Consider the following 72,089-nt stretch of genomic DNA (forward strand, 5'->3'; position numbering starts at 1 on the left):
TACAGGCATAATACTAGTCTCATAGCTTTGGGAATCGAAGGGCTCCCAAAGCTACGAGTTATTAGAAAGAACCCCATTGCGTATCACAACTTCAATGTATCTGTACGCTTTCCTCTACTCGTAGAGGGAGTATTGAATAAGAAAGTATCTAATATTAAAACTTCGATTGTAAAATGGGACATCCAATTCATGCATAAAAGCGTAAAATTCCTGAAGCACTTTTATAAATTTATAAATTGATTAATTCTTCTTATCTTTCAGAAATTATTTCATACGTCATTCACTAAGTGTGCAAAACCGTCTGAAATTATGAACATTGTGTGGATCAGCGAATATCTTCGCTTTAATTCATAGGATGTGAGAAAAAATCTAACACACATTTCCCTTCGATCGGATGGATAGATTAACCAAATCAAAAATTATGCAACGTCAGTGTAATTTCTTAATTTATTGCACATGGAATGATTCTGTGGGGTTTGATTTCGCATTGAGATAGTGAAATGAACAACACTTGCTTAATATCCATTTCACATTGTTAGTCTGACATAGTTTCTTCTCACACGTGATCCGGATAGATTTAATCGCAGGAAAGTAATTATAGTCCAAGGACAGATAGAAAACTTTCGACACATTAATGATTGATGAAATATGAACATAAAAAGAGATGTATTAAACTGTATAACGTTTTGTTAGAGTTTTCTCTCTCTTTGAGACAGTTTCTTCGGCGAATTTGAGCAACGTAAGTAGAACACGTAGTGTTATTGCTAATATGAGTAAAGTATTCAACTTAATGAAAAATTAAGTTCTGTTGCGAATACTGCGTTCCGCTTTTGCACGTAGAAATGTATCAGATTTGCTAATGTTATATCATGATAATCTTAATGGGAAAATCGTTTTATTTCGGTTAACTTGGAATGCTTTTCTGTTAACCCTAAAAAATGTTAGTTTTAAAAATACCATGGATTTTTATGAATCTTAAGACAGAAAATGAATTTTGCCCACATGTGAAATTCCTTTTTATTCTAGTAGCCAGAAAGATTATTTTATCTTCAGATCATTATTTCGCAATTCTTTAGCTCATACTTATATATGGTACGGTAAGTGTAAAACGTTTCAAGTGGAACTCCCTGAAAACTAACGTTATTATTATTATTATTATTATTTATTATTATTATTGTTATTATTTATTATTATATATATTATTATTATAGAAAGTATATCACACGCATCGGGTCAAACCGAAGCAGAGAGCTACCAGTCACCTGTGGAGTATCACAGGGAGCTATACTCTCCCCAACTCTATTCAACATTTACACGGACGATATTAATCAGTTACCACTCAAAGGTAAGATATTCCAATACGCAATAATATCCATCCCTAATAACGCAAGCATAGCCCAAACAAATATGCAACATGATATAAATCTGATCATAGATTGGCTCACGAAAAACTCCATACCTATACTCAGAAAAGACAAAATTAATGATATTCAGAAATCCACTGACTCGACCAGTTGATAACAAATATATAACCATCCAACATCCACTTTCCAACATAAAAAACACACAGAACAGCAAAACCAATACAATCACTCAGGTTGAAACAATACGATACCTTGGAATTTACTTCGATGTAGATATGAACTAGAATAGTCACATAAACCATCTACACAACAAACTCCGAACAATAAGTGGCAAACTCTACAAGTTAAAAGACATAGTTCCCATACGCCTAAAAGCACTAATATATAAAGCACTATATCAAATTATACTAAGATACACTATAACAACGTATGCTTTCTGTGCACCCTACAAATTAAATAGATTAATGTCGCTACAGTACAAAATGATAAAACTGATCTTTTGGGAACAAAGAGAAAATAACGACCTTATATACATTGCAATGTCAGAACACAAAATACTGATAGCAAGACATTTATGTCACTATGCAACTTCGCTAAAACATTATTTCGATGCCAACTACAGGACAGTCAGAAATACTTACGGTATAACAAGACCTCAGACTACTAATTATATCACATATAAATACAATAATCACTACGGAAAGGCCACGCGAAACTTCTACATCCCAGACATGATAAACAAATTACATTTTGAATACAGAAACCTTACAAACTACAATAGCCAGAAAAGAGCTCTATGGACATGCTATGAACAAGAAACACGCACCCAAAATACCATACAAACTTAATGAAACACAATATATTCGTTCAGGTTTCCAGTTCAGCAACGCATCAACACATTCCAAGTTATCGTGTGTGTGTGCGCGCAAATTTCTCAATCATAGATTTCGTAGCTTCCCAACACAGCAAAAAAAACCAATAAATAATAACCAATTGGTGTCATCCTCAGATGAGCTTACATATAAGCTTCGCGGATGAAAGCAGAGAAATTAGTTCTCATCCAAGATATATCATATGTAACCAAACACATGTAATGTACGTATCACATGTAAACCAATGTATGTAATGTGCCGTATATTCCGGTGTATAAGACGCACTTTTTTAACTTAAAAATGGGGTGCGTCTTATATAATGAAGGTAAAGATTGATTTCTCATTTCAAAGTCATACGCATTCCCTTTTATGTTCCAAGATCTTTGTAGGCGGTTAATGGTGCAATCAAATTGATGCGTGACCTTCACGTGACTTCTAGCACGTCATTGACTAAGAACGGGGAGTCCCTATTCAATGTTGAAAGTTTATTTTTCACTTGGTTAGACTATAATAAATTTAGTTTAATCCTTTATTCAAGTGTGAGCAAACAAAGTTTGCGCCTGAAAGTATCTTCAGGACTGGGTTAAGGTGGTACAACACCAGGGCAACTTGTTGCAAAGGTGGAGCAAGATACCAACACTCCTATCTCAGTATCTCCTATAATGCAAAACACATCTCCTTGCGGATATGTCTAATGTTATGCATTAAGGGAAGGGCCACTACCCAGACTAGTTTCGACCTTTATTGAGGTCTCTTCAGTGGGAGCCAAGCCCAAGTGGAGATACCAGGCAGAAGCATTAGCAGGTCATCTGCACCTATAGGAATTGCCAATTGGTGTGCCACCCTTTTTTACTAATTTACTTTGGATTTAGAGAAAGATGTTGAAAGTTTATTTTTCACTTGGTTAGACTATGATAAATTTAGTTTAATCTTTTATCCAAGTGTGAGCGAACAAAGTTTGCGCCTGAAAGTATATTCAGGACTGGGTTAAGGTGGTACACCACTAGGGCAAGTTGCAAAGGTGGAGCAAGAGACCAACACTCCTATCTCAGTATCTCCACCAATTGGCAATTCCTATAGGTGGAGATGACCTGCTAATGCTTCTGCCTGATATCTCCACTTGGGCCTGGCTCCCACTGAAGAGACCTCAATAAAGGTCGAAACTAGTTTGGGTTGTGGCCCTTCCCTTAATGCATAACATTAGACATATCCGCAAGGAGATGTGTTTTGCATTATAGGAGATACTGAGATAGGAGTGTTGGTATCTTGCTCCACCTTTGCAACAAGTTGCCCTGGTGTTGTACCACCTTAACCCAGTCCTGAAGATACTTTCAGGCGCAAACTTTGTTTGCTCACACTTGGATAAAGGATTAAACTAAATTTATTATAGCCCCTATTCAAGTTTCATAATATCTTATCCGAGTAATCAGTTACCGATGTTTATCAGTATTGAGTTGACGTTTTGAGATATTTTGTGTTCAGTTTGATATTTTCCTGTAGATTTTAGTGATGGAAAAAAACAGGCCACATTCATATACTTCAAGTTACAAATTGCAGGTTGTAAAATATGCAGAAGAACACGGGAATAGGGAAGCTGAAAGACATTTTGGACCTCCGCCTACAGAAAAAATGATTAGAACTTGGCGTGGTCAGAAGGAGATTTTGTGCAGTTTGCGTAAAGAAAAGCGCGCGGAACGTGGAAAAATTGCGAAGTGGCCAGAACTAGAGACCGACGTTTTGAAATGGGTGCAAGAAAATCGGCAAAATGGCATTGCCATTTCAACACAAATGATTCGTACACATGCAGTCAAAGTAGCCTGTGAGCGTAACATTGAAGATTTTAAAGGTGGTGCGTCATGGTGTTACCATTTCATGAAACGCAGTGGACTTTGTATGCGTACAAAAATCTGTCAAAAAATGCCAAAAGAATATGAAGACAAAATTATTTCTATATTATAAGAAATGAATGATGATAGAGAAGAGTCAGATGACAGTGACATGGGTTTTGCAGGTTTCTGAAAGGTCAGTTTACTATTAAAAATCACCTATTATTTTATCCATTTATTTTTAAAATCATACTTTAAAGTTTAAGTTTTTTCCAGAAAATTGTATTAAATTTCTTGGCTGCGTCTTATACATAGGAGCGTCTTATACACCGGAAAATACGGTATGTGTTATATGTAAACAAGTGTATGTAATGTAAGTATCATATGTAAACAAATGTACCAGTAGTATATTTAGATTTTGCAAAGGCTTTTGATAGATTACCACATCACAAACTACAGTGAACAAATTAATTCGAACACTCACACTTTAAAGACAAATTTTAATTTCGCAAGAAAACAAGTACAAATATTAAACTGCAACATCACCTGATAATTTATATGGGCTCTTCTGTTCGGAATAAGTTTATTAATTCGCTTAGGCATGGACTCGAACCAAGTAGAACACATTTTTCTTATTTCTACATTTCGAAATCATATTTTTATAATGGAGTGTAATGAGTTATCCTTTGTATCCAATTTAATTTTCCAAGCCTCTTTTTCACTATTGTCCACAAATTTTCTATAGGTTAATATCAGGAGAGTTACCTGACCACTGAGGCAATTGGATGTTGTGGTTTTGGAGGAAATCTTTCACTTTTTTAAAGTGTGGCATGGAGCGATATTCTCTTGGAAGATGAGTTTTTGTCTTTCTGGATCTGTGGGACCATTCTTTTCTCCAATTTATGTATTGGTCACTTTTATCATACCGTAAACCAGCACAAGTGATCCGGCACCAACGTGTGTAAAACAACCCCAGAACATCTCTTTAGCTGGGTGTTTAGCAGCTTGTTGAAGGTGGGTGGAAGAAGTCTTCTCAGCCACTGATTTGCGAACATAGGGTATACTCGCTCTCCTTGGACAAAGAAATGGCTCTCATCTGAGAGTACGACCTTCTTCCACTTCTCAACAGTCCAATTTTTGTACACTTTTGTCCACTGGAGCCTCTTTTTCTGCATACCCTTCGCCAACAGTTGTTTCTTTGTTGATCTGTGGGAAGTCCTCCCTAATTCAAACAATCTTTGATGGACTGTCATGTCAGAAACATTAATCCCACTAGCTGTCAATTCTCTATTTAAGTCTACAGCAGACAGTCTTGGGTTTATTTTGCTTTTCCTAACTAATAAACGATCTTGAGTAAGCGAAGTTTTCCTTTTTCGCCCACATTTTCCTTTTCTGTTAGGAGGAAAGGTACTTGTCTCCCTAAACCTCTTTAAAATCGCATTAACAGTACCCAAAGCAACACCACAGTCATTGATAATTAATCTTTATCATGGATGTGTGTTGAGAAAGAGTACATATTTTTGAATGCTTTCTTGGAAGTATACCCATTTAATAGTTACACAAAATGAATAAAAAAGTATGAATATCAGCTTGTCTATACTATTAAAAACTCACAACACTATAAATAAACATCGTAGAGATAGTTAAAATATGCAACGTTCAACCAAAATAGTGAACTATAACCAAAATCGAAAATAGGAAACCCAAACCCAAACTATTGTGAACTGAAACAAAATCTAAACCAAAACCAAAAACCGGACGAAAATTTGACTTGTTCGGAATAATTTAGTCGCTACTGTAGTAGTTAAGTTGTATCAGATGGGGTTGGATAGTAGAATTGGATTGGATTTTGACTTTCTGGTAAGTATCAAGTTGTGTATGGGGGAGCAATATCCCAGATGAAACAAAATCGCTAGTGGTGTGCCCAAGGGGTCTGTTTTGTGGCGATTGTTATTTAATTTATATATAAATGACACTGGAAAGGGCTCAAATGGTGATATATATAGTTGTTTGCAGATGATCCAAAGTTGGGGGGAGTTATGAGAAGTAGAGCGGATGTTGTAGCTTTGCAAGAGGACCTAAATAGACTGTCTGAATGGGCGAATATGTGGGGATGTCAGTTTTATGTTGCAAAGTGTAAGGTTTGAAAATTTGGGAAGGACTGGTGGGATGCAGAGTATAGGATTGTTGGGGATATTTTAGAGAAAGTGGAGGAGAGGAAGGTTTGGAGGTTGTGGGGAATACAGATGTGAAAATTCGAGGGCATTTTGCGAAATTGTGAGGACAACACAGAAAATTATGCGGAGAACACTGACTTGTAGAAGAAAGAATGTTTTGATTCCTTTGTCCAAGGCTTTGATCAGGTCGCATATGGATTACTGTGCACATATTTGGTCGCCAGGTTTTCAAAGGGATGATGAGATGTTGAAGTGGTTCCAGAGACGATTGGCTAAGTTGGTTTTTAGTCTCTGGAATGTGGAATATAAAGCCAGATTGAGGGAATGCAAATTATAGAGCCTAGTGGATAGAAGGAAAAGGGGAGACACGATCCAGACGTATAAGTTGATAAGGTGTAATTAGATGATTAGCGTGGATGAGATTTTTCATAGAATATCTGGACACAGGGGAAGAACGAGAGGCCATCCTTGGAAGCTGTATAAGGTGGGGATGAGGAGTAGATTTTTTTGCATGGAGAGTGAGGGATGAATAGAATGAATAGACAGTGAATGCATTCAAGTCAATGAGCCTTGCATGTGAGAATGGGACCTCCCACGATGAGTCTCTTGATTCAATGAAGATCTGTTGGCAATAATGATAATAATTATAAATGGAAGGGATTTCAACAATACAATACTTTTCATCAGTGATTAGGTACATTCTGTCGGACTCCCTGATTAGTTTCTATTTCCCCTACTATGTATTCATTGATATTTATGATTGCAGTTGTATTGTTATATAGGCTCTTAATTGTATTTAATTACTGTTTTGGATAGCCTGCGTATTCTATTATATTCCACAAATTTTTTTCTGGTAACTCAGTCAAAGGCATTTTTATAATGTTAAGTTAGTCTGAAAATTAAATTCTCATCTCTTTTCTGTGAGTAGTTTTAGTGTGATTACATCATCAGTACGACTTCTGAATCCAGCCTGATCCTCTAACAACAAACTATCGGCAATAGTGGAAAGTCTTTTATTTACAAATTTACTATATAATTTATATGCTATGTTTAATAAGCTAATAATTCTATAATTTTCATATAAACGTATATTTTCCTTCTTAAAAACTGAATTATTTTAGCCTTTTTCCATTCATGGGGTATATCGTAGGTAATCCAACAACTATTTAACAGCTTGAGGAATCTTATTTTAAAAGAGATATTACTTTAACTCTGAGATAATTCCATCTCTTCCTGCTGCTTTTCTATTTTTCGTTGGGAACCAAACTACACCACAAGTATACTTCGGTTCCCTACCCTAGCATTCAAGTCTTCTGCAATTATATTACAGTGATTCATCAGCTTTTCTAAGTCATTTTAAAATATTTCGTTTTCTCCTTTTTCTGGAGCATATTCCTATTACTGTTAGATATTTTCTTTCAATTTTCAGTCTTATAATTGCTATTCTTTCTTTATAAAAGTGTAGCCTTTTGTTCTTTTATTCTGTTTTACGCCACTATATAGCATTACATATTCTGTCATTTCGCCAGTTCGTTTTCATTTTTTCTTAGTTTCAGTGATTACTGCTATATTAATCCTTTTTTTTCTTTTAATTATTTGTTAAGTTCGGTATCTTTCCTAGTTAAGCCTTAACAATCCATGTGACGACATTTAATATATCCGTCGTTCCAAATCGTTTGCCCTTTCCCTTGTTGTTGTCGTTTTGTAAATCCGGTTTACTTTTCCTCGTTTTTTTTTTTACTTCTGCGTGTTTTTTTTTTTTTTTTTTTTTTTTTTTTTTTACGAGGAAAGTTTCCCAGCCTCTTACTCAACCGGCAACCTGGAGGACCGGATCAAGTTACTTACTGACACAAATTTAAAGGAAATTATAGTTAACTCAGAGCCACAAATAACTGTTCAGTGGCTGTGATATGGGTTTAATAAATGTTTTTATTCGGAATTGCAGCCGAAGCAATTACGGCCATCAAGCCAGTGTACGTGCCTTTATTTCGTGTATTCTCTGGCTGTCTGTGTGTTTTGCGGATGAGAAAAAAAGATCTTCTGACAGGAAAGCTTATTAACTCCTTATGAGACTTGTTAAAATTCAAAAGTCCTTATCAAGTTTTTTCGCTATCTACGGAATCTGAATCCACATCTTTCTAACCACAGAGCATTGGTTATATCTAATAAGATGTAAGGCACATTAACAAATGATGAACAGAAGAGGTTAATGATAGGAAATTTTCTCCTATTTAAAAATGGCTTCACTACATACTCACAAAAGATGAGTTCACTGAAGGAGTAGTGGTTAAAACCTCCTCTGCAAGCTTAGACAGCATCATCCAACTCGAGATAGGATTCTTGAAACATACAGCAAATTTGTGAAGCAATCTCCCACAAGGATTCCATGGAAGTCATGATCAGCAATAATCTACTGCTCATCACCATTCGCATATTCAATCCATTTGCCCCTCCCCCCCCCAAAGAAAAATAAGAGACAGACTCTCTTTCTTTCTTATTCTTCTTCGATCTTTCTATTATGAAGATAATGATGAAGTACGATAGAGGTTATAGTACTGGTTCTTCTGACCAAAATTATCCAAAGAGGAACTCGACACCTTCACGCTGCAATAAAATTATACAAAGTAAAGGAAACAACAAAAATCTATTAAATTTCACACCACTTATTTACTTGCTATTTCATAATTTCAGGTATTCATCAGGCCATCTCGCACATAAATCATCGGATTCTTTATCTACTCTTAGAATTGGTTTCCTAAAACTCAGAAATACCTTTGATTTGGTAGGTCCAAGAGGCTCATTTCAAAATCTGAAAATAAAAGGTCGGAAAAATTATTCCAGCTGTAAACCTTACTGCAAGTTGGAAAGTAGAAGCTTGCTTCTACAATTAGCACCATATAAATTCCAAATTCGCGATATTTGCGATTTATTAGAGAGCACTAAAGCATTTAGTGTATCCTCCTACCTCCCCCAAATGTCAGAACAGTATTTTAAGGTTTGCAGGATTTTGAATTTATGGAGTGTTATTTGTATATTTCTATGCATTCATGATTTGTCCCTGTAGTGTATTTTGCGGGTCCCCCCTACTTGAAAGCTATCATGTGTGTGTCGCATGTAAAGAAGAGTGGGGAGCTGAAACCAAAGAGATCAACAGAGAAAGAGTACTTCAGGCCTTCAGTTAATTAAGGTGGTGTTGCTTCACCAGTCTGTGTGAAATCACACATCCCACAAATTTAAAAAATTAATACTAAGAAAACCTACTAAAATAAACTATTCTATTCTCTGTTATTCTATAAACATATTCATTAAAATCTGTTTATATATAAAATATTTTTATAAATAAAAATGTTCAAAATAAAATTATCGAAATATTTAGCGTACTTGCCGGATTTACGTTAATTTTCAACTTTAACTTTGTTCAATATTCAAGTTCCCTTTCACAAGATAAATTATTTCCTTTTGTTTTAGTCTCGATTAATATAGATTTATTCTCAGCATTAATGTGGGAAATTGTCAGCAGACATCTGGTTTCCATCTTAAGTTGTCACCAATAGCTGAACTCATGACTGTTGGTCAATTTTATGAGGAGGGTGTACGACAGATAGCCCTCGTCATTTCGTCATCATAAGCCCTAACATTTATACTGTTGTCTGAATTAGTAAGTTCTAATTCTACCAATATTAGGAACGATGTAAAAAGAGGAAATATAAATAAAATGAAAGAAAAATACTGTGTAATATTTATTTATGTTAAAAATCGTTTATGAATAAAATAATTTTAAAAAAATCAAGTTCTCTGCTGAATCTGGGATGTTTTATTTAATTTTTATGTTTTCACTACGTCGTTGCGTTTTTGTACAGTTTTTGGAGTAATAATTACCTAAAATTTGTAAACGTTATTTTACAAGTTATATACATGGAGGAGGCTGAAACGTTCTGATAAACATCCTGAACAAAAATTATATTAAAGCAACTGATATAACCACAAGAAAGAACATATCTTAAAGCCCTTTAACCTCCATTTTTCATTAAATCGTAATACAGAAAAACCTCGCTTAACACGAATTCGATACGCGCGATAATCAGTTAGCTCGATTGAGTGAAATGATACTATTTTCCTCTTTAAGCGAATGATTAATCAGTTACAGCGATTTTTTTTACGTTACGCGAAATTTTTTGTCGTTAATCTGTAGCTAGCGGAAAAGCTGGAAGTCATTAAGAGAACATACGGTGTAACAAGGAAATGTTGCTACTGCTTCTTTGAGCATGCAGATCACCCGAAATAGAAGCCATTTAATGATCGAGATGGAGCGTCTTCTATCATTCTGGATTGAGGATTATAACCAAAAACGAATTCCTCATAGAACAGGGAATATTCAGGCAAAAGCTCCCAATATTTTTACCTCATTGAAAGAGACCAAATTTCAAGAGGAATGTAAAAGCTTTATTGAGAGTTTAGGATGATTTCACCGTTTTAAAATTGGAACTGGACTGCATAACGTAAGAATAACTAGGAAATCTGTAGTGCTGATAAAAATTCTGCGGCCAAGTTTCCTGAAGAATTGTAAAGGATAATTCGGGAAGGTGATTATGACAATCGGCAAATATTCAACATCGACGAAATTGGTGTCTTTTGGAAGCGTATGACAACAAAATCTTTCCTAGCTAAAACTGAAGCATCTCAACCAGGATACAAAGTATCTAAAGATCGGCTTGCGCTTTTATTAGGAGGCAATGCAGAAGGCGACTTTAAACTCAAATCTGCGTTAGTTTATCTTGCGCAAAATCCAAGCTTTAACATTATTGAAGAAATCAACACAATTGAAAAAGAACTTCGATTTAATGAACTGGATTATGAAGATATGAATAATCTCTTTCAACTAGAAGAACAGATGCATATGAAGAAGAAAATAAAGAGTGCAAACAAGAAGAGAATGTTACGACTACGAAGCTAACTGCAAAAGACCTTGAGCTAGTTTTCAATCACACTGAGGATGCTAATGAAATTTTGTTTGATGATGATCCTGATACGGAACGAAGCTTCGAAGTTCGCCGAAATCTTGATAAAGCGATAGTCAGCTATCGCAAATTGCATGACAAGATGAAAAAGCCAAGCACGATTCAAACATCTTTGCTTAATTTTTTTTGTAAAAAAAGCAGCTCAATCAAATATTTAGACATTAAATAAAAATGTAAGCAATTGAGTTTTATTAACTTTGATGATTTTATCCTCTAATATAGTTTATACTGTAACCTTCTCCCCTGTATTATGTAAAATAATGTATTTATTTTTTTAAATGATGCATAGAAGTAAGTATATGATAAACGATTTTATTACAAATTGTTTAGTATGTTAAAAGAATATTTTTAAGTTACTATCGTAGTCTAATAATATAGGTCAAGCATACTGCTGAGTTGTTAGCGATGTTTTTTTTTCTTCGGTTTGCCTAGATACTTTTTTTTAATATGGATTACACTCACGAAAGGTTATAAACGTATAGGTACATCAATACTCATGGAGGGTTAGATATTCCGAAAAATATGCTGTAGAAGCCAAATATCTAGAGCTTTTTAAAGTTACTTCAGGCATCCAATAAGTGAGTTTCATTTTTATTTTATTTTTATTTATTTATTTAATTTTTTTCGTAGTCATTAGGAAACGCGCAGTCTTACGTACATTATCTACGCACGCTACCTGAACACAGACAGTGATTAGAAGAAAATAAAATATTATTATCTTAGCGGAGAATCAGTAGATTGGAATCTCACGAACAGTCAGTTTTATAATCCTAGAAAATTAAAATGGGAAGTCTCGCCTGCGTGATGGGAGGTTGGAGGAAATAAATGTGTTTTCTGTTTTCTACAACTGCTTCATAGAATCGATTTCGTACACGATTTTAATTAGATATCGATTCAAACATGTTTAATCGTCTATTTCTCCAGATGCTAAAAGACAAAAAAAATCACTGTATTGGCTACTGGGCAAGTGATACTTTGACCTTAAGACGTGTTTTCGTAATATGTTGGCGGAGTTGCAGAATTGATTCGTCGGGTTCGTTCATTAACGTTAAGAAGCAAACATTCACACTTTCAGAGTTCATGAGGTCGGTTCTTTCTCTTACGATAAGGAGATGCTGAATTGAGAGCGTCAATGGCGTGCTGGTGGAAATCAATCGGGCCATCGACCAGAAATTTTACGAAAACGTGAACTGGTAGAAAATAAAAAGCTACAAGCGAATAAGGATCGAAATTGTTAACATAAAAGCAGACTTCAATCATACATCCTATTACTAGCCTGAATTACGGCCGAAACAACTTTTTCGGAAACTAGTTGACAGCTGGTCTCCACTTTAAGTGATCACAAATAGTTGAATTCCTGGTTATTGATGATGAAATCTCGAAAAAAATGTATAGCAGACAAGTGCTGCCATCTCATGGTCATAAATCTTAACACTAGTATTTTTCTCTGAAATAGTGTGAGTTCTGTGGTCGATTTTATTGACCGTACCTCCGCCAAAGATCGACTAACTCCTCGTGGAAAGGCTGAAGAGGAAAATTGCCACCCTCGTGAGGGGATTCCAACTTGGGTCATTCCAAGTGAACTGCAAATGACCTTCCACTCTCTCATTGAACTTCAGAGACTTCAGAGCTTCATACAAGAAATCTATTCTCAAGAAATTCATTCAAAAACTCCTGCTCCTCTTCCATCACATTGCTTTTATTTAGGTAAAACCACAGTCCAATTCTTAGAATGGGCTCAATACCAGCAGTGCCATTTTTTAAAAATTTCATTATACGTGTAGAATACTTCTGTATTATCTAGCCTGTCTGACAACATGGCTCCCTCCTCAATGCATTATTTAGAATAAAATAAAATCCGAAGGTACCGCTCTTCAGCGATTCCCTACGAGATTTTTGTAAAATTTCAACAGTCATTCAAAATGTAGGTTGATGTTTCAGGCCAGCTATAAATCAAGATCACGCTGCCTTCATATGTGAGATATTATTGAATCCGCTGTATCGTGAATTTGTGTTCTGATAAATCAGTCGCTGTTGCTTGTCATTCTTTGCTATTAGCGATCAATGTTTAAAATGACCGTTTTACATAGAAAATTGCTCATGTGAAACAAACTTGTTTCGACTGAAGTTACTATTTGTGATTAATATTAATTCTTTAAGTTCATATAAAAAAAGAAAAAGAAATTTATTATCGATTTTTAATTATTCTCTTTTAACTCTTTAAGTTAATGTAAAAAAAGAAAAAGAAATTTATTCGTAGTCTGCCGAATATATTTAATTTAATAAATATATTCCGTATATTTAATAAATTAATTGGTGTACTTTCGTTGAATTTTTATTAGTGGTAAATATCGAGCTAAACCTTTGTGTTTTTATGAAATATTTTAAAAATAATGTAGGAATGAACGAATGCTAATTTTTAATCTTCATAGTTCAGATAATACACAAGTATTAACTGATTTTTAAATAAAGCCTTTCGGGGTCTCATTGAGAGATAACAAACCAACTCGCTTGTTGCGTCAAGCTACAAATGTCATTAAACTTGAAGGACACATAATGACAAAACCGATCTATCATTCTGTCAAACATTTGCCAATTCAGCGATATAAATGTATTTATAAAATGTAAATGGAATGAAATTAAATATCTAAGTTTTAAATTGCACACAGAATAATTAGCTGCATTTAAGAGATTTATAAGCCTCTTTTGCGAGAGAAAAATGATATCACTGAATTTTCTTTCTAGATTTTTTTTTAAATTAGTGGACCAGCTTTGTAAACAATCCATCGGTAGAGAGAGAGAGAGAGAGAAAGTAATTTACTTGAACAGATGAAGCACAACATTGCAACCAGGAATATCATTACGTAAAGCGCAAGCATTTTTTTATTAATTTATTTAAACATATTTCAAGCTTCAAGTAATTATGAACGAAGTTTTTACCCTGCAGTGGCGCTGCAATCGCGTGATAGTCTCTTTTATCGCAAGTTCCAATTGTTTAGATAACGCTGGTTTGTTCATTCAAAATCCTGTCAGTTCCAGGGATAATTAGTTTGCCGTCTTTATTTCTGAAGAATATTTTTTTATATTTTTTCCGCAAAACTTTCACTTTCCTATCATTAATTACTTGTGGTTGCAAGTACAGATCAATATATGCTTGGAGTATGGGGATATATTATATGTAAACAAATGTATGTAATGTAAGTATCATATGTAAACAAATGTATGTAATCTAAGTATCATATGTAAACAAATGTACCGTATTTTCCGGTGTATAAGACGCTCCTATGTATAAGACGCACCCAAGAAATTTAATACAATTTTCTGGAAAAAACCTAAACTTTAAAGTATGATTTAAAAAAAAAAATGGATAAAATAATAGGTAATTTTTAACAGTAAACCTGACCTTTCAGAAACCTGCAAAACCCAGGTCACTGTCATCTGACTCTTCTCTATCATCATTCATTTCTTATAATATAGAAATAATTTTGTCTTCATATTCTTTTGGCATTTTTTGACTGATTTTTGTACGCATACAAAGTCCATTGCGTTTCATGAAATTGTAACACCATGACGCACCACCTTTAAAATCTTTAATGTCACGCTCACAGGCTACTTTGACTGCATGTGTACGAATCATTTGTGTTGAAATGGCAATGCCATTTTGCCGATTTTCTTGCACCCATTTCAAAACGTCGGTCTCTAGTTCTGGCCACTTCGCAATTTTTCCACGTTCCGCGCGCTTTTCTTTACGCAAACTGCACAAAATCTCCTTCTGACCACGCCAAGTTCTAATCATTTTTTCTGTAGGCGGAGGTCCAAAATGTCTTTCAGCTTCCCTATTCCCGTGTTCTTCTGCATATTTTACCACCTGCAATTTGTAACTTGAAGTATATGAATGTGGCCTGTTTTTTTCCATCACTAAAATCTACGGGGAAATATCAAACTGAACACAAAATATCTCAACACGTCAACTCAATACTGATAAACATCGGTAACTGATTACTCGGATAAGATATTATTACACTTGAATAGGAGCTCCCCGTTCTTAGCCAATGACGCTCTAGACGTCACGTGAAGGTCACGCATCAATTTGATTGCACCATTGATTGCACCATTGATTGCCTACAAAGATCTTGGAACATAAAAGGGAGTGCATTTAACTTTGAAATGACGAAACAATCTTTACCTTCATTATATAAAAGCGCACCCATTTTTAAGAAGAATTTTTAAGGTAAAAAGTGCGTCTTATACACCGGAAAATACGGTAAGTAATGTATCATATGTAATCAAATTTATGTAATGTATGTAATAACTGTAACAAAAGTATGCAATATAGAGTGTAAAATTGCAAAGAAACAGCTGTAATAATCATAATTATGAATATTATAATAATATATGTTGCAAACAGTTATTGTTATTATTATTATTTAAAAAAACCTTATGTACGAGAAAGTATTTGTTATGCATAATTGTGTTCATATAATGAATGTAATTTATCTGAGAAATAATAAAATGTTAAAAAAAAGTATTATTATTATTATTATTATTATTATTACTACACTTAAATAACTCCACTTATAAAAGCTAGCAGGATTAAAAATCCAGTAGTAAAGGATCTGAAAGGAGACCACGACAACACCCCAATATACTTGTCTGAATACCTTACTCCACACTATCAGAAAATATTCTACCAAGCAAGGAAAGTAAAAACAGAAAACAATTACCAGTTTATATGGATAAGAGACAGCAAAATATTCCTTAGAAAGACACAAGACTCAAAACCAATCGAAATAAAATCCGTAGATGACCTCAACAGGCTGTCACATTGAAAGGAATATTGACAACTCGTAAAGAAGGAACAGAACACCAACCAACATGAATGCACACCATCAAGCAGACGTAATCACCCCGGAACATGATAATTGCCACATTCTGAAATCAATATCAGAATGGAAACAACGGACAAACCCCAAAAAAAGACTATCTATTCTCCACATCAACATCAGAAGCATTCAAAAATACTGGCTGACCCTGCAAGTTTATCTGAAGGAAGATATAGACGAAATAGACATTTTAATACTGACTGAAGTATTTACGACAAACGAAGAGGCATCCTCCTACCAAATGCCACACTTCCAACAACACAAACACTGCAGACAAACAAAACGAGGCGGTGGTATAATAATATTTACCAAACATAAACTAGAAGTAACAGAAATAAACTATAAATTAGAGTACGCAGAAAACATATGCATCGAAATTAAAAACATCAAACAAGAAAACTCCCTGATATTAAACGCAATATACAGACCACCCAACTTAAGCACCACAAAATTCCTAGAAGAACTAAACAGATGGCTTTCAGCCACGAAAGTAGGCACCTCAAAATACTTGATAATAATAGGAGACATTAATATAAACATTAGGAATATAAATAACAACACAGAACAATACCTAGACCTATTATCGGCATATAACATAACCCCATCCATACAGTCGTATACACGAGAAGAGATAATCGGAAACACAACAACCTCAACCTGCATTGATCATATAAATATAAGGGCCCCTCCAAACAGCCACACAGCAGCCGTCATAACATGCAAACTAGCAGACCATTATTTCACAGCATTGCAGTTACACACTGAACCAGAACCCATAAAAATCACTGAGATTACAAAACAGTATCATAGCATTGTAAACGAAGCAATAGTGAACGATGAAATCAGAAAAACAGACTGGATGCAGATAGCATCTTTAGACTCTGCTGAAGCTGTATATAAGAATCTTAAACTTGCATTTAACAAAATATACAACAAAGCATTAACAAAAATAAATATACGCCTCAAACAAAACAAAATCCATGGATAACAGACAACATACTAACAGACATACAAAGAAAAGATGCCCTATGGAAACAACTTAAGAAGTCACCGAACAATATCGCTTTAAAAGCTGAATACAAAGAAAACGGAATCTCCTAACAACCCAGATTCGAACGGCAAAAAGAAACTATTACAGCAACAAATTAACAACAGCACAGAATGACATAAAGGAAACCTGGCACCTGATTAATGAAATGCTGGACAATATACACAGAACCACTGCCACAGAAACAATAAAACACAGCTTTGCCTGCGACCCCAAATCCCTCAAACAGTTGGCAAACAACTTTAATCAGCACTTCGTGAACTCTGTCCAAAAGCTACAAGAAACAACCTTTCCTCACACATACGAACATTCTCCACTAGGTCCACGAGCAACCCAGTCGATGTGGTTCCCCACAGTAACAAAAGAAGAACTATCACTGGCAATTCAATAAATTAATCCTAACAAAGGACCGGGGATAGACGGAATCAGACCAAAAGACATCAAGAAACACTCAACCGACCTACTTCCAGTTATTCAAAAACTGTTAAATAAAATCTTCGAAACGGGACACATACCTGAAACACTGAAGACTGCACTAATCACACCCATACACAAACAGGGAAAAAGAAACATAATAAGTAATTACAGACCTATCGCCACGCTGTCTGTAATCAACCAAATCATGGAGCGCATTGTACATCAGAAACTCTCCACATACGTTGAAAAATTTCAAATCATACCCAAAACACAATATGGCTTTCAAAAAAATAAAGGAACAGCAACACTCCTGGAAGACTTCACAGATCTAATAAACGCTGCATTGGATAAAAACAGAATAATATTAGTGGTATTCATTGACCTAACAAAAGCATTTCACACACTAACACATAAAACCTTGTTAACGAAACTTACTCATATCGGAATTGGAGGTCGTCTACTCCAGTGGTTTAAAGCATACACGAAAAACAGAAAGCACATCACACGTATAGGATCAGCACACAGCAAAGAGGTACATGTAACCTGTGGAGTACCGCAAGGAGCTGTCCTATCTCCCATTCTATTTAACATATACACACACGACATAAGCCAACTCCCCCTAAAAAGTAAAATCTTCCAGTATGCAGACGACACGGCCATAGTATCCATTCACAACTATGCAAATATCGCTTACACAAATATGCAACACGACATCAATCAAATCACTAACTGGTTAACCGAAAACGGCATATATATAAACCCTGGAAAAACAAAGCTAATGATATTCAAAAACCCCCAAACCCTGCCCATAGAAACTAAATATCTCACTATCAAACATTCATCCTCCTATACACAAAGTGCAGAACCTAAAATCACAACCATCACACAGGTGAAAACAACACGCTACCTTGGACTTCACTTCGATGCAGATCAAAGTTGGAATAGCCATACAAACTACCTACATACCAAGCTTAGGATAATAGCAAGCAAACTATACAGATTAAAAGACATTGCCCCAAACCACATAAAAATACTAATCTATAAAGCATTATGTGAAAACATTTTAAGATATGCAATCACATCATACGCATTCTGCGCAGACTACAGACTTAACAGGCTACAATGGTTGCAAGATAAAATGATAAAACTGATATTCTGGGAACAACCCACTCTTATGCAGGAAGCATGGACAAAACACAAAATATTTAAGGTGAAACACTTACGCCACTACACAGTCATGTTAAAACACTACTTCAGCCCAACAAATAGAGTAACCAGAACAACATATCAAATAACAAGACCACAGTCAACAAACTACATAACATATAAGTACAACAATCAGCATGGCAAAGCCACCCGAAACTTCTACATACCTGACATGATAAACAAACTGCCGTTCGACAACAGAAACCTAGGAACATACAGAGAGCTGAAACAGGCACTATATAAATATTATAGCGAGAATGAAAATTAGAGCAATTCCTGTTTCTCTCTCCCCCACCATACATACACGCACACACAAACCACGACAACCTCCCCTCTCAAAAAACTACCACTACAAGAACACAAAGAAACAAACACACCATGTCTAAATCCAACCCTATTTGCACAAAAAAAAAAAAAAAAAAAAGTTAAACTGTAATAGCAGTCAAAGTCTTTCAAACACGTACCAACAAACAGTAAAATCAACACCTGGCTTGTGACCACCATAGGAACACAACCATGAAACCATCACCCTCTGTCATCTATTATCTTCCTCAGATAAGCTCTGCTAAGCTTCGAGGAAGAAAATTACTAACTTGCAAGTATCTGTTATACACACTTGTAATGCATTATAAATATTATATACATATAATTACTCCAGCAACTATGTATGCAATTCATCTGAGACATGAAAAAAAAAAAAAAAAAAAAAAAAAAAATTGTGTATAATCCTTATTGTAAATACTGTAAATATTATTATTGTATGTAACCTATACTGAGACAATAAAATGTAAAAAAAAAAAAAAAAAAAATTATTATTATTATTGAATTATGTGTGTATGCTGCATTACTGCATTGTATCGTGAATTGTGTGCACATTGGTGCCAATCCATATTTAGCTAGTTTAAAAAAAATGTATATTCATATTTATAAAATGTACTCTGCATTTTGTATATCGAATTTTCGTACTGTACAGAAAAGATAATATGTTTTTCATTGTGTGTGTGCAGATACTCTGTGTGATAGTAAACCTTATCATTTTCATTGTAAAAACAAATAAGTCGTTTATAAAAAAAAAAAAATAAAATAAAAAATAAATAAAAAAATATTATTATTATTATTATTATTATATTCTAAATTCAAAAATTCTGTACAAACCTTATTGTAAATATTGTAAATATTATTATTGTATGTAATTTATACTGAGACATAATAAAATGTTTAAAAAAAAAATTATTATTATTATTATTATTATTATTATTATTATTGAGTTTGAGCTGGCGCTCTGTAGGCATACGAAGCAAACGACTCGCGGTGTTATCGCTGCTCCCGTTTTTATAGTTTTAAAGTGTTTAATTTGAAAGTGTTCCACAGTAATTGTACTTGTCACACCGAAGACAGTGGTATAAAATTCATCGAAATAGGGTAAGAAGAATCCCATTTTTTGAGTGCTGAAAATTGAACAGAGTGGACTGTGTTCAATAACGACGAAGAAAAACGGACTTCGTCATGTTTACAATCACACTACAGTTGCTCAATGGAAAATAGGTGACTCATGAAGTGCATCAAAAACTTAAAGGCTTTAACGTCCGATGGAAATCGTATAGCCTGTAGAAAATGCCGTAGAAATATTTACTTGACATGTTCCGGCCTTTCTGAAACAACCAGCCATCATAAATCCAATGCAAAACGCGAAGAATGGAAGTAGCAGTTCTGCCACCCATGTCGCAGCCGATCACACCGGAGGCAGAATCAGACGATGAACTGAACAGACAAAAAAATATTGAGTCTTATAATTTGAGAGCCTGTGTAACTTAGTGGATGTGGCGTTTGCATACCACGGAAATTAGAGGAAATTTTTCTAAGCCTTTTTTCGACCGGTTCCCGAGTTAGTCGATCTCTGGCAGGGGCAAGCGAGTTTTTCCTCCCGGAAACTCGGGTTTTTTGTCCTGTAAACTCAAGAAAACCGACCGTAGAACCCACATTATTTCAGACATTAAATATATTGTGTTAGGATTAGGGACCACGAGATGGCGGCACATTTGAGCCGTCTCTCTTCACTGTGTACCGATTAATTAGTGATAGCCTTGGGCCATCTATCTCTGATTGGTACCAGTGGAGATTGAACTGCCCACTCAGTCTCCAAAAGTTAGATAGGGCTAAATGGCCTCGCCTACTCACCGTATACGGGAATAATAAAGCGTTAGCTGATTTATTATTATTATTATTATTATTATTATTATTATTATTATTATTATTATTATTATTATTATTATTATTGAAGAGGATGATAGTCTTCAAATAAATAATTTGCTTTTATATTAGTGTGTGATTTATATCCAATGGTGATATTAAATTTTATTGCAGCACTAATAGTAATGCACGTTTTATTTTCTAGGAAAATATTGAACAATATATGTAAGAATAACAGTATGTAGAGACATATAGAGATAAAGATATTTTTCAATACTATACTAGAAAACAAAACATGCATTACTACCAGTGCTGCCATAAATTTTAATATCACCATTGGATATAAATCACATATAATATACAACCAAATCATTTATTTGAAGACTATCATCCTCTTCAATAATAATAATAATAATAATAATAATAATAATAATAATAATAATAATAATAATAATAATAATTTTTTTTTATTGATCTCTCAAATATTTACATATATGCAATTATCATCTTGAGTAACATTCAGTATATTATTTTACAGGTTCAGCACTACGTGATTCATATAATGAGATTTCAATAATAATGATGATAACATAGTTTGTTTGCAGTAATAATTTACAATTATATGGTTCAGAGTTACACAAGTTATATTATATTACATGTTGTAGTTTACTTTATTTTTTTTTCGAGGTTTGAGAAAGCGTGATTATACAACAGTATTTACACATATGCAGTTAAAATATTATATTCCTAATTCTCATAAACATACAATGTAATTAATTATTTACATAATTTTTTAATAATAAGAATAATTTATTGCATTATTTTTTCATGTTAAATAGTAATGTTATATTAATGATATTATCGCAATTTTTTTATCATATTGAGTGACTTTATTTACAATAAGATTATTCAGAATTTTTGAATATAGAATATACATATTAATAATAATAATAATAATAATAATTTATTTATTTATTAATTATTATTTTTTCATGTCTCATATAAATTGCATACATAGATGCTGTAGTAATTATATATATATATATATAATATTTATAACATGTTACAGTTGTGATTAACAGATACTTGCAACTTAGTAATTTTCTTCCTCGAAGCTTAGCAGAGCTTATCTGAGGAAGATGATAGATGATAGATGGTGGTGGTTTCATGGTTATGTTCCTGTAATAGTCACAAGCCAGGTTTGATTTTATTGTTTGTTGGTACGTGTTGGAAAGACTTCAACTGCTTTTACAGTTTAACTTTTTTTTCTTTTTTCTTTTTTTTGTGCAAATAGGGTTGGATTTAGACATTGTGTGTTTGTTTCTTTGTGTTCTTGTAGTGATAGTTTTTGAGAGGGCAGGGGGTTGTCATAGGTTTGTGTCTGTGTGCATGTGTGGTGGGGGAGAGAGAAACAGGAATCGCTCTAATTTTCATTCTCGCTATAATATTTATATATTGCCCGTTTCAGCTCTCTGTATGTTCTTAGGTTTCTGTTGTCGAACGGCAGTTTGTTTATCATGTCAGGTACGTAGAAGTTTCGGGTTGCTTTGCCGTGGTGATTGTTGTGCTTATATGTTATGTAGTTTGTTGACTGTGGTCTTGTTATTTGATATGTTGGGATGTAGTAGCGTTTTAACATGACTGTGTAGTGGCGTAAGTGTTTCACCTTAAATATTTCGTGTTTTGTCCATGCTTCCTGCATAAGAGTGGGTTGTTCCCAGAATATCAGTTTTATCATTTTATCTTGCAACCATTGTAACCTGTTAAGTCTGTAGTCTGCGCAGAATGCGTATGATGTGATTGCATATCTTAAAATGTTTTCACATAATGCTTTATAGATTAGTATTTTTATGTGGGTTGGGGCGATGTCTTTTAATCTGTACAGTTTGCTTGCTATTATCCTAAGCTTGGTATGTAGGTAGTTTGTATGGCTATTCCAACTTTGATCAGCATCGAAGTGAAGTCCTAGATAGCATGTTGTTTTCACCTGTGTGATGGTTGTGATTTTTGGTTCTGCACTTTGTGTATAGAAGGATGAATGTTTGATAGTGAGATATTTAGTTTCTATGGGCAGGGTTTGGGGGTTTTTGAATACCATTAGCTTTGTTTTCCCTGGGTTTATATATATGCCATTTTCAGTTAACCAGTTAGTGATTTGAATGATGTCATGTTGCATATTTTTGTAAGCGATATTTGCATTGTTGCGAATGGATACTACGGCAGTGTCGTCTGCATACTGGAAGATTTTACTTTTTAGGGGGAGTTGGCTTATTCGTGTGTGTATATGTTAAATAGAATGGGAGATAGGACAGCTCCTACGGTACTCCACAGGTTACATGTACCTCTTTGCTGTATGCTGATCCTATACGTGTGATGTGCTTTCTGTTTTTCGTATATGCTTTAAACCACTCGAGTAGACGACCTCCAATTCCGATAAGAGTAAGTTTCGATAACAAGGTTTTATGTGTTAGGGTGTGTCAAATGTTTTTGTTAGGTCAATGAATACCACTAATATTATTCTGTTTTTATCCAATGCAGCGTTTATTAGATCTGTGAAATCTTCCAGGAGTGCTGCTGTTCCTTTATTTTTTTGAAAGCCGTATTGTGTTTTGGGTATGATTTGAAAATTTTCAACGTATGTGGAGAATTTCTGATGTACAGTGTGCTCCATGATTTGGTTGATTACAGGCAGCGTGGCGATAGGTCTGTAATTACTTATTATGTTTATTTTTCCCTGTTTTTGTATGGGTGTGATTAATGCAGTCTTCAGTGTTTCAGGTATGTGTCCCGTTTCGAAAATTTTATTTAACAGTTTTTGTATAACACGAAGTAGGTCGGTTGAGTGTTTCTTGATGTCTTTTGGTCTGAATCCGTCTATCCCCGGTCCGCTGTTAGGAATAATTTGTGGAATTGCCAGTGATAGTTCTTCTTTTGTTACTGTGGGGAACCACATCGACTGGCTCGCTCGTGGACCTAGTCGAGAATGTTCGTTTGTGTGTGGGAAGGTTGTTTCTTGTAGCTTTTGGACAGAGTTCACGAAATGCTGATTAAAGTTGTTTGCCAACTGTTTGAGGGATTTGGGATCAGGTGCCAGGTTTCCTTTATGTCATTCTGAGCTGTTGTTAATTTGTTGCTGTAATAGTTTCTTTTTGCCGTTCTAATCTGGGTTGTTAGGTGATTCCGTTTTCTTTTGTATTCAGCTTTTAAAGCGATATTATTCGGCGATTTCTTAAGTTGTTTCCATAGGGCATCTTTCTTTTTGTATATCTGTTAGTATGTTGTCTGTTATCCATGGATTTTGTTTCGTTTGGGAACGTATTTTTATTTTTGTTAATGCTTTGTTGTATATTTTGTTAAATGCAAGTTTAAGATTATTATATACAGCTTCTGCAGAGTCTAAAGATGCTATCTGCATCCAGTCTGTTTTCCTGATTTCATTGTTCACTATTGCTTAGTTTACAATGCTATAATACTGTTTTGTAGTCTCAGTGATTTTTATGGGTTCTGGTTCAGTGTGTAACTTCAGTGCTGTGAAATAATGGTCTGCTAGTTTGCATGTTATGACGGCTGTTGTGTGGCTGTTTGGAAGGGCCCTTATATTTATATGATCAATGCAGGTTGAGGTTATTGTGTTTCAGACTATCTCTTCTCGTGTAAACGACTGTATGGATGGGGTTATGTTATATGCCGATAATAGGTCTAGGTATTGTTCTGTGTTGTTATTTATGTTCCTAATGTTTATATTAATGTCTCCTTTATTATTAAGTATTTTGAGGTGCCTACTTTCGTGGCTGAGAGCCATTTGTTTAGTTCTTCTAGGAATTTTGTGGTGCTTAAGTTGGGTGGTCTGTATATTGCGTTTAATATCAGGGAGTTTTCTTGTTTGATGTTTTTAATTTCGATGCATATGTTTTCTGCGTATTCTAATTTATAGTTTATTTTTGTTACTTCTAGTTTATGTTTGGTAAATATTATTATACCACCGCCTCGTTTTGTTTGTCTGCAGTGTTTGTGTTGTTGGAAGTGTGGCATTTGGTAAGAGGATGCCTCATTGTTTGTCGTAGATACATCAGTTAGTATTAAAATGTCTATTTCGTCTATATCTTTCTTCAGATAAGCTTTCAGGGTCAGCCAGTATTTTTGAATGCTTCTGATGTTGATGTTGAGAATAGATAGTCCTTTTTTGGGGATTGTCAGTTGTTTCCATTCTGATATTGATTTCAGAATGTGGAAATTATCATGTTCCGGGATGATTATGTCTGCTTGATGGTGTGCATTCATGTTGGTTGGTGTGCTGTTCCTTCTTTACGAGTTGTCAATGTTCCTTTCAATGTGACAGCCTGTTGAGGTCATCTACGAATTTTATTTCGATTGGTTTTGCGTCTTGTGTCTTTCTAAGGAATATTTTGCTGTCTCTTATCCATATAAACTGGTAATTGGTTTCTGTTTTTACTTTCCTTGCTTGGTAGAATATTTTCTGATAGTGTGGCGTAAGGTATTCAGACAAGTATATTGGGGTATTGTCGTGGTCTCCTTTCAGATCATTTACTACTGGATTTTTAATCCTGCTAGCTGTTATAAGTGTACTTTTTGTTAGGCTGTTGGTGAGTCGCACTACGACGGGAGAAGGACGGGTATTATGTTCTCTTTTCTTTTTTTGTGGTAACCTATGCACTGACTGAATGTCTCTTGATTCAATGGGAGAGCTGATTTTTTGGCTTAGTTGTATTACTGTGTCTCTTAGATGTTCCGTAGCTATTTCTGGGAGACCATTTATGAGGTCATTTTTGTGCTGCTGTTGGTTTGAGAGCTCGTACCGTTGCTTTAAAGAGTTTAGTTCTTGGCGTAGGTCCGTTGTCTCTTTAATTAAATTATGCTGTCTTTCAGTTAGCTCTTTGACGCAGTTTTTAATTTTCCTAACAGTCTGTAACATACCTTCTACCGAGTTACTATTAAATTTAATAAATTCCTCGTATTGGTTAAATTTTTCTGTAATTTGTGCGGTATGTTTTTTAAATAGTTCTCCAACAAAATCGATTAAACAGTCTTTTAGGTTTTGTAATCTATTTTCAAGTAATGCATTTAAAGTTGGCTCACCTGGGTTTCCGTTGTTGTTTTCTTTGTTTTTAATTCCCTCTGTTGTTGATAGCTGTTTACTGCCTGCGGTTGTTTTCTGCATTGGCTGTTTTCCACCTGCGGTCGAAGGCGACGTTCCTTTGTTGTCTCTGCAATGGGAACACTTCCACTCGTCACGATTCTTGTTTGATTTTCGCTGCCAAGTAGTCTCAGACAATCCTGAACATAAAAAAATACATGTTTCTTTGGTAGTTCCTACATGTTACGTGGTTTTCTTACCCCGTTAGGTCTTCTTGGCATTTGTAGCACTTCGTATTTCTTGTTTGACGATCTTGCTGTAATTTCTAACATGGCGTCTTCCTTTGTTCTCTTCTCGCGTAGTTGACCAACGTATACTTCGAACTTTGAATACTTATATTTTACTTATTACTTAACAGATACTTACAGTTTTTACATCTATATGTTCGTCTTGAAGAACGGAGTTCACTAATGTACTTTAAATTTTAATTCACAAGAAAAGATCTACTTTGCAACTTAAAATATGGGAGCATCGAAATAGCGTGCTTGCGACTGCTTGCTGCTAAAGCACCCTCAATAATAATAATAATAATAATAATAATAAACTTACTCCACCAACACTTTCTCATCTAAGCCGGCATGTTGTTTCTTACGAAATCTGAATTGCAGGTATTTTTGCGAACTCCAATTTAACGAATTCCTTCCGTCAGAAGAATAGCACATGTGCATGCATCAGATCTGACTGCCCTTTAGGAGATAATGCTCGAATCACGTTTTTCATCATCTGTAGGTCAAAATGTCCTCGCTGCATTTTCCAGCATTCACTTGATGCTTCTATGTTCTGTTTTCGGATGGCTCTATGATCTATCTGTTTCTCTTAAATTTGATTTTCAGCGTTACAGCCTGGAGAGATCAACGTCCATAATTTAAACTGATTTCCTTTCTCCAGTTTTTACAACTCATTAAAACGGGATGGTTGGTATTTGATTTCAATAATGATTTTTCAAGGAATTACCAGAATATTAGAGAACTGGAAAATTGCAAAGAGCATTCCAACTACAGCTTCCAACAACTGGCGATAAAATAATGAATTGAATTATAATAATCGTCATATTTATAATAAACTAGCCAGATCGATGCTGTTTAGGCTGTCTGTTCTAACACTTCATGTGCAAATCTACCGAAAGTTCACATGCGAAAAATATTTGGCTTTCTGTCATGGGAGGGATGCGATACCGAGTAAATGATTTTTGGTTTATTAATGCGTCATGAGCCATTTAGTGGAACTCTAAGATTGTGGTGATATTTGGCCGTAGTTGGTTCTGAACCCAAATATCGGGTATGTCCACCTTCAGTTTTGATCGCTTCCTGCAATCTCTGAGGAAGGATTTCCACCAAAGAGCAGATATCATAGGGAATTTGTCTCCATTCCTCCATCAAAGCAGCGCTGAGTTCAGCGACAGATCGAGGACGTGCTGCTTTTGACATCAATCGCCGCTCCAATTCTTCCCACAGATGTTTGTTGGGGTTGGGGTCAGGACTCTGCGCAAAGTCAGACAGTCGTTTAACACCTATCTCTTCATAACAATCCATAACATCACCCTGCAGCTTTGTGGCATGAGGCATTGTTGTCTTGATAGTAACACTGGTCCGTCCCATAAAAACTCAACATTGTAGGCAGCATCTGATTATCCAGAATGATGTCATGGAACATGCCTTCATCGAACTACAGACACTGACCGATAGTTCTACTCCTAACCTGCTAAATGCACCCGACACCATTACTCCTCCACCACTAAAATTTACTTTTTGGGTAAAACATACACTGTGGTAACAAGGGTTCACCAGGCTGCCTCCACACCCATACCCTTTCATCAGACTGGAACCTTGATTCATCGTTCTTTTACTGGTCAATTGTCCAGTTCACACGCTCTTTGCACCAGGCCAGACGAGCCGCCTTGATCGTTGTTGTGATGTTCGGCTTGTGTCCTGCTGCTCTTCCATGGAAATCCAGTAAATGCAGTTTGTTCCGTACAGTATTAGTGCGCACCATGGTGTTACTGGCGCTCTGGAACTCATCACGGATGGTTCGTGCCGATTTTCGTCGATTTTTACATCCACCCGTTTTAACACCTTCTTGTCCTTGTATTGACAGCAGTGGCGGCTCGTGGCTTGAAATCGTGGGGATCCTGCAACTTTCGAAATGTACATACACACTGTAAGTACAGTGTATACGTGTTTGGATAAAATATCAAAATTACGGTAAAAATTTAAAAAATAAATTAAACATGAAAAAATATTGTTTATTGTCGATAAAATTATACAGTTTAGTATTATTCAAAATTACTTAAAAATAAAATCCATTCCTTTAATTGTAATCAAAGGAATGGATTTACACCTTTTGGACATTACAATTAAATCCTATAATTGTAATGTCCAAATATTTAAAGAGACGGAGTAAACACGTTAAGCACTACGAACACTCTACTACTGGCGCAAACTGCATATAAACAACAGTGGAACTGCGCGACGGACAGAGCCGTATTAGGCTAATAGCTTGCATCTCCCAATGGCGTGCATATGCTTGCGCGCTAGCAATATGACACTGTGGTAAACACAGTGCTGCTAGCATCCTTCGCCCTCCTAAGTGCTAGAAGATGGATTTTTATTATTTTTATACAAAATAAGAGAATTGTATAGGATTGTTGATGATAAAATTAAATATTACAAGCAAATATAAATAAATTAATAAATATATTTATATATCGAGAAAAATTGGGAGTGCTGCAGTTCCGCAGTGCCTATGCACGAGCTGCCTCTGGTCGGCGGTCACCCTGAGTGTTTCCTGTAGTAATGATGCCAGAACGTCCCCATTTGTTGATCATCGTAGAGCAGCTGCTTATTATTATAACACTACAGTAAGTGATTTCTTGGAAGATGTAAAATATACTTTATTCAATTATTAACCTACATTGTTAGTACTTATTATCGGATAACTTTATCACTATTCGGGTATGAAACTCGATTATCTATACTGTGCATGTTACGTCCTTAAAACCAAGTGCTAAATAGAAAATGTAATCAAAAAATCTTGCAAAAATGTTTGCTATGTTCATTGAACAATGTAAATTATGTTAGCATAATTTACATTGTTCAATGAACATTGCAGTACCATAGATGACTGATTCGCTTATGTTTAATGTGATGCCACTCATTCGTTTTAGCGAATTGACGAGTACTTGTGTAAAGTTTATTATGATTATTATTTCCAAGCCTCCAAGGAACTGGAAGACTATTTGTGGAACAATCACAGACAAATGTTGAACAATCACAGACTAAAAGAACTATCGTACCTTGCCTTGAAAATATTCAGTGTTAGAGCACTGATTATGTTGGCAAACCATTACATTCGCTGACCACCTGCTTTGTAAAGAAATTCATCTACTTTCATGATTTTTGTACAGTTTCAGATTACCATTCATTATTCCAGAGTTTTTCAAACTTTTCCTACGATGGAGCGCTTCACAAACCTTGAAATTTTAACGGAACACCTTGGTTAGAGTCGAGCATAATCGATCTCGTATTCAACGTAAAGCTAAGCGCACACTATCGCCTAGCAGGCTGTATCGCATCGCAAAAACGCGACAGCACACACTGCAGGCGTGCCGGGCCGTCTCGCATCGCATTGACCTTGCTTGTGACTGCATGTTTCCTTGAAGAGATACTTCCGTACTTCACTAGCACTCGGAGGTGTCGACAACCGCTGGCGGCTGAGTCAAGGCCAGGGCGCGATGGCCTTAATAGCACAATCTACATGCAAAGTGAGGAGCGCCTGATTTTCAAACATGTATGAACTTGTCGCAGTATTTTAAACCATTCCAGGATCACATTAATTTTGATATTTTTTCACGGAACACTTATTCAGTTTCCGCGAAACAACACTGGTGTTCCTCGGAACATAGTTTGTGAAACGCTGCATTATCCCATGTCTACTACCAAGTTCAATAGTTCCTCTGTATCTATTTGACAATGCCTTCTCATTAACATGTACGACACTATCACGTTACGTCTTCTCCTGCTATCTGCTATGTTCCGAAGACCACATTCTACCAATCTCTCGTCAGAATCAACATTCCAGAGTCCCGATAACTCTTGTTATGTTTGGAACACTAGAGAATCACCGTCCACACCATAACAAGCACAGACAATACGAAAACTTCTGTAGACAATAGATGTTATCAAACTCCCACACTACTGAAACGAGATTCAGTGACCTTTCAATTTAAGAAGTGTGCTGTGATTTGTTATTCACAACAAACCATTCGAATTTCAGTGAGAATGTCCGTGGAAGCCTTTTCCGAATATATTTTGATGTGATTTTCAATTTTGCACAGTGTTTTTTTCTTGGAAATTTAGACAAGGGAGTTTCGTATTTAATGTTCCAGAACAAAACTATATGGTTGAGAGAGAATCCATTGAGTTATGATAAACATGCGTTTTTAAGTACAGTACTAAAGTACTTAAAAATGGGAAAATACATAAACTTGGAAAATTTATCTTTTTTGTCAGCTTAAGTGTGTCGAATTGACTGCTTTCTTGGATTATTTAAACCCATATATCCATCTTTTAATAATGATGAAGTATCAGTCAAAGTGATCGTAGATGGCTTAATTTTAATGCAGTTGCAGAAAGTGATTAATAACCAATACTGGCAACTTAGGATATTAGGGTAATTATAAATTGCCTTCTATTTCCGGAAATGAACTCTTTTCTTTAAATTTGGTTGCGCCACTTTCTTTGTCACTGGCATGAATTTCTAGTGGAATCAGAGGTGCTCTCATAATCTTTCAACGGTAGGTGGAATGCAGAAGTTACAAGGTATTCAACATGGTGTAGTAAAGCAATGAGTGCTTTTCCCAATAATGAGCTAACATTAAATGTAATTAAATAATGAGTGAACACAAAGCTCTTCGTATAATCATGGTCACAATTTTCAAGTGAAAAATCACTTAGTATTTACAGATAAAGATATCTTGTTTTCTGGTTATGTTTTCATTACTAGATATCCCACGTTGTATATATCATATTTATTATTTTTATGGAACAGTTACAACATGAGTAGCGAGCCTTCGAAAGCATGCAGTACATCAAGGAGGGCCCGAGCATACGATGACCAGATACTCACCCTCTCTGATATGGAAAAAGCCGCTGAAGAACTTAACGAAGATCCAAGAACAAGGGACGAACACATCAACAAGCTCAAAGACATGCTGGGAAGTGAGTAATTTTAGGAAAATCTTTTCGTTCAGGTAGATTTATATTCAATCATTTTTAATTAGATGAATGATTCGTATTTCCTCTTGTCTAAATCAAAGGCCCAGCGTTTCTTTTGTATCTCCCAGAAGTGTTGATCTATTTGCTTCACACTTGCATGAGAACCGGCTAACCCATCTTTAGATTTAAAATATTCTAAAAGTTCTTTGCCTGATGGGATTTTGACCTAGGTCGTTCATACCATCTATAATCGGAGATATCCGCTTATCTACGAAGCTTCTTGCATGCAGGAATAATTATCACAACATATTAAATATGATATTATATCATATTTAATATAGCAGCTAACTTTGAAACCAAAGGAACGAGAGTGTCTAGAAGTAGAAATTCTTCCTTAAGGCATCGATGAAGAGTTGTTTCAACTACTCGAAAGAAACACCCGATCTTTGGCACACGTATATTTATCCAGTATTCGAACTATGTCAAATTTACTCAGCTATGATGTTCTTTTGTTCAATGAAGCAGATGTTGCACAAGAAAGCGAGCTTTTAAAAGCAAGCAAGACATTTATATCTACAGTTAGAAAGTCATGATTAGTTGCAATGAATTACTGCTTTGTATTAGAGAGCACTCTTAAAATGCACTTTTTTCTGTCAAAATGTTTTCCACTGGGTTTTAAGTTCGGGTAGTGTGCACCCACATGTGTTTTGGGAGATAACAATTCATCCTACTCAAAACAAGCATTATTTCGTGTGTTATTGGGAATATATTGCCACTTTCAAAAAACAAAAAAAGTAAAATAAAATAAATTATTTGTTGAAATAATTATTATGTCAATATGTACTTAGTTTATTTGTTATTTATTATAGAGCAGAATGACTTTATTTCAAGGACAGATCGAAATTTCCTTTTGGCTTTTCTGCGTGTCAGAAAGTTTGATGTCCAGAGGGCCTTCAACTCCATCCAGCTGTATTACAAGACACGACTGAACATCCCGGAATGCTTCAAGCCTTCGGGACTTGATGAAATCCGCTCTGTGTTCTTAACCAATGTGTTGACCATCATGCCATACCGTGCACCAGAAGGGCAAACTATTATCATTCTACGGGTGGGTAAGTTAAGTACTTCTTGCTTTAGCTTCACCTAAAATACCCTTAACTGGAATTTATTTCTTATCTTAGCAAAGGTTTGATATAACTTAATTAAAAGTGGAATCAGGGCTTATTGCCAGAATATTAATTGCTGTTGGTTTCCACTGTGTTTGCCTGTTTCATAAGATGGAAAACATATGCATAAAATGGGAGAGAATTTCAGTAATCATATCTATTGGACATGAAGATTCTTGATAACTATGACTATTATATTAGGAGAAGATATATTTGGCCAATGATCATTTTAGTTGACACCTTAGTCTCAGTACGAGGTTTATTACTCAACAAGACTTCAAAAATCCCAACCACAGAACTGTAATACAGTTAAATGAGAGTTTCTCTCTTTTAATGTATTTATTTCTCCCATTCAGGACAGTTCCAAACACCTATAAGGACAACATTACTGTCGTGTGTGAAGTGCAGGTGGAGATTGTGAAAGAAGAAGTTTATTAAACTTTGAATCAAGAATTACAGGCACTAGTTGTTCAGGAGTACTTCAAGGGAAAATTTTTCCATACTACAGGGATAGAAGGAATAAAAGATAAAACAAGTTAGGTGTGTTTCCAGTCAGTTATGCCGCAAATAGATAGTAGGCAGCGGCTGTACTTGTTTTAGCAGATCCAGCAGAAAGTGATGGAATGATGGTTCTTGGCTCAGTGGAACAGTGACCATTGAAATACAGTTAGATCACGCGCAGTGATGAAACTGCATCTGTTAGATAATGTCTGAATCGAGTCTGTAAGAGAAAGACCCTCTATGAGTAATAGTGCTCTGCTCTGGACAGAATTGAGAATTGTAGGTGCACCAGTCCAAATATATGAGCCGTAATCTTAGGATTTGCGTAATTACGAATTTGGATAGAGTTAGTAACTGGGTGTGTGAAAAACAGTAGCTTCATTAGAAGAGAATGTTTTTATTTAAGATGCTGAGGAAGCCGTCGATGTGTTTATTACAGGAGAAGATGGAGGTAAATGTTAGTGGAACCAATGAGATATGACCCTGTCTGATGATTTGTGTATTAGTGAGATAGTTGAGCTGAGATCCCTTTTGCGACAGAAAAGACAAGACTACCTGCGTTTTTGATGGCATTCAGGGTAAGCAGAATCGTAGGATGTCTAAGCACTGCATTCCTTGAGAAATAAATGGGATGAATGGAGAGGACTGCTATCAACAAAGCTGTGATAAGGATTAATGGTGATTTGCCAATAAGTCATTTATGGATAGCAGAAAGAGGGTAGTGATAGAACAGAGTCGCAAAGCATTCCTGCATTGCTAGGAAATGCTCAAGAGAGGAAGTCAACCACCATGAAAGTCAGGAACGATCGGAGGAAAAGCTATCTACTCAGAAGATATCATAAAAGTACTTATATCCTAAAAGTACCAATTATTACAATTTTATGAAACATGGGGGTTCAAGGATTTTAAGATATGTTCTTTCTTATGATTACGAGGGTGGTCTGAAAAGTTCCCAGCCTAACAATGAAATAACGAATTTCTAATTTCAAAAATATTTTTATTTTTCACCATAATCTCCCTTAAGACTAATATATTTATTCCAGCGATGCTCCAGGGCCATTATCACGTCCCTTGAGTGGTTCTCAGTAAGATCTGCAAAATACCCCTCTACAGCTGCAATCACCTCTTGATTCGAAGAAAAACCCTGATCAGTGAGGAAGAGTTTTAATTTTTGGAAGAGATAGAAGTCAGAGGGAGCCAAATCTGGGGAACAGGGTGGATATTCCAACAAATCATAGTGCAGATCCCTTAATTTTTCCATTGCCAAAACAGCTTTGTGGGCAGGTGAATTGTCCTGATGAAATATGATATTTTTCCTTCCGGAAACCGGGTATATTCTCAAGAATTTTTTCGTCTAGTCTGCTTAAAAGATCGGAATAATATTCCCAGTTATTATTTTACCCTTTCCAAGCTAATTAATAAACACAATGTCTTTAGCATCCCAAAATACCGATGCCATGACCTTTCCTGCTCATGGAACCGATTTTTGTCTTCTTTGGCGCTGAACAACGTCCATTGTTTTGACTGCTGTTTGGATTCTGATGTGTAAGGTGAATCTATAGTAAAAAATCTATGCACGAAATCAATTTTATTCTTGTTAAAACGCTCCAAGCACTGTTCAGAGATTTTCATGCGAGTGGGTTTTTGATCGGCTGTGAGCAATCGCGGCACCCATCTTGGGCAAAGCTTTTTCATTTGCAATTCTTTATGCAAAATATATCCTACACGTTCTTTTCAAAGCCTATAGTCTCAGCAATTTCAAGCACTTTGACTTGCCGATCATCCAATAACATATCGTGCATTTGATCAATGATTTCTGTTGTTGTTACACTTTTTGGTCATCCTTCACGTGGATCACCTTCAAGGCTGGTACAGCCACGTTTAAACTCGGCAGCCCATTTCGTAATTGCCGAAAACGAAGGGGAAAAGTGCCCATAAACTTTTTTGAACTCGAATGAAGTTTTTTTAGCGTTAAACATTCTTTTACAAAGAATTTTAATACCGCACGATACTAGATTTTATCCATTTCAAGAGATAGAAACAAAACTTTTGCTTCAGACAGCTGTATATAAAAAAAAAAAACTACTCGATAGAATGACTTGCAATTTCGCATGGATACTTATGACAGATGTACTAACTTAGAAAGAAACATGTTGCCGAGAATGTTGTTATCTATGGTCGAGGCAGAGAACGTTTCAGACCACCCTCGTATGTCAGTTGCTTTAATACCAGTTTTGTTCTAGGTGTTTATCTGAACTTTTCCTATATTTCTCAGTATTTTTGAACTATTGCATGCCACCTCTCTACTTTGTGTGTGTGTGTGTGTGTGTGTGTGTGTGTGTGTGTGTGTGTGTGTGTGTGTGTGTGTGTGTGTGTGTGTGTGTGTGTGTGTGTGTGTGTTTGACGTAAGCTAAGCGATCCCTCATGGACGTTGAATGGTGGAATCTGTAGTTTCTTTGACTAGTAAAAAGTTCATTATTATTAATTCTTCCATTAGTTAGTTTAGATAGGATCAAGGTACGTCGTCAGTAATTTCACGGTAAACTTCTATCTTTCTTTCTTGGAAGAGGCTGGAAATATGATCGCTTCTGTGCAATTGGATAAGTTCAAGCTAAAGATAGAATATTGTGGAAATGATATAAGACAGGTGTCAGCTGTTGTACTCCGTGTTTGGGACCAGAAAACTTATTTGTGTCCAAGCTGCTGTTTATTATTCTTCTGATGACTTTTTGCCAAAACTTTACAGGAATTATACAGTTCTCAGAAGTTAGGTTAGCAGGAGGTGATTTTCATAATGGGTGACTTTAATGCCAAGATTGGAATCAGAGATAACCATCTGACCTCCATCGGTAAATTTGGATTTGGACAGACGAACGAATGAGGAGAAAGACTTATTGAATTCGTAGAAGAAAATATCCTCTTTATTATGAACAGTTTTTTCAAGACGAAACTCAACCGAAAATGGACTTGGAGAAGCCCAAATGGACAAACAATGAAATAGACTTCATCTTCTCTAACAGAAGATACAGGTATATAATAAATAATACCGAAGTGCTTAATAGATTTAATACAGGAAGTGACCACAGACTAGTAAGGGCAAAAATGGGAACGAATAAGCTCATAAGAAAAAAGTCCAATTTAGTGAATGTACAAAATAAAACACACAATAAAAGCTGTTATAGAGAATCACTCAATAATGAATTAAAAAAGCTAAACACAGCTACTACCATCGATTATGCTAATGAAATATTAACAAAATCTATCTTAAATTGTGCACTAGAAATAGGCGGTGTAAAAAGGCACCAAAGAGAGGAAAAACTAAGACAGGAAACCTGAGATCTGATGAAGAAAAGAAGAGATATGAAAAGAGATTTGAATGACACCAATAAAATAGAATATGCGGAAACTTGTAAAACTATACGTAAAAGGATGAACTTAGATCATATAATACTAGGAAAATTAAAGAAACAATAGAAAACAATAGTAATATGAAGGTCTTAAGACGAACATTATCAGCTGAAACAAAGGAAATAGCTGCTGTAAGAGTAAAAAATAGCGAATTTATAAAAAATAGAGATGCAATAATCAAAAGAATTCAGGAAATTTATACTGAACTCTATGAAGACAAAGACCGTGGTATCCAAGAATTATCTATGGATAACTCGAGTGAGAAAGAATATGATGCCCCTGAGATCTTAGAAGGCGAAGTGGAAATGGCACTGCGAGAAATGCAGAATGGAAAGACCCCAGGAGAAGATGGAATTATGGTAGACTTCGTAAAACTGGGAGGAAGCCCTGTCATCAAACAGTTGAGTAAACTCTTCAATAAATGCCTAAAACAGAGAAAAATTCATTCCTAAAAATTGGAACAATTCACTTCTAATATAATTTTAAAAAAGGACAATAAGAAAGAAATTAAAAACTACAGACCTATAAGCCAACTCCCCACCATATATAAAGTTTTCACAAAAATTATAAATAATAGAATAAAATCTGAACTAGAGGGAATGCAATCCTGTGAACAAGCTGGATTTAGAAAGAATTACAATACTTTGGACCATATTCACACATTAAGACAGCTCATTGAAAAATCAATTGAATATAATAAACCCTTATGTCTGGCCTATATAGACTATGAAAAAGCATTTGATTCAGTTAAAACAACTCAACACCGAAAGCACTTGAAACCCAGGGAACTGAGAAATCATGTATTGAAACACTAAAACATATTTACAATAATGCAACTTTTGTAATTAAATTATATAAAAACAGTGAAAAGTTCCCAATACAAAAAGGCATCCGGCAAAGCGACACCATATATCCCCAATTATTTACAGCTGCACTAGAGGAAGTCTTTAGAAGCCTTGATTGGGAAACAAAAGTAATAAACATAAATGGAGAAGGCTGCATCTTCTGAAATTTGCAGATGATATTGTCCTGATAGCAGATAATCTTGAAGATCTGGAAGAAAGACTAAATCAGCTAAATGAAGCCTCCAGAGAATTGGATTAAAAATAAATTGAGAAAAAACAAAAATAATGATGAATAAATACATAAACCCTAGAACTATCAAAGTTGAAAACAAGAAATAGAACAAGTTACTTCATATGTATATTTGAGCCAATTGTTATCCTTTGAGGAGTGCCAAAGAAAAGAGATTGAACGAAGAATTCACCTTGGATGGATGGCTTATGGAAAAATGAGAGACATATTCAGAAGTAATATCCCTATGAGTCTAAAAAGGAAAGCTTTCGACCAGTGCATACTTCCTGTCTTAACATTATGGAGGAGAAACATGGACTTGGAAACATGGAGAAACAGAAGCCCTAAACAAAATCAGAAGTCCGAAACAACACAACATCGCATGAAAAGAAATATGCTAAAAATAACATTAAGAGATAGGAAGACAAATACCTAGCTAAGATCTCAAACAGGTGTCATGGATATTGTAAAATACGTTAAACAGGCTCAGTGGAGATGGACTGGCCATATTGCCAGATGCAATGACGGGAGATGGACTAGAAAAACAACAGAGTGGAGATCAATGGATGGAGCAAGACAAAGAGGAAGACCGAGAAGAAAGTGGAGGGATGAACTGGAACAAATTGCAGGAGTGAGATGGATGGGAGAGGCAGAAAACCGAGTGATCTGGAAAACCATGGCGGAGACCTTCGTCCAGCAGTGAACAGAACCAAAAGGTTGAAGAAGAAGGAGAAGGTGATTTTCAGGAGTTGTAGAAAAAGGGTAATAATGGGAGTCAGCTTCATCTTCAAGTGCCTTGAAGATAGACTGGTGGAAGAGCAGTTGAGGAGAAATTGCATTTTTATGGCCTGAGAAAGTTACCAGAAGGCACGGCTTTTATTTGAACAGGAGGCACGTTGGCTGCAGTTGGCATTTATGAAGTCAGATTATATTTGTGGATAAATATTTTGAATTTATTTACTTACACTGAGTATATGAAACTTTTTTGATGCAAGCTACGTGTGGTCAGCTGATTTACTATTATTTTTTTCATCTGCTTTGGTACACTTTCTGTTTAATCGGAACTTGTCGAGAATGTGTAAGGATGGCATTCATGCCAGTGAATAATATCAATGAATCGTTCTGAGGAACTGTTCTGGTCTGAAGTGCAGAAAGAATAAGTATTCAGACCATGGAAAAGAAGGATAGATATTGAGAAGGCAATCCCACTTAATGGCTTTCTTAGAAATTTGTAGGTGCCAAAGACATGAGGGTCAGGTTGTTTGTAGGCTGCTTCAAATATAAGAAAATACCAAGGAATCCAAGGAATCTTCGCTGTGCGAAAAGTAGTGTGTGTGACCTTTTTGCAGAATGTGTGGCCATGCTTTCTCGAACATGCAGGGACCCAAATTAGTCTTCGAAAGTTAGTTAGTGCTAAATGGCCTCTCCTACTTCATTTGGGGAATTTATTTATTTGTTTTACTAATACTTGTTTTGTTTTTAGTGTTTTCATTTTCACTCAACGACCATTTCCTAGTAGTTAAATACATGTAGCGATGACACATATTGCTGATAAGAGTAATAATGTACGAAATGATTTTCACAGTGTAAAGAAGAGTATTATAATACAGCGACTGACTATTTGGCACTCATATTACACCTTGTTTCTGATGAAGTATTTTGAATCAATTATTTTTAATATGTTTATATTAAAAGTCTTAAAGGAAATGTTTCCTTGCGTGCTAATTACCTTTCCCCTGATCGTTAGTTTTGTCTACAAAACTATTACAAATTAGACTTGTAATAATTTGCTGAAGGTTTGTAATGGTGTCATCTAGAACAGTATCACAACCATGAAAACAAAACACATAAATAAAATATAAATAATAATAAATAATAAAATTATGTAAATATTTTATATAAATGTGTAAAAAATAAAGACACAAATATATTTTATTATTATCCCCCCGTTATATAGTGTATACGTAATCTACGGAGGATCGTGATGGGGAGGATGACACATATAATATGCTCGTGATGGGCGAGAATATTAGAGAAACATGTGATGTATTTCTTGCTAACTAGAGAATAAAGGAATCAAAATTCACTGTTGATTTACAAAGTTTGGCCTTCAAAAAATACAGTAGAATGTTATAAGTCGAGTTCACAACGGTCGGATTATAAAGAATGCTTATTATTATGACGCGCCACCTCCAATGATTCGAAGGACTCATAATGATAGGTTATCCCTACACAAACCATCGCCTACGTTCCTAATCCTCACACTACATATAGCGAATCTATATACCACCATAAACGGTACATGTATTCTGTAAATTGATGGATAAACTATTAAAAAAAACAAAAGCGAAAAAACTTCTTAGACTCAAACAACAAATACAGATCATTTGAATTTATATATTACAAGTTATACTGTATTTATATTTAATAAATACAGATTAAATTTTTAATTTAATACCCTATACCTGAAATGGAATTCACTACATTTATAGAAAACTCTTAGAGATCCTAAATATACTAAAAATATTCACAATAACTTTGCAGTTTCTGTTAATTCTGTGGAATTTCATGATAAGATATTTTGTTTGTTTTTATTTTAGGTGGTACTGATCCAGCCACTCACTCTCTAGCCATTCTTATCCGATCAATTTTCCAGTGTCTCGAGTGGTGTATTCAGTTTGAACCTTGTACAATCAATGGAGTTCATTGGATTTGTGACTACAAGGGCTTTTCCTTAAGCCACTTAAAACAGTGGCTTCAGATCGGCCTAGCGACATCTTTTATACAAGTGATGCAGGTCAGTAATGCAAAACTTAGGATCATGACAAGATCGTAGTTTTTGTTTTGTTTATTCTGCTTTTACGTATATTGTGAAAAGGCCATAATGTCGAAGTAACTCGTTCAGCATTATATATATATATATATAAGAAAGTGCTACCGAGCCTAACTCGGTAGCACTTTCTTATATTTCTTGACTAAGTAGGCAGGCATTTCGTTTCTTCAGCCAATGAGCTTGTTTTGTTAAATTTTGCCTTCATTTTATTTACCTATTTATTTTACCTATTTTTGACTTACTGTCCACAAACGATACGTTTTTTACGATACGTTTTTCACTGTAAAACACTTATCTAATTTCCTTTATTGGAAGTAGATTTCTTGTTTTATCTCAGAACTGCAGCCACCAACTTCACTGCATGCTTCTTTGCTTGAGTCAATCAATATTGCCTGCAACCTGCAATAGAGATGGGTGCAGTTTAATGATTGTAATCAACTATCATCAGTGTTTGCGATGGAGGTTGATTCCAGTTTACTAAATTGGCTGATAGGCGCTTTGTTATTCGCTCGGCGACATTTTCTTGGAGTGGAGGAGAAACACTTTCTTCGTGCGTGATGATTCGCAATATTTGAATACTTTCTTTGAAAAATAAAGATGGAAAGAAAGAGACAAAAGTTTGTGTCAATTTGAAGCTTGTTTGCTATTATGATAAATCAGTATTATGAAGACTTGTAATTTATGATGATTTGTCTGGGATAGTAATGATATCACTTTTACAGCCACCAACTTAACTGCATGCTTCTTTGCTTGAGTCAATCAATATTTTCTTCTTCTTAAATTCTCCTCAAATTTATTCATATATATATATATATGACGCACAAACAAAAGGGCCCAAAATCTATAGCACATCAGTGCTGAGTGTGGGTAAGAGAGTAAGAAGTATATGGGCCCAACATAAAAAAAAGTCAGCAGAACATTAAAATCCGTTAACAATATTAACAGAGGAAAGATGAAATGCTTTGAACGCTTCAGATAAGGATTTCTCAAAACAGTAATTGAAGGAAACGTTCTTGGAAAAAGAAGAAATGGTCGACTTTAAATCGGATGGATGTGAATTTATGGATTTAAATTATGGATTTAAATCGGATGGATGGTTAAACTATGGAATGGATATTCTAATATGCAAATAAGTGTAGAATTCTCTTTCCAAAAATTGTTTGATTTGATTCTTTCCTGTGAACATTTAAACTATGCTTAGTGATATGCGTTTATATCATTTGTACTAACATAATCAGTTAGTATTTTATTCTATTTTATTTTTTAATTCCTAGAATTCTCTTATAATCCTCATCAGTTTTAAGACATCTTTATAACAATAATATAGCCAAAAAAGACTTCGGCTGTTGTTTGTGTGTGTGTGTGTGTGTGTGTGTGTGTGTGTGTGTGCGTGCGTGTTTTCATATCAATTTTTCATATTTATGGAGAACACATTCTCCTAAAAATATGCTTTAATTCACATGAAGGGAGTAGCCACAAACCAAGAAAACTTCCATTTTTACGTTATTGCTCAATAGTAAAGTGTATGAATTTTTTCTAATATGGGACATCGTTTTCACCTGCAAACTAAGACCCAGGAAATGTAGATCCGAAAACCATAATTTGGAGATAAGATACAGTGATATTTGGAGATATCTTCTTATTTTACAGCACAAACACCTGCAACCCTCAAAAGAGATGGATGCAGTTTAATGATTGTAATCAACTATCATCAGTGTTTTGGGATGGAGGTTGATTCCAGTTTACTGAACTGGCACTTTGTTATTCGCTTGACGACGTTCTTTCTTGGAGTAGAGGAGAAACACTTTCTTCGTGTATGATGATTCTCAATATTTGAAGACTTTTTCAAAAAAAAAAAACGGAAAGAAAATAGTCAAAAGTTTGTTCCATTTTGACGTTTGTTTGATATTTTCATAAATCCGTACCCGAAGACTTGTAATTGATGATGATTTGTCTGGGATAGTAATGATATCACTATTTTATTTCTAGGGTGGTCTTCCTGCTCGTCACAAGGGTTTCCATATTGTGAATAACACAGAGATCTTCGAAACTTTATACAAAATCGTTTTTAAACCAGTAGTCAGTAGGAAACTTAACGAACGAGTAAGTATTTTAAACATTTAAGAAATATTTGGAAGTGAGTAATGCAGTTTTAATTTCCGCACAATATTCATTTGATTACAACATCAGATGTACTTCTGACACTCAGATAATAAGAGAGAGAGAGAGAGAGAGAGAGAGAGAGAGAGAGAGAGAGAGAGAGAGAGAGAGAGAGAGAGAGAGAGAGAGAGAGACTCGTTGTAAATAATAATACATATCATTCTTTTCCAGAATACCATCAGACAAAGCTGAGGAGTTTGTCGAGCATTTTTAATAAATTTCAAGACTCCGGAAGTAAAGCATTATGTTGACGTGCAGTTAATATGCAAAAGTCAGTCAATAAATAATATATCGGATGTACATAAAGACTGAAGTGAATCTATGAGTTTATTATTTATTAGCGTTTCGCTGAGAAGAATGCATACATGTGCCACCACGCTCACACAAAAAAAAAAAAGGATCTATAAGACAACGAAATGCATAAAATATACATTGGTGTGAAGTGATACTGTAGTCATGTATACATATAAAAATATACAAATAAGCATAAAATTAAAATTGAATGTCTAAGTTCAACAGACAATCAACAGCATTGTAGAAACTTTTATAAAGCCAGCTGCTGGTTCCATGGAGGCTCTGGATGGACATTCAAACGTGATATATTGTATAGTTTGGTTATCCTCACCACAGTCACAAGATGAGTTTGGTCTTATTCCACAAGTAATTAATGAAGCTCCACACCTACCATGTTGGTGCGAACCCTATTTAGGGAGGTCCATATTTTACGAGGTAGGTCGAACCCTGATGAAGGACTGTTTGGGTTAAAGGCAGTCTGCCAGATTACCGGAGCTTTGACAGTTCATTCCGTCCGCCATGCTATTGTTGCATCATAGCCCTCAGTGAAAACTCGTTGTGCCGTTATAATTGGTGGATGTCTTGACTCAAGCCTCTGTGATGTAAAGCAGTCAATATCAGAGTGTAAGAAGCAGTTGATTCCGGCAAATTTTGTTATATTCGCGATTCAGGTTGTCTTGGAGTCGTAGTTGTGGCCGTTGTATGTGGCTCAGAACTGGTAGCCAATATGATGGAATAGTCTATATTGTTCCAGAAATGATACGCCTTGTTTGATTCAACATAATGTGAATTAATGTAAAATGTGTACTTTTCAGCCAGACAGCTGAGAGCAGTCGAGTGAAAAGTCATCTAATAGCGGAATTGCTCTCTTCTGAACATCACAAGCATTTTTAGGGAAGTTTTTAAGTGCACTACACCACACATGTGAACACTAGTTTAAAGATGGCCAGATTTGGGAATTATATTTTTCAAGTATTTTAAAGCAGAAAAACTTATAAGTTACTTCTATGATATGTTTATGATTGGAGAGGCTGGAGGCAAATATTAGTCCAAAGAAAGATTTTATCCTGTCTGGTGATTGTGTATTACGGAGGATAACAGAAGGTGGGCTGAGATCCTTTTTGTGAGAGTACATTCTCCTATATAGCTTTTGGTAGTATTAAAAGTGACTAAACTATTCTTGCCTCGCTGAAGAATTCTATGGAATTTTTCAGCGAGGTAGTTTATCTCCCGACTTCACGATAAACGTGAAGCTTGAGATATCTGAGAGGTATATAGTTTATCGGAATAATAGGCTTAATGGAGTGCAAAACTCCGGATAAGATTAGTACTGATGAGAGTACGACATTCATGTATAGGAGAAAGCGAGAGACAGTGAGAGAGAGAGAGAGAGAGAGAGAGAGAGAGAGTAGTGATTGAACCGACCTTTGTATTGGTTGCAAAGCTCGAAGAGAGAGGATGCCGTCCGCCATGACAATTGCTGACCGAACAGATAGAAAGCTGTCTATCCACTTTCAGGTGGCAAGTACACCAAAGGAAGGCAGTTTGCGAAGCAGACCTCGATGCCGAACATGACCAAAAGCGCTGGAAATGTCTAGAGCGAAAGTGAATGTTTCCTCGAACCTTTCCATGGCAGTTGATGTAGGCAAAGAGATCAACCATGGATCTAGATACACAGAATCCATGCTACTGGTCTCTGATTAACAGATCACCCTCTAGGTGATGGAGAAGTTGACTGATGATAAATAACTTTCTCGGTATTTTAGATAGTATTGAGATAATGGCAATTTGTTGGTAGTTGGACTGCATACGTTTATCTCCCTTTATGGAATGGATTGGATATAGTGTATGCTTGCTTACATGTGTTGAGATAAGTTCCAGATGAGTACACAGAGGACTGAGGAGACGACAGACGACCGGAAATAGCTTTAGAGCACTGCGTTAGAATACAGCACTGAAACGACATAAGGGCCAGAAGACGTTTTAGTTGATCACTTGCTGGCATGGAAGGAAGCGATCTATGCAGAATATGGAGGAAAAGAGTGATGCAGGAGATCAGTTCTATCTTTGAGTGCGCTAATAGTGGTGCCATTTGGATGAGTAGAGAAGGACGTGCATCCGATGATCTTTGTAAACTACCAAAATGCATAACTTACATTAAGACAGGAGGCGCGTTTTCTGGTATTAGATTTTTTGGAGGTGGATTAGGATTTGCTAAGGGTTGTTTTACATTTAGTGCTTACTTCGGCATAGACTGAGTACATACAGGAATACCTCGATTATCGCGGCTTCGATTATCGCGATTCTCGATTTATCGCGGTTTATAATTTGATACCAAAATTCCAATTATTGCGCTCCAAATTCGAATAATTCGAATTTGGAGCGCAATAGTTGGCTACATCTCACTCGACCGTGAGATGTAGCCCACTACATACGCAACCAGTTCGAGTTGCCACTCTCCAGGTATCGCTATCTTGTAGCGCTTCGTTTTTATCCGACGGCACCCTCTCACCACTTACCAGTAACTATCCGCCCTTGCCTGAAGTACATGTGGATATTTATTTCTCTTGTTATTGACCCCTATAATAAATGCTAAAAGAAACAAGGATGATTTCAAGTCTACAGCTATCAAGAAGGAACGTAGAGTGTTCAGCTTAGAAGATAAGTTGCATATGATAAATAAGTATGAAGCAGGCATAACCAAAGCCAAAATTGCAAGAGAGTACAGTCTAAATGAATCAACTGTTCGCCATATTTTAGACCACGCTACAAACTCTTGGGCTTCGATCTAGGACTAAAAGAAATTGAAAAAAGTGATGTTCAGGACCTGCTTCAGTTACATGATAAGGAGCTGGATGATGAAGACCTAATTATCCTAGACAGAGAACGTGCTTACGATGCTCAAATCGATGATAATGACGAACAAATTGACTTGGCACCGAAGGAATTTACCCTCAATGAAATGGACAGAATGTTTAGAATTTCTGAAAATTTTAAAGAAAAAAATCTTGAACTGCGGCGATCCTAATCTCGAGCGATCACTAAAAATTCGTCAGGAAATTGAAAATTCCATCCGTTGCTACCGAGTTTTATACGAAGAAAAAAAGAAAGAAAAAATTCCACCAGACAACTCTACACCAATTTTTATCCAAGAAAGAATAATTCTATGTACTGTATGTACTTCTTATATATAAATAAAGATTAAAGAATAATCTTGTTTTTCTTAATGAACCTTCATTTTTTACTTAACACGTTTAACACATTTCTTTTTTACTTGATATATAAAATTTAATTAATAGATTTGAAAAATCCTTGGCATTGATCACCCATTTTACACGCATTATTTATCCCAATTATCGTGGAACCGATTATTGCGGTATTTTTCGTGGCAACAATAACCGCGATAATCGAGGTATTCCTGTATATAGTAAGATATACAGTACGATTTCGGGTAGGTCATTGTTTATAGCAAAAACTTCCACATCACATCCAGCTTGCACTGTGGTGTGGGAAGAGATGAGTCAATTGAAGATGTGCACAGAAAGGTCATCTAGGAAGATGACTTGACTATTTTAATCGCTGAATTTCAGAAGGTTAAACTTCATGGATAGGAAGGTGATGGAGTGTAGTGGCTTAAAGAATTTCGGGAGCGGTAAATTCAGAAGATAATATCATCAAATGGGATAAAGAGACTATGAACTAGATGAGGTGAAAGGTAGCCAAATCTAAATTTGGAGTTCTCTGTTAGCAGTCATGGATCACACAAAGGCAAATGCTTTATCTTTTCGTGAAATGAATCATGGAGTGCGTAATTTCGGCATTCAAGAGGAAGTGGTTGATGTAGCTACAATTTGGTTTTTTTTTTTTTTTTTTTGCCAACAGCAGGAGGTCTGCTCTGGATGTGGTGATTGTCATTTGTGTTGGCGTTTTGACGTTTAGGACTATGGACGTTTCAATTCTGATATGCCTGGCATATTGTGCTTGTTTTCATTTGTTTGATGCGAGTTGTTTTTGCAGGATATTTACTTTGATCGCAGTGTCGCTTTCATTCTTTGTTTGTTTCATTTCTGTTTCATTGCTGGATGAAAGAAAGACATCTGAGAGAACAAATAGAGTCTTTGCCATGACACCCGTACAGAGAGCAACTAGTCTCTTTCCTATAATTTGAAAAACTCCTGAAAAATCTTGAAAAACCGAAATGAAAGCAAATACAGTTACAGAAGTAGAAGTAAGGAATGTCATCCATGAAATATTCCAATGCAGAGCTGTACACGAATGACCTCAATTACTTTCATGATACGCTGTTGTATCTTAGTTCACTTTTTCTTTTTCATATTTTTGCATAATAGTTCGCAGAGCTTTTCACCTATTATTTCTTTATTTAATCATATATATGCATTTACCCTATGTTATTTTTATTTACTTCAAATATGAACTGATATTATTATTTTATTTTTTCTTTTGCAGGTGATTCTTCACGGAACTGACTGGAACTCTCTACATCAGTATGTTCCAGCTTCTCATTTATCGCCTGAGTATGGTGGAACAGCAGAACCTATCAGTGGAAAGGCACTTTTTGAAAAGCTAGTAGAATGGAATCCAACCTACAGATCGTTTTGCGAGTATGGATATCCAACATGGAAGAGTGGAAGCGATGGTTCAGAGTTTGGTCAGGAAGAGTCATCAAAACCAATTCTACACAGTTATCGAGAGATGGAAGATAATTTTCAACCCTAAAGTAAACCCCCATTGATTAGTTCTTAAATAAATCTCTCTCTCTCTCTCTGGAAAAGCGCTTTGAAGAAGACCAAGAACACCTAAAATTCTTCATCGTTTTTAGGACATACCGTGATAGAACTAAATGTGCTTTCAAAGTTCAAAAAATGATCGTAATTTATGAAATTCATATTAAAGTTGTTCTATATCTTCCATGAGGCATTTTGTGTTTTATACATTAATACCATCATTGTTTTTCATTAACAATGTTTCCTCTCTTACCATTCAACAACTACGAGATTCACCTAGAGTTGCTCAGTTATGTTCGAAGATTAACAGGACTGAACAAAAACTTACAGAGCTGTAAATCCGTAATAAGAAATAATTATCTTATTAAACAGCAATTATTAAAATAGTTCTGTACATTGATAATAGCCAACTAGATTTATATGCAAGGTAATATAAGTATTACAATAAATATTATAATTGTTAAATTATTGATTGCTATAGTACTGTAAGGATTTCGCACTTACAGCCGTTTGCTACTTTCCTCATTAATAGTGAGAAATCGATAGTATTTGAATAACAAATTGTTCCAGTTTGCATACTGAATCAGAAATCATCTAATATTCCTTTAGTGCAAGGGAGAATCTACTGGGATAAAGTTCCACCAAAATAGCTATCGTTCAGGAATATTGGTTTGTCTTTGACAAAATCAAAACAAATTTTAATAGCTAATTCTTGTACACCTTTTCTAAGATAATTATGAGATTTTGTAACACTTGTTAGAAAAACTGGAAAATCACGTCAGTCGCCAACCGTATAAACGAAAGAATACCTTTAGTGTTAAAACTGTTGTATTTCTCCTAACTTGCGCACGACTTCTATGATGTAATCAATAAAACATGATACGTCTTTGAGAGAGCGAACTGAACATGACATGCTGAAGATAACTTGACATTCGTGTTCTCGTAGTTGCTCTCAAACGGGATCTCGTGAGATGTGATTGAAAAAAAAAAGGATAGACCAAACAATATAACATCATGAAATATTGATTACGATATTAGCAAAAAAGCAGGTTGTCTCACATTTGATCTTATCACTTATTCACTCATTTTCCTATTAGTTATTATTACTCTCACTTATTCCTAAGCCACATGTAACATAAAGTATAAAACATATAATTCCTTTGATATTACACGAAGCCGTTACAAGGGCTTCTTGACAGGAGCTATCGTTGGGTAGTGAGATTTTCAAATGTGAAAACAAAAAATTGATGCCATCATATCAGCTTATTGATTTCAAGGGCGCACCCAGGGGGACTAAGGGGTCTGGCCCCTCAAAAAGAAAAAGGAAAAAAAAAAAAAACACTAGAAAATTTGCCAAAAATCTTTTCTTCATTAAAATACATTTTTTTAAATTTATGTTGTGTCGTGCCTTCGATTTCTATACTACTTATGAATTTTAGCGGTCACATAAGGTGGGAATACCCTCTAGCCCTCGGGAATCACGGCCGCTGTGAACGCAAGGCGAACGAAGTAGTGCTCGGGCGGCCGAGCGCTACTTCGTTTGCCTGGGCCGAGCCAGAGGAGATCACGGGTTTCATGTATTGGCGATCACTGCAGATGCTCACTCATAGGTCGTATGCAATGCGTAGTGTGTCTACTCAACTCTCCCCCCCACCCCAAGATTAAATCCTGAGTGCTCCACAGATTGATCTAAATGTAATTATTCCTGTTTAGTATATTTCAGTGTAACAATTAGCACATTAAAACAGAATTTCAATGATTTATTGTATTCCTTAAAATTCCTTGAAATTATGAAAGAATTAAACCAAGAACCAGTAATATAAAAAATTAAAAAATATAAACATAAATGGTGGAAACACAAGAATCTGAGTAGGATCGTACGCTCATCCGAAGGGGTAAAAAAAAGTAGTGAATGACACTCAAATGACCTTGAGACTGGAAGTGGTTGTTGCCATTTTTGGTTTCTTTCTCCCTTTCGTTTTACATGCCAAGGCACCCTGTTCAAGTAAGACTTACTATCACACAGATAATAAGAACCCATAATCCCCCATCTTTCATTATACAGAAATAAGCAGTGCAGCGGGTGGGCCGAAACAATTCACACGGCTAAACTACTTAGCCACGAAAGAGGCTTCACAGCCAGCAGGAACATAATCCACTGCCATTGGATAGTGTGAGGGGGACAGTAGCGATTTGCACAAGACAATGCCAATGTAAAAATCTCACATAAATGTTTTGCTTATTATGTTCGTGTTTTACAACTTTTATATACGTTCAGTGAAAATTTTATTCAATGAAGAATACGTTTTGTTATGTGAAAAAGTAATCTAAAAATATACGTATCCAGTATATATGGAATTTGTTCTCATTTAAGCAATTATATGCTTAGTATTATCGAAGCCGTCAATGAGGTTAAGCATTAGCGATATCGAAAGAGACTTAAATATAATTAAGTAGTAAACTTGCTTCCCATATATTGTAATCCTTGGGGAGTAACACAGCAATACTGTATTTGTGTATATATACATAATTATATAATGTAGAAAGTTTTTAACCTTGGGTATAATAAATGTTAAAGATGCCAAGCTATTTTAAACCTGGTTTTGCTCCATTTCCCAAGTAAGCAAACAGACAAATAAGTCAAGTTTGGGTCTGCACGTAGTGTGAGTCTAACTGACCCACAAGGTAGTGCAAGTCTAGGCAACTCGTAGTAAAGGTGGTATAAGCTCTGATCACTATTCTTAATATTTACCCTTAATGCAAAGCCCATCTCCTTTAGGAGATATATGATGCTATGCATTAAAGGCAAGGGGACCACTACCCAGACGGGTTTCGACCTTTATTGAGATCTCATCAGTGAGAGCCAGTTAGAAATACCAAGGTTAAGTAATACAGAGCTTATAAGTATTTTACCAAAACAATATATATATATATATATATATAACGTAGAACACCGAGATTAAATAAAAGCAGATTTTATTCTCAAGACTAGTTTCGTCTTTCACAGACTTCTTCAGGTGCAAAAAACATAGAAATAACCAGCAAGATAACCGTAAAGGACTGGCTCTGAACAGTGCAAAAAAGTATTAATAAATAACTGTTAAGGTGATGTCAAGGCCTTGACATCACCTTAACCGTTATTAATAATTAACATAATAATTAATATAATTAATAATTAATATAATAATTAAAAAATAACTCTCTCCAACTGTATTATTAGGCATACGCGTGCGTTTAAGATCTCGAGCAAGCCAATATTGGATGGCAGAACAATGACAATCTGACAAGTCAGGTTACTGTTGATATATATATGGTTAAGGTCTATTTCTTTTGATTCTATTATTTTCCTTTCTATTTCGTCGTAACAACGATGAATGTTATTTGACTTTTCTGATGTGGGAGTCTTTCTTCGTTGGAATTTGCGGAGAACAAAACATGGCTAGATAAAGCACTGGCTCTTGTTCTCTTGTAATTTATGTCTCTTTGATGTTCCTCGTTACGAGGTTCAAATGATTTTTCCGTCTGGCCAATGTATGGCTTACCACAACTGCAGATAATCTGGTAGACGCCGGGATACTTGAGGTTGTTATGTCTGATCTTCAACCGACTTAAAAGGGAACGTAGTTTTGCTATAATTTGTGGTGTGGTGTGGTGTAGTACACAAAATATTGATAATATATTTAAAGAATATTGGTTAACTCCCTGTGAAGAATTGGCGACCCCTAATTCCTTATCCCCTGAATGCAGCTGATCTTCAAATATCCTATTCGTTTTTCCTCATGACCATGATGAGCAATGCAAAAATCTCAGATTTACTACGGTTAAAAAATATTTTCCGTAAAAACACACCAAAAATATCTGCAACATGAAAATCACCATAAAAATTGCAAAAAAAAAAGAAAAAAAAAACAGCCCCTTCGCCATCAAACCTCAGAATTCTTGACAATAAAAAACTTCCAGATTGATTTCTCTAAATTCAGGGGTATTAAATCAGCATCAGTGACGTGCACAACCACATATAGTAATCCAACCCTCCAGTGTACTATTTATCATCGAATCAGAACTGCCACCATCTACACAACGTCTCTCTTCAGCTTTCCTTATTACATATTCACTGATGCCTTTAATAAGAAGGGTAAGATATGTGCTTTTGTCAGGTCTGATATGCCAAAGATTGTGGAATTTAGAACTTTCTTTATATACTCCGCTCGGGTTCACTTTTTTCAACCTCACCTTCGACTATCTGTCTCCCACATTCAATCTAACTAGTTCAGCTGAATACTCTTTTGACATCAGCGCTGATATCGCATCAGCTTCTATTGCCGAATTCTTATTCAATTTATTCAACAGATCGTGTATCTGCTCCACATTCACCTTTGTCCATGTGTAGAATCAGCACTGAGTATTATGTTTTTTTTTACATCAAGTTGGTAGTTATTAGCAAAATGGGTATTCATTAGTTGGGTAGTCTATTCTATATCTCCAGCCCGCAGTATGTTGTGGGACTTAATGTTATCTGCATTTTTTATCAGTTGAAGGAAAAAAACGGACGGCAAAGAATAGCACTGTTGCCATATATCAATAAGTTGAGAAGAAAGAAATAACTTCGTAATGTTTTTTTGAACATGATGAATATAGTCTGTGCTTCTCGAAGGAAATGATGTGAAGATCATTCTAAAGCGCATATTCCACGCGTGTCTCTGAGCTGTGTTATAATAGCAACAGTTTCCACCAAGAGAAGTATGCAACTTCCCATGAGACTGGAAAAATCTCTTCAGTTGAAAAGCATTTATGAAAATTCTATGCCTGGAAGAGATAAACTACTCTATTTTTCATTCAAAAATGCGTTGTCATTCCCGATTTCTTATCCAATCTGCAGGCAATGAAAAATGTTTAATCCTTGACAAACATGTTCCAAATGGGAATATTCTGCGAATATTCTTAAACATTTTGCTCAGAAGAAAATGCTGGTTTAGATGTACGTTAGAGTTTAGAATATTTATATAAAATAAATAAAAAAAAAAAACTTTCCAAGCTTTTAATGTATGCACGTGCTAGGTTTTTGTGAAAAAGAGTTTATACATCTTATATTCTATTTGGAGAGAACTGATTTCAAATCCCAGTAGGACGTGAAGAATTTATAAAGTCTTCTCAGATGATAGTGAATTAATTGTTCTCATACGAAAGCTGGAACGACATTTCCCTCTCGGAAACTCGTGTTTTTCTTCCCATCTAGAGCTTCCTTTCTTGGATTGACCTTTCTTGGCACAAATACACTTCAACTACATATTCTGCAACTGCGAAATCACAAGACATTACTTCAAGCCTTCACAGCTGTTAACTCTATATAAATCCGCTCTACTGTATTGGCCACAGTTATTTCTCCACTCTCCTCCAAAATCATTAAAATAAGAGCCCATGCTCACTAACACCTTTTTACAGTCCATCTTGAAACTCATAGAACCAACTTCTCTGCCTACTCTATTATTCCATCTATTTCTGTGCTTCGGACCTATCTTCGCTACTCTGCTTTCTCCAAATATTACAACCCTCAGCTGTTCAAATAAAATCTGAACAGAGTCCTACTTTCTTCTTATCTTCTTGCCCAGACCCGACTCTAATCTAATATGTCTTTTGACCTTTTCGTATGTGTATCCGCTATAAAAAAAAATAAAAATAGGTCATGCTAACATGCCGTTATTACTCTGAAATTCTGAACAGCCATTTGAATATTAACCATTTAGATATAAATAGCAGTTTAAAATAATTACCATAACACGTCGTGTAAGCATTTCGACGGTTCTATCAAGAATCTTGTTATAGCTGTAGTGAGACAATTTTATCACTGCATCAAAAAGTATGATAAATCACCCTCTCTCCAAAAAGAAACCTTTCGAAAATTGAAGAAACTAGTGGCGCCACCTGTTGTATCTTTTTGTCGTCAAAAGTGGCAACCTTCATTAGTGTTGTGTCAACTGTTTATTATATTTGTTTCATTAGAAGGTTATTGTGCCAAGAATGACAGTGTGTTTTGACGAACGGTCCGAAAATGAATTTCAAACAAAGAGCCGCGATTGACTTTTGTGTTAAACTTGGTAAACGTTTTACCAAAACGCATCAAATGCTTCAAAAAGCATACGGTGATGAATGCCTATCCGGTCCTCAAGTTTCCGAGTGGTTTAAGCGATTTAAAAGTGGTCCTGAGACGCTTGAGGGCGACGAAAAGCGTGGCCGTCCAAAAACTGGACTGAGCGAAGTGAACATCCAAAAAGTGCGTGATTTCATCAAAGAAAACCGGAAATCGTCCGTAAGATTGATTGAAGATGAATTGGGGATTCCAAAATCAACTGTGTACCAAATTTTGATCGAGGGTTTGGGCCTTCTTAAATTGAGTTCGCGATTTGTTCCCCACAAATTGAACGACGACCAAAAAATGTATCGAATTGAACACTGCAAGGATCTCATTAAAAACACTCCTAAGGACTCAAACTTCTTTGAGACGATACTTACTGGTGACGAAACGTGGTGTTTTGAGTATGAGTCCGAAACAAAGTGCTTGAATGCTGAGTGGAGATCACCAGAAGAGGGGGCATTCGAAAAAAATTCGCTTGGAGAAGTCAAAAGTAAAGACAATGCTGATTAGTTTCTACGATTCCAAGGGTATTATCTACAAAGAATTCGTTCCACCTAGCCAAATGGTCAGTGGTGAGTTTTATCTCGAAGTCTGTAGCGATTGAGTGAGAATGCATCGCGTACGGCATGAATATCGTGATGCAGGAGCTGGTCACTTTTGCACGATAATGCACCACTCATCGTTCGAACATTGTGAGACAGTTTTTGAGCAAAAACATCAGTTATTAAATAAGGGAAAAATAAATTTAAAACTGGAAAATATGTCTTCTCCTATTAATAATATTTGTTGAAATCTTAAAAAATGTTAACATTTATGTTATATTACGAATATTTTGTAATTCCTCTGTTTTTGAGTGCGAGTGTAACCAGGGCCAATTTTGTGCGCATGTTTTATGTATTTAGTCTACTGACAGCGTTGGAGCAACACAGAAGGTATAAGATTAATCTTAGAAATAAATTTTATATAGGCACATGGAATATCAGGGGTCTATAGATGGGTACTCTTGAGATTGTCTGTAAAGAGATGGAGATGGATAGGCATAAAATTGACATCCTGGGAATTACAGAAACCAGATGGAATGGAAAAGGTCATTCAAAAAACAGGATGGTAAGCTAGTTATTTACTCAGGTGGTGATTCAAAATGTGATGGGGTAGCTATAATACTGAAGACAGTTCACTCAAGAAGCCTTCTTGGTTATAGCCCTATTAATGATAGCATACTCTCTATTAGACTTAAGGCTCAGGCTACCAACGTATCAATTGTGGTAGTTTATGCACCCTACACGGATAGGTTAGGTTAGGTTAGGTTAGGATAGAACTGAAGAAGAGAATGAGAAATTCTATGAAAACTTACAAATTGTTTTGGACCGCCTACCAAGGAGAGACTTTCTGTACATCTTAGGGGAATTAAATGCAAAAGTGGGAAAGAGTACGAGAGTCAGGCCGGAATGTGGCATGTTTGGTCTGGGTGTACGTAACACCCGTGGTGAAAGACTGTTGGAATTTGCCCGTGCTAACATAGTTATTACCAATACCTGCTTCCAGAAACATCCACGACGGACCTATACTTGGACATCTAACATTGATAGGTAAGGCACCAGATTGATTACATCCTGGCTCTCCAGCAGTAGAAGACAAGCATCTCTGACGTGCATACTTGTCCTGGAGCAGATTGTGGTACAGACCATCAGCTATTAAGAGGCAAAGTAAGATTAAGACTCCGAAAACTTACAGGTCAGGCACATCCCACTATATTGGATGTTAGAGTAATTCCTGCTTTATTCACAGAAGAAACATCAACTCGGTTGGATGATTTTTTGGACACCAATGAGGTGAACTCACCAGAAATGCTTTGGGAAGGAGTCAAGGTGACAATATAGGACACAGCGAAGAAGTACCTCAGCCCAATACGAAGACCAAGAGATCCATGGATATCACATTCAACATGGGAACTAATCCAAAGATGGCGATTGGAAAAACGAAGAGACTCAGGGACAGAAGAATACAAGAGATTACACAGAGAAGTCAGAAGAGCCCATCAAGCAGGAAGGAAAAGTTCTATACTAACAAATGTGAAGAAATAGAGTTCCAGATGAGAAGGCACAATTATAGAAGGATGTTTTATTTAGTTCGTGACTTAAAGCACAAATTTAAGCCTAAATTGAATGTCATCAAAGACAGGAATGGATCATAACTAACAGAAGAGTTGGAAATCAAAGACAGATGGAAAGAATACTGTGAGGAACTGTACAGCAGAGTGAATAAAGAAAATGTGGAATCCTCCCACCAGAAAAATTTTGCTTTGGAACTTCCTCCACTTAGGCATGAATTTGAAAGAGCAGTTAAGCAGCTCAACAGCAATAAGGTTCCAGGTGCAGATGAAATCCCAGCAGAGTTAATTAAGGCCACAGTGGACGGAGGGATAAGAGTGTTTACTTTCTCCACACTTGATTAGTATATATGCGGAGGACTTCATGCGTGAAGCATTCGATGAGCTCAGGACAGGAATTAGGATAGGAGGTGGATTGATCACTAATCTGAGTTATGCTAATGATACAATACTCCTTTGTAATGACATGGAAGGACTAGGACTACTTCGTAACAAAGTTAACAAGATCAGTAATAAAAGAGGACTTCAACTCAATCCTAGAGACAAAGATTAAGGTTATCAATGGAAAAACAAACAGAGAAACTCTTGAGAAACAAGTGTATCTTAATGGAGAAAGAATTGAGGAAGTCAGCAAGTTTGGTTACCTGGGATCCATTATTAATGTGAAGAATTGCTGTTCAGAAGATGTCAGAAAAGGGTTAGGAATAGCTAAAACAACATTCCAAGACCTGTCTAAAATCTGAAAGGATGGATTTATTTCCAAGGGAACATAGTTGAGGATTTTGGATGCAGTTGTTTTTCCAACAGCGACTTATGGATGCGAGACTTGGAACCTAAAGAATTCAGAGAAGATACGGATATCTGGTTTTGAGATGTGGTGTTAAAGAAGGCTGTTGTGGATATCATATACTGAAAGGCATACAAATGAATGGGTGTTAGGAAAGATCTCCAGAACTTTATGGCTTCTTAAGGATATTCACAAAAGAAAGTTAAAATATTTTGGAGACGTAGAAAAGATGGAAGGAGGATTTCTCAGAACAGTAATAGAAGGTAAAGGTCCTGGAAAAAGAGGCAGGGGTAGACCCTCAATGAGTTGGATGGATGACTTGTGTGGAGTGACTGATCTTCAGAGAGCTGAAGCTGCCAGAAAAGCAAACAGTAGGACTACATGGCGAGACCCATCGGTGTGGAACATCACCGAGCATCGGAGTGACAATACGGCATCTGTAGATGCCTAATGAAAATAGCATAGCAGCGTTGCTCTTGAGGCATCTATCACTATTCCATCGGTGTTGACCATACGTTGTTCTCTCGTGTTTAAAAATTTTGCTTCAAAATGAGTAATCCAAATAAAAACAACGCTTAGGAAGAAGACTATTGTTTTATCGAGATAAACAGAAATGTTTTTGTTTATTTTATTATGGTTTAATTTGGTTGTACAATAAATGTTAGATGTGTATTTATTCTACTTTCATTGTTAATTAATTTGTTAATTGTTATAATTTGATATGATAAGGAAGTATACATTTTCGTAGAAAAAATATTGGTGTCCACCACTCTCTTCCCAATCTGGAATGCGCCAGCAACCACAACCAGGTTGAGAACCCCTAATTTAGTTATTTTATTTATTTATTTATTTTTTACATAGTCTGGAAACCCTGCTCTAGAGAACAAACAGGAAACTTTTTCAAGCTACTCGAGAAGCCTCCAATAAACGGGGAGGTGGTCTCACACTGGGCGGTGAAATTCATCTCCCAATTAAATTCACTTGCATTCGAAAATCATAAAAGTTCACTTGCAAAGCAGCAATATCCGTTTCACTCTTCACATTTCATCGTAATTTCGCATCTGTAAACAGTTATATATCGCAATTCAGTGACATACAATTTCCCGATATCATTTCCATAAGAATTAAAGGCTCCAAAATAGACAGTTAGGGCACACTACTAGTGAATTTCTTCTTCTGGAATATCTCTCCCCATACTCAAATTGTTTATATCTGCCAAACAGCCAATCTCTAATACAGTGCACTGATCTACTACCAAACTCCATTTGTTCTAATTTAATTACCATCTTGTCATGTGGCAATTGTTTTGTGGAGACTTGGATTGGATTAAGATATTGGCCACATCTAATCCAAGTCTTCCAAAAACAATATCCCAATATCAGAAATCAGGATTCAAAAGATTTTACAATAATAACAATATTGTTAAAACTAAAGCAAAGGTAATGCTACTGTGGTGATGAATTTATTTGAATATGAAAGAAAAATGCACATACCTTTACAAATCACAGATCGTGATCCTACTAACTCTCAAAAGAATATATAGCTTGCAAATTATTGAGAAAAAAAAATATATTATTAGTTTCATATTAATAGTAATTATTAGGTTTGACATCACTTCACTATTTACAAATATACCGTTAATTGAAACCCCTGTTTTATAAAAGTTACATTTTCTCCCTGTTATATTTGAACTATTTAAATTTACAGAACATGCAGGTTATTTTGCATGGAAAAGGGAGATATACAAACAGCTAGATGGTACAGCAATGGAAACACCCCCCCCCCCCCTTTATCCAATTTCAACATAGAACACTTGGAAAAGCAAGCCATGAATACAGCCACTCTCAACTAGTGGTTTGGCTACGCTATGCTGATGATGCGTTTGCTATTTGGCCACATAGTCCACACACATTGGATACAGCTTTAGTGTATTTAAATAGCCAAAACCGTAAAATCCACTTCACAATGGAACAGGATGCTAATGACGGTCTGCCCTTCCTGGATACACTAATTACACGGCTTCCTGATGGTTCATTATCTTTTCTATTTATAGAAAACCCACACATACAGGGAGATATTTGCAGAAACAATCACACTATCAACCAGCTCAACAGTACGGTATCCTAAAAACACTAATTCATAGCGAAAGCTATCTGTTCCGATGACAATGCTCTTACCGTTGAACTCACTCACTTGTGTCAACTTCCTTAGTCAGTGGTAATATATAATCCTCTTCTTCTTTCTTCTTTTCAGCCTTTTTCTGTCCACTGCTGTACGAAGGCCTCCTCCTGTTCTTTCCACTCTTCTCTGTTCTTGGCAATGGTCGATCAATATCTACACAACTACAGCAAAACCGTTACTATCCCATATATTCAAGGCACAATAAATATCAGCTACGCACCGTATTTAAACCTACAATAAATATCACCTTGTGTCAAATTGCCAACTCTCATCCATTCACCTAAGGACAAACTCTCTCCTTTACCTCCTCAAGGAGTTTATGGAGCCCTGTTCTTGTGACTTGACTTACTATGGACAGACAGGAAGAATTGTTGAGATCAGCCTTGGCGAAAAAATAAAAAATACATCTGACACTATCGTTATGGCAAGTCGGGTCTAACAGAAAATGCCTTGGAAGCCCCTTGAAAAAGGATCAAATAGAAGAAAATAAAAGTGCTACACGAAAGTCATAAATGAGATAGATTGCTTTTGGAATCAACAGGAGCTTTTAAATATACCCCAAACCTCAATAGATATGGCTATATAAATTTACCAAAAATCTGGGAGACGGTCATTTTCACATCTAATTTGTATTAACTTATAAGCTGATATTTCGCTGGTATGACATCCAGCATCTTCAGAACACAAGAAGTTTCTCAGAGTACATGAAACAACAAGAATTTGGTAAAACAGTGGGACTAGTTTTTTTTAAAAAAAATGTAACGGACAACAGAAGTAACTAAAGTAATAATTTGTGCCACCTGTGTGGCACAAAAAGAGAGAAAACAAGTATTGACATCCGCCTTGGTGAACATAAAAAATCAGCACTATAGATTATAAGCATGGATGGTGAAGAAAATGAGTTAGATGTAATGAGAGACAGAGAGAGATAACGTGCTTGCGTGTAATTTTCCGAAGGACAACGCGCAAGCTTGAGGGACCGAATAAATGTTTGGTGTGTGGTGCTGCTGAGAAAAACAAACAAACAAAAAAAAAAAAAAAGAAGTGCCAATGAAGAGAAACGAATACTCGTCCAAGAAAGCTGGAATTGAATGAGAATTTTGCATGGCGAAGCTAAAATAGGAATGCTTTGTGAGAATCTTTTGTATGAGTACAGTTTGAGAGAATATGACAGTTACTGACTGAAACAAAAGAGAAGCGTGAGAGTGTAAAAACAAGTCCTTTTGCGCAGTATGACAGAAGTGAGTGGCAAAGAAGAGCCATCATTGCAAATAACTCATTGCATAGACCGTGTAGGAGGAATGGAGTGCAGTTTCAAGATGTGTGGAACGTGTTTGATGGTTGAAAGGACTTATGTGAGGAGGATGTGTGCAATTAAATGAATTTGGTGTTAGAAAAAGACTGCCTGCTGCCTGCTAATGACTGTAGTTTCCCTGATTTTGCAGGTTTAAACCTGCAAAATCAGGGAAACTAGAGGTTAGAGAGGAACTAGAGGTTAGAGCTGCAGGTGCATACATGTATCGATAAAGTAAGTGGACGTGGGTGTGATTGGTGAGAAATGCAGAAACAGTTTCTGAAGCTGTAAATAAGCATGAGATTGTGGCTACTTGGCTTAACTTTCATTATGGACTTATGAGGTTTATATCATTTATGTACGCTAAGGTACTAAGAACAAGGAGTTTTTAGCTCAGTTTAGTTCCTTTTGGCCAACAGTTACCGAAGTTAGTCTAAGTTAGTAAGACATAGCTAAGGATCATTTTAGTATAGGCATAAGAAAGTAATCGTTATAGTGTTTTTAGCACGGATAGAACAAATATGACGAGGGGTATTATTAATGATATCAAATGAATCGCAGCCTAAAACAGTGCTAGCACACCAGGAAATTAGTAAAATAGAAAACAGTTTTGAGACTGTCTAGTGCAGGGTTCCCAACCTGGGGTATCCTTACCCCCAGGGGGTACGGTGAATAGCAGGTAAATAAGTATATTATGCTATTAATATATTCCAAAAATAGTTATGTTATCAACATTTCCGGGCTATTCCATGTTGGTACTGTCTGTCAGCCACACCAGCAACTTTTCAGGTCTGTTTTTCGGACACAGTGAGTTGCATAGACTTTTTTCTCACTGCAGGGTCCGATAACTCAAAATTCCCGGTTAAGATTCAAGATAGCTAGTGAAATTGCCAGATCGGCGCTCCCTCGAGGCTCGCCTACGCGGCATCTACACCTCCTGCGCATGCGCGTGACGTACTGTATGGTAGACACTCCAACTGATTCATTTCGACATGCTCACAGTACACACGTTTTAGTGATAAACAAAGGTTAGCTAAATTACTTTTGCCGACTTCACTTTTGCTGACTAAATTTTAATTTAATCGTAAGTAGCTTATAGTTTATTTTTAGCCTATTCTAAAAATGAAAGGATAGATCAAGATTTAAATACATTAAAATATTATTTATTTTTTTAGCTTTGTTTTAAAATGAAACGTTAGATCAGGAGTTATATACAAAAAAATATTATTTTTGCAGACAAAAGGAATGACCACGCCAAAGAAACGTTGTTACCAAGATTCGTATGTGCAATATGGTTTTACTTTTGTGCTTGACAAAGAAGGTGTGCAAAAGCCGCAGTGCTTCATTTGCTCTGAGATATTCAGCAATGGCAGTATGAAGCCATCAAACTGAGAGAGCATCTTCAGAATGTTCATCCCAGACATTCTAACTAGTCAAGAGTCCTCATTTAGAATAAAACGAGCACGATTTGGTAAGAATCTCACACTTCATGACCATGGATTTATTACCTCGAAGAAGCCAGCACCGGAGGCCAGTTATCGCGTTGCATTGAGGGTCGAAAAAGAAAAGAAACCACATACAATTGCTGAGACATTAGTGAAGCCGTGTGCTATGGACATGGTTGAGTTGATGTGTGGTAAAGAGGCAAAAGAGAAAATTGCACAAATACCATTATCAAATAATACAATTTGTGATCGGATTCGAGAAATATCAGAAGACATACGTGTACAGCAGTGGAGGAAATCAAGAAAAGTCCGGCAAGAATTAGTTGACAGTTGGATGAACTGATTACTCTAACTGCGCACAGCTTCTTGTTTTTACTAGATATATACATCAGAATGAAATAAAAGAGGAATTTCTTTTTTGTAAACCCTAGAAAGTAACAACGAAGGCAGTGGACATTATGAATTTGGTGAATGAATTTTTTGATTCGAATGGCCTTTCATGGGAATTAGTAGAATCTATTTGTACTGACGGTTCTCCCGCTATGTTGGGGAGAAAATCAGGTTTCACCGCTTTAATTAAATCAACCCAAATATTTTTACCAACCATTGCATCCTTCACTGGTATGATTTAGCATCCAAAACACTTCCACATAATTTGAAAGCCGTTTTGGATGTTGTTGTTCAAGTTGTGAATTTTATCAAAGCAAAAGCATTCAATCACCGTGAGTTTAAATCTTTGTGTGAAGAGGTTGGAGCAGATCATATCGTACTGCTGCTTCATACAGAAGTACGATGGTTATCCAGAGGAAATGTTTTAGAAAGGGTTTTTGAAATTTGAAATTTAATTGAAAATTTTTAATCCAAAAAGAATCTGCTTCTGCTTCATATTTCAAAGACACAAACTTTGAAATTTCTCTGGCTTATGTTTCTGATGTATTTGGAATTCTTAATTCCGTGAACATTTCACTGCAAAGTACAGATGTCATTCTCGCGGAGGTTGAAGAAAAGATACAATTTTCGTTTCAAGAAAAATTAACTCTCTGGGAAGAAGGGTGGAGTTAGGTAGCTTTGCCAATTTCAAATCTCTTGATGAAATCACTTCAGATCCGGCATATGAAATAAAACAGGAAGGTCTTCTTGATAGCATTATATTGCATTTAAAAACTTTGAAAGAGGCAGTTGCAAGAATAATTCCCCCTGACGAAATGAATGAAGTCTGGATACGTAACCCTTTTCATATTGATTTAGAAAAAAAATCAGTGACAACAACCCAGTGAAAGACAAGCTAATTGATCTCCGCAATAACAAGAAACTCCGAATTGTTTTCCAATCAATGAACTTACAAAAGAATGCCTTGGAGAAGCATATCCAGTTATCACCAAACGAGCTTACTTGGCTATAATTCCATTTATAACAACTTATCAATGGAAATCAGAATTCTCTGTTTTCCTTTCAATCAAGTCCAAAACATGAAACAAACTGGAGCCTGAATATGATATGTGGGTATCTATTTCAAAAACTGTACCAAGTTTAAAACTGTTGGTGGATAAGAAACAGACTCAAGGGTCACACTAGTCGATTTTACTGCAATTTAATAAAGATTTTACAATTTTAAATTTAATGGATGCTGTGATAGGCCAGGGATTGCAAAGGATGATATGGGCGATATGTATTAGGAAATAAATTCCAAAAGTAGTGGAGGATAATTATTATGGGTGACTGTAATTGTGGGGATATAGACTGGAAGGAGGAAAGGTCATATGGGAGGAAGCAAATGGAATTTGTGCAGCTTCTTATTAATAATACCTAAGGCAGCATGTAATGGTAGTTACAACCCTGTGAATAAATGAGAGATTATTCGATTTTGACCTGGGAAGTGGGCTAAGCATTTGGAATTTTCAATAAAGGGATTGGAATGGAACTACAAAGCTGGAAACTAAGAGAAACTTCGAAAATCGCTTGGAACGGTACCCCGGGAGGAAATCTTTGCGAAAATATGTTAGTGATGCCTGGAAAATGGTAAAGGGATGTTTTCCTGCATATCAAGAATTAATAAAGTAACAATTATATGGATGAGTACAACATTAATCAGGCGTTAAAAAGGAAAGAGAAGCATGTGGAAAAGATTCATAGATAAAGATGACCAACAGGACAGAGAGTAGCATAAAGCAGAGGCCAGAAAAGTTACTGATTTGGTAAGGAAGCAAACTTGGAGTATGATATTAGCTGACCGAGCTAATAGTAATCAGAAAGAGTTCTTTCAGTATATGGCAACCAAAAGAATAGCCGCAGTATAATACAGATGATATGTACGTTACCGAAGCAGATGAACCAGTTGAATTCTTGTGTGAGGATTTTTGCAAGAGTGTATCATGGTAATATTACAGAATATAAAGGAGGTTATAAAAAAAATGGAAACACGAGCCAAATTTTTGGAGAATTTTTAAAAATAACAAGCTATTTTAAACCTAGTTTTACTCCATTTCCCAAGTAAGAAAACAGACGAACAATTCAAATTTGCGCCTGCACGTATTGAAAGTCTAGCTGATCCTCAAAGTAGTGCTAGACGAAGGCCTTGGGTATTATACCCAAGGTAAAATACTTTCTACTTTTAGAGAATTTGTTTTATTAATAAGCAGGCCCACCTCAGGCTGTTAGAACACCATGACGTGAGATAAACGGATACATAAATACGATAACGGAATTTGCAACCATTCTTCTTGCAAAATACGTCCCAACTATGCCAGGTCAGTGATGTTGCAGGCGCAAAATGTGATCGAACCTTTAAGAACCGATTAGAAAAAAAGCTTTGTCCATTTCCATACCTTCTCATAATCTTCGATACTGTGGCTTGTGATATTCCGACGATTTCTGCCGTTTCGGTTATTGCAGCTCTTGTAAGCCACACTCCAATAATCATACATTTTTGGAGATACTGAGCTCTGACATTAACTGTACAAAACAGCTAATTTAACATCGACCATGGCACTGATATGGGATACTCGTTATCACACTGCCATGTTTTAATGTCCTGTAGATAACTACAGAACATTAAAACACGAACTCTGGAAAATATACCAACAAAGTTAATATACTATTAACACTGATATACACATCACAAATCACCAGCATCTAATGCCAACATCCCATATATAAACAATACAAACAACATATATAGTGAAGCCTAAATTCCACTCTGTTCACAAAAGCTAACCCAAGCTTCGGAGTAGGCGGGATTAACTCACCTCTCTCAACCACATGTAATCCTTATAAACAAAGAAGCAGATTATGTAATAAAATAGTTAGTAAAGTATACAACAATAAAGAAGATAATGAAGATACTGATTATTATGTGATAATATCATTAATATAATACTCTTAAGTAACATGAAAAAATAATGTAATAAATTATTCTTATAATTAAAAAAAATTATTATCTTAGTTATTTAGTATACAAAATCTGTATAATCTTTATTGTGAATATTAGATCATGTGTTGTAAATACGAGAAAAGAGGCAAAAAAAAATTATTAAAAGTTAATTTAATTTCAGTGTAAAAATGAACCACATATACAACACTTAGAGCTGAATTTTGTAAAAATTATGGTTGAAATGTAAAAGTTGGAATGTCACTCAAGATGATTATTGCATATGTGTAAATATTTTACAAATCAATAAAAAATATTGTTATTATTATTATTATTATTATTATTCCATTAGCAGCAAGTGGTCACAAGCACACTATTTCAATGCTCCCATATTTTAAGTTGCAAAGTAGATTTTTTTTTGTGAATTAAATTTAAAGTATATCGGTGAATTTCGTTCTCCAAGACGAACATATTGATGTTCAAAAACTGTAACTATCTGTTAAGTAATAAGAAAATTATAAGTATTCAAATTTTGAACTATACATTGGTCAACTACGCGTGAAGAGAACAAAGGAAGTCGCCATATTAGAAATTACGGCAAGATCGTCAAACAAGAAATATGAAGTGCCACAAATGCCAAGAAGCCTTAACAGGGGAAGAATACCACATGACATGTAGGAATTGCCTGAGAAACATGCATTTTCTACGTTCAGGATTGTCTGAGGCCACTTGGCAGCGAAAATCAAACAAGAATCGTGACGGGTGGAAGTGTCCCATTGTAGAGCTAACAAAGGAATGTCGCCTTCGACCGCAGGCGGAAACAGCTAAAGCAGAAAACAGCTGCAGGCTTTAAACAGCTATCAACAGCAGAGGAAATTAAAAACAAAGAAAACAACAATGGAATACGAGGCGAGCCAACTTTAAATGAATTACTTGAAAATAGATTACAAAACCTAAAAGATTGTTTAATTGATTTTGTTGGAGAACTATTTAAAAAAAAAAACCTTACAGATTACCGAAAAATTCAACCAATATGAGCAATTTATTAAAATTAATAATTTAATAATAACTCGATAGAAGATGTATTACAGACAGTTAGAGAAATTAAAAACTGCGTTAAAGAGCTAAGGGAAAGACAGCATAATCTAGTTAAAGAGACAACGAAACTACAACAAGAACGAAACTCTTTAAAGCAACAGTATGAACCATTAAACCAAGAGCAGTACAAAAATGATCTAATCATAGATGGTCTCCCAGAAATTGCAACGGAACACCTAAGAGACATCGTAATATAACTAAGCCAAAAAAGTGGCCCTTCCATTGAATCAAAAGACATTCAGTTACCACAAAAAAGCAAAAGCGAAAATAATTCCCGTCCTCCTCTCATCGAGGTGGGACTCACCAACAGCCTAACAAAAACTACACTTATAAAAGCTAGCAGGATTAAAAAACCAATAGTCATGGATCTGAGAGAAGACCACGACAATACCCGAATTACTTGTCCGAATATCTCTCGCCATATTATCAGAAACTATTCTACCAAGCTAGGAAAGTAAAAACAGAAAACAGTTACCAGTTTATATGGATAAGACACAGCAAAATATTCCTTAGAAAGACACAAGACGCAAAACCAATCGAAATAAAATCCATAGAAGACAGGCTGCCACATTGAAAGGAATATTGACAACTCGTAAAGAAGGAACAGCAAACCAACCAACATGAATGCAGACCATCAAGCAGACGTCATCACCCAGGAATATGATAGTTTCCACATTCTGAAATCAAGAACAGAATGGAAACAAATGACAATCCTCCCAAAAAGGACTATCTATTCTCAACATCAACATCAAAAGCATTCAAAAATACTGGCTGACCCTGTAAGCTTATCGGAAGGAAGATATAGACGAAATAGACATTTTAATACTGACTGAAGTATCTACGACAAACGAAGAGGCATCCTCCTACCAAATGCCACACTTCCAACAACACAAACACTGCAGACAAACAAAACGAGGCGGTGGTATAATAATATTTACCAAACATCAACTAGAAGTAACAGAAATAAACTATAAATTAGAATACGCAGAAAACATATGCATCGAAATTAAAAACATCAAACAAGAAAACTCCTTGATATTAAACGCAATATACAGACCACACAACTTAAGCACTACAAAAGTTCTAGATGAACTAAATACATGACTTCCAGCCACGGAAGTATGCGTCACAGAATAAATGATAATAATAGGAGACATTAATATAAACATTAGGAATATAAATAACAATACAGAACAATACCTAACCTATTATCGTCATATAACATAAGCCCATCCATACAGTCGTATACAGGAGACGAGACAGTCGGAAATACAACAACCTCATCCTGCATTGATCATATAAATATAAGGGCCCTTCCAAACAGCCATACAGCAGCCGTGAAAACATGCAAACTGGCAGACAATTATTTCTCAGCATTGCAGTTACACACTGAACCAGAACCCATAAAAATCACTGAGAGTACAAAACAGTATCATAGCATTCTAAACGAAACAATAGTAAACAATGAAATCAGAAAAACAGACTGGATGCAGATAGCATCTTTAGACTCTGCATATAATAATCTTAAACTTGCATTTAACAAAATATACAACAAAGCATTAACAAAAATAAAAATACGCCCCCAAACGAAACAAAATCCATGGATAACAGACAACATATTAACAGACATACAAAGAAGAGATGCCCTATGGAAATAACTTAAGAAATCGCCGAAACATATATCGCTTTAAAAGCTGAATACAAGAGAAAACGGAATCTCCTAACAACGTAGATTAGAACGGCAAAAAGAAAGTATTACAACAACAAATTAACAACATCTCAGAATGACATAAAGGAAACCTGGCACCTCATTAATGAAATGCTGGACAACATACACAGAACCACTGCCTCAGAAACAATAACACACAGCTTTTTCTGCTACATCAAATCCCTCAAACAGTTGGCAAACAACTTTAATCAATACATCGTGAACTCTGTCCAAAAACTATAAGAATCAACCTTTCCTCAGACAAGCGAACATTCTCCACTAGGTCCGCGAGCAACCCCGTCGATGTGGTTCCCCACAGTAACAAAAGAAGAACTATCACTGGCAATTCAGCAAAGTAATCCTAACAAAGGGCCGGAGATGGACAGAATCAGACCAAAACACATCAGGAAACACTCAACCAAACTACTTCCAGTTATACAAAAACTGTTAAATAAAATCTTCGAAACGGGACACATACCTGAAACACAAAAGAGTGCATTAATCACACCCATACAAAAACACAGAAAAAGAAACATTATAATTAATTACAGGCCCATTGCCATGTCTTGTATAATTAACCAACTCATGGAGCGCATCGTGCATCACAAACTCTGCACATACGTTGAAAAATTTGAAACACAATATGGCTTTCAAAAAAATAAAGGAACAGCAACACTCCCAGAAGATTTCACAGACCTGATAAACGCTGCATTGGATAAAAACAGAATAACATTAGTGGTATTCATTGACCTAACAAAAGCATTTGACACACTAACACACAAAACCTTGTTAACGAAACTAACCCATTTCGGAATTGGAGATCGTCTACTCAAGTGTTTTAAAGCATATATGAAAAACGGTAAGCATACCACACATATAGGATCAGCGTACACCAAACAGGTACATGTAACCTGAGGAGTACCGCAAGGAGCTGTCCTATCTCACATTCTATTTAACACATATACACACGCGACATAAGCCACCTTCCTCTAAAAAGGGAAATCTTCCAGTACGCAGACGACGCGGTCATAGTATCATTCAGAATACCACAAATATCGCTTACACAAATATGCAACACGATATCAATCAGATCACTAACTGGTTAACCGAAAACGGTTAACCAGTTAGTGATCTGTATATATAAATATATATATATTTATATATACATATATAAATATATATATTTATATATTTATATATATATATATATATATATATTTATATAAATATATATAAATCCTGGAAAAAGAAAGTAATGATATTCAAAAACCCGCAAACCCTCCCCATAGAAACTAAATATCTCACTATCCGACATTCATCCTCCTATACACAAAGCGCAGAACCTAAAACCACAACCATCACAAAGGTGAAAACAACACGCTATCTCGAACTTCAGCTCGATGCAGATCAAAGTTGGAATAGCCATACACACTGCCTACATACCAAGCTTAGGATAATAGCAAGCAAACTATACCGATCAAAAGACATTGCCACAATACATATAAAAGTGCTAATCTATAAAGTATTATGTGAAAACATTTTAAGATATGCAATCACATCATACGCATTCTGCGCAGAGTACAGACTTAACAGGTTATAATGGTTGCAAGATAAAATGGTAAATTGATATTCTGGGAACAACCCACAGTTATGCAGGAAGCACGGACAAAACAAAATATTTAAGGTGAAACACTTACGCCACTACACAGTCATGTTAAAACACTACTACATCCCAACATATAGAGTAACCAGAAGAACATATCAAATAACAAGACCACAGTCAACAAACTACATAACATATAAGTACAACAATCATACGGCAAAGTCACCCGAAACTTCTACATACCTGACATGATAATCAAACTGCCGTTCGACGACAGAAATCTAGGAACATACAGAGAGCTAAAACAGGTGCTATATAAATATTATAGCGAGAATGAAAATTAGAGAAATTCCTGTTTCTTTCTCTCTCTCCCCCTCACACATACACACACACACACAACCTATGACAAACCCCACTCAAAAACCAACACTACAAGAACAAACAAACAAACACACCATGACTAAATCCTACCCTACTTGCAAAAAAAAGCAAAAAAAGTTAATCTGTAATAGTAGTTGAAGTCTACCAACAAACAGTGAAATCAACACCTGGCTTGCGATCACTATAGAAACATAACTGAAACCACTGCCATCTATTATCTTCCTGAGATAAGCAAGAGCTTCGAGGAAGAAATCAGTAATGCCTCCCAAAGAAAGAATGTAATACATTATACAGAAAAAAACTCTATTGAAAATATGTAATATTATGTGTTGTAAATATGCAATCAGAATATGCAATCAAACAATTAGCTTGGAAATGAACGAAATAATAACAATACCTTGAGTAGTATTATGACGTGTAACTATCATTATAAAATTCTGCAATCGCAAAGTGCAGAGGAATAATAAACAGTGACGTCACAGTCTCAAAACAATTGAACACACTGTATAAAAGAAACAAGAGAATCCTTTCTGTTTGGCACTCATTTTCCGATTTCATGGTTTATATATATATAGCTAGATTTTACAACGCACTATCCCACTTAAACTACTAAAAACAAAAGCGACGCCCCCATGAGGACAGATGTTAAATACAAACAAGTGCTTCGTCAAAAACCCCATTTATATCTATAACGGATCGTTTAAATTCTTTCCTTGGCTGTTAGGCCTGTTTCTGAATATATTCCGGATAAATACAATCTCAGTATTGATCGCTTAGCGGAAAGATAGGATAGTCCAGTTAGAGGGGTGCTGGATAACAACGGATGGTTCGGAGTGACATCTGAATACGGAAATAGAATTTGCTTCTAGAAAGGGGGATAAGGGAGAGTGGGATATATAACATCTTTAAATTTAACGTTAGAGTTCAGGTTATTCACTACACAAAATCTTCATTGCATCTTAATCTCGTCAATTATTTTTTTCGAATGTGAAATAAGCTTTAGCACGTTGAAATTTGGAAAGGTTTTTCTTGTTCAATTCAAGAATACCATTCCTAATATATAACAACCCTTCCATGAACATATATAACGACTATTTGGAGGGCCAATCGGTGTATCGAATGTGTGGCAGTAAACGTTGCCGTCTTCAATGAAGTCACTGAGTACCAGAGCGCAATCTGAGTATATGACGCTTAGCGTCTCGAGGTCAGGGGATAGAGAGGATAGTCCGGTTAGTGGGGTGGTGGATAACAACGGATGGCTCGGAGTGACATCTGGAGACGGAAACAGAAATTACACACTTCTCGAAAGGGTGATAAGGGAGAGTGGGATATATAACATTTTTAAATTTAACGTTCGAGTTCAGGTTATTCACTATAGAAAATCTTCATTTCATCTTAATCTTGTCAATTTTCTTTTTCGAATGTCAAATGAGAGAAATATTCACATGATCTAACATGAAAAACACTTTTTGAGGATAAAATACTTAACATAATAAGGTCAAATCATATAGAATACCATTTGATCCACAGAGATAAGATTTGCCCTGTGATGTCTCAAAGTAAGATAATCTCACATCAACTTCATATCCAAGAGCATGTAGAAAGATGTCCGTGAATCATCTCTGCGAAAGTTTCATTTTGGAAGGAACAGTCAGGGTTATGGATCAGGTAAACAGTACTATATGGAAAAACAAACGAATCAAGCGTCTTTGCAGTTCTTTCATCCCGTGCAGCTATCATTGTGTTGTGGTGTTTTGTATCCAGGAAAGTAAAGTAAAATATTGGGTGTGCCACAAAAGTCATTGAAATTTTCTCTCATGAGGAAAATAGCATGAGACAAATCTCTTCACATAGCTCTAAAAGGATGGAAGTAGATTATTATTTTCGATGGCATGTACATTGTGATGTATTTATTCAGGACCACTTGGGAAATGTTATGCAGGAAGTGGTCTGATATCCTTGCGTACTAGCGAAAAGAGTTGACTACAAAACTGACCTTGGTGAGTGTTGTATTCTGAAATGCCAAGATGTGGAACCAATACTTGATGATACAGGAGCTAATGGAAGTAAAGTTTTTTCTATTAGTTATGAAGAAGCTGATAGATTTTTACCAAAAATGTACGACATTGATAATCATTTACTAATTTTGGAAACTGAATTACCAGCTGTTCATACCATGGTGAAAATTATCACTAATCATATTCATCAACGGTAAAATTAGATTTTCAAGATTTTATCCAATTCAATAAAGATTCTTTATTTTGGGACATTTACGAACATTTTATGAAAACTGCTTTTGTATATTTGATGACAAAAGAATACACAGAATGTTTAGGGAGGCATGGTGTCATTTCCAGACTGACACAATATCAAATGTATGGAAGTGTACTTACCATGGCATCTCTTTTAAAAACTCTTTTGCATGACCAGCT

General features: G+C 35.7%; 2 protein-coding genes across 2 annotated transcripts; both read left to right on the top strand.

The window, feature by feature from the left end:
* Nucleotides 1-725: 725 nt before the first annotated feature.
* Nucleotides 726-40,265, top strand: LOC150106960 (alpha-tocopherol transfer protein-like). The gene is made up of 5 exons (XM_090393517.1): nt 726-739; nt 31,203-31,372; nt 32,239-32,481; nt 40,119-40,205; nt 40,258-40,265. The coding sequence occupies exons 2-5, from the start codon at nt 31,210-31,212 to the stop codon at nt 40,263-40,265; spliced, it is 501 nt and encodes a 166-aa protein (XP_090249643.1). The 5' UTR covers nt 726-739; nt 31,203-31,209.
* On the top strand, nt 40,201-47,602 carry LOC150106961 (alpha-tocopherol transfer protein-like). The gene is made up of 3 exons (XM_090392846.1): nt 40,201-40,315; nt 42,341-42,454; nt 47,273-47,602. The coding sequence occupies exons 1-3, from the start codon at nt 40,310-40,312 to the stop codon at nt 47,540-47,542; spliced, it is 390 nt and encodes a 129-aa protein (XP_090248972.1). The 5' UTR covers nt 40,201-40,309; the 3' UTR covers nt 47,543-47,602.
* The last annotated feature ends 24,487 nt before the right edge of the window (nt 47,603-72,089 follow it).

Source organism: Typopeltis vanoorti, chromosome 5 (assembly GCF_054136105.1).
Source record: "Typopeltis vanoorti isolate ZY-2024b chromosome 5, IOZ_Tvanoo_1.0, whole genome shotgun sequence".
NCBI classification, from domain to species: domain Eukaryota; kingdom Metazoa; phylum Arthropoda; class Arachnida; order Uropygi; family Thelyphonidae; genus Typopeltis; species Typopeltis vanoorti.

Excerpts from the sequence above, each read along its gene's own strand:
- LOC150106960 (XM_090393517.1), top strand. The coding sequence starts at position 31,210 with ATGAGTAGCGAGCCTTCGAAAGCATGCAGTACATCAAGGAGGGCCCGA. Across the intron at positions 31,373-32,238 it reads GCTCAAAGACATGCTGGGAA|AGCAGAATGACTTTATTTCA; the intron begins GTGAGTAATTTT and ends TATTTATTATAG. Across the intron at positions 32,482-40,118 it reads TATTATCATTCTACGGGTGG|GTGGTACTGATCCAGCCACT; the intron begins GTAAGTTAAGTA and ends TTTTTATTTTAG.
- LOC150106961 (XM_090392846.1), top strand. Across the intron at positions 42,455-47,272 it reads GTAGGAAACTTAACGAACGA|GTGATTCTTCACGGAACTGA; the intron begins GTAAGTATTTTA and ends TTTCTTTTGCAG.